The 67943-nt window shown below is 43.6% G+C and overlaps 1 protein-coding gene across 3 annotated transcripts; it reads right to left on the reverse strand.

Annotated features, from left to right (window-relative positions):
• Window positions 1–30060: 30060 nt before the first annotated feature.
• Window positions 30061–57503, reverse strand: CYB5A (cytochrome b5 type A). 3 transcript variants are annotated; one of them, XM_060029220.1, is made up of 5 exons: window positions 57258–57503; window positions 38723–38851; window positions 37035–37064; window positions 33309–33343; window positions 30061–31575 (listed from the first exon to the last, which is right to left on the reverse strand). In XM_060029220.1, the coding sequence occupies exons 1-5, from the start codon at window positions 57384–57386 to the stop codon at window positions 31494–31496; spliced, it is 405 nt and encodes a 134-aa protein (XP_059885203.1). In that variant the 5' UTR covers window positions 57387–57503; the 3' UTR covers window positions 30061–31493. The 3 variants fall into 3 exon arrangements, with proteins under 3 accessions (XP_059885203.1, XP_059885204.1, XP_059885202.1); XM_060029221.1 differs by lacking the exon at window positions 33309–33343; XM_060029219.1 differs by lacking the exons at window positions 33309–33343; window positions 37035–37064.
• Between the last annotated feature and the right edge of the window lie 10440 nt (window positions 57504–67943).

A 67943-nucleotide genomic window follows, 5' to 3' on the forward strand; every position in this document is an offset into this window, starting at 1 on the left:
CAAAAGGCTCTTGGACTTAACATTCTCCTTGCCTTCTCTTAGGCCGTGCATAGTTTCTCTTACTGCTCCAAGACCTTCCAGTCGCCTGAGTGTTGACGGGAAAGCCTAGGCGACAAGGTCCTGTGGGTTCTCTGCCTTTGGAAGGGCCTCTCCCCGAGAGCAGAGCCGGCTCTGCAAGGGTCCTTGCCCTGGCCTGCTGCGTGCAGTCCGGGCATCACCGGCAAGACTGATGTCACCGCCCAGCCGTCCTCGTGCTTGGGTGTCGCTCCCGCACGCAGGTTGTGTAGCCACCTTCCCTTATAAACAAATGCTGTGGAATCGTAGCTGAGTTTGTTGTGGAGAAGCTTTCGTGCAGGTGCTACAGGCCTGGAAGCAGACTGCGCTGTGGGTGAGGGAGGGCTGCTCCACCCAGCAGGAGGGGCACTGATTCTACTTGCACAGAGTTGGCTTTGAATCCCGCCTCCTACAAACAAAAACCTGAAAAATGACTTAACTGCGCTACAAGTTGGCTCACTCACCTGGAAAATAATGGTAACTCTTGGGGTTAGTTTTGTCCCCGAAAAGGATATGTGAATGTGGCCTTATATGGAAATAGAGTCTTTGCAGATGTAATTAGTATGTAAATTAAGATAGGTCAGACTGGATTAGGGAGGGCCCTAAATCTAATGACTGGTGTCCTGACAAGAGAGGACAGACAGACACAGGGAAGAGGGAGGCAGACTAGAGTGATGCGTCCACAAGCCAAGGGTCACCAAGGATTTGCCACCAGAAGGTGGAAGAAGCAGGAAGCGTCCTCCCCTAGAGCCTTCAGAGGGAGCCTGGCCCCGCCGACACCCTGATTTGGGGCTTTTGGCCTCCAGAACTGTGAAAGAGTAAGTCTTCCTGGGATACTTTGTTATGGCAGCCCTGAGAAACTCATACGGTAACCTAGTTCACAGGCTGGTTGTGAGGATTAAATGAGATTACGTAAGTAAATGCTTACTGAGTGTTAGGTATCATCCCTTTTCTTTCCTCTTCCCCACGGACTGGGAATATAAATACTTTCAGGAAGGGCTTTGATAGCCGTGCTGTCACCTGAGAACTCAAAAGTGAAAGCCACTGGGCTCTGATTAATCCTCTTGAAAATGCACAAATTACACACAGCTGCGGGCAGCTTCTCCCCTGCATCTTGCCTTACAGGAGAGATTCTAGGTCCGAGTGGTGACTGGATGCTTCCCCTGGCCCAAGTCCTGCCTAGCTTGGCCCGGGAAGTTTGGAGGTGAGCAGAAAGAAGCTATTGAGCTGCCTGTCCTCTGTGATGGCAGAGGGGCCTGGGGTCAGTCCCTCCCCGCCTCCAGTGACAGGTCTGTAAGGTGAGGGACGCCAGCCAGATGATCTCCAAGTCCTCCTCAAGCTCTCACTTCCATGCATCAGGAGTCCAAGATTTGGGGGTCCAGGAACTCCAAAAGACTGGCCCCCAGGCTGGTGGCACCTTACAAGTTGTGCTCGTCCAACAAGAACATTTCAAAAATGTTCAAGAGTTGTCTGCATTGTTCCCCAGGTTCTGAGACAGAAGTATCCAACTTATTTTAAAATGCAAGCATATCCTAATATAAAAGGTACTGGGGAAAGCACAGTAATGCATCAGGGAATAATGGTAGTTTGTTATAATTGAGCAGTTAAATAACTTATAATCATGAAAGTCTCCCCAAAAGAGAAGTTCTCTAATGCACCAAAGTCATGAGACAAAAGTCATGACTGTGAAGTTACTGAAATTCAGCAACAGGCATATCTCCAACTGTGGCAACTTAGCTGTGTAGATCTCATGCACTGAGGGGAAAGAGTCCTTATATCGAGCTTTTATTAAGAAATAAAGAATACATCCAAATAAGCTGGAGTTTTAGATTCCTTTAAGCTTGGAAATGGTTTAACCAAATAGCAGTCTGAGAAGAGAGTTAGCACGTAGCTACATACCAGGAAAAAGATCAAGAACCTTCTGAGAATGTTTCTAAAAGGAAACTATCCAAGAAAGATAAGTTTAACATCTCCTTATACATCTTTAGAAAGCAATCGTCTCACTTAAAATGTAATTTGATAGTTAAATATAAAAATATATGTTTTCACAAATGGTAGGATTTCCTTCTTTCTCATGCCCGAATAATATTCCATTATATATACATATATAATATAATAATGGAATATTATATGTATATATTTGCCACATTTTCTTTGGCCACTCATCCACTGAAAAACACTTAGGTTGTTTCCATATCTTGGCTATTGTGAATCACACAGTAATGAACATGGGGGTGCAGATAACGCTTCCATATCCTGTTTTCATTTCCTTTGGATATATATACCCAGAACTGGAATGCCAGGATCATATGATAGTTCTGTTCTTAAATTTTTGAGGAACCCCCAAACATAGCGGCTGCACCAATTTACATTCCCATCAGTGGTGCACCAGGATTCCCTTTTCCCTACATCCTCACTGTCACTTATCTCTTTTCTCTTTGATGGTAGCCATCCGTACAGGTGTGAGGTGATAGCTCATGTGGTTTGATCTGCATTTCCCTGATGGTTAGTGCTGCCGAGCACCTTTTCATGTACCTGTTGGTGACAACATGGATGGATTTTGAGGGCATTATGCAAAGTGAAGTAAGTCAGAGAAAGACTAATACCGCATCATATCACGTATATGTGGAATCAAAAAAAAAAAGTCAAACTCATAGAAACAGAGAGCAGAAAAGTGGTTGCCAGGGGCTGCGGGGGTGGGAGAAATAGGGAGAGGTTGGTAAAAGGGTACAGATTTTCAGCTATAAGATGAATAAGGTCTGAGAAGTGAACGTACAACACGCTGACTAAAGTAGACAACACTGTTGTATAACTGAAATTTGCCAAAAGAGTAGGACTTAAATGATCTCACACACACAACAGATAAATATGTGCGGTGGTTAATTAACTAGATACACATACACTCCTTCCCCAGCATATATGTATATCAAATCACCACTATGTACACTTCAAATATCTTACAATTTTATTATGTCAACTAGACCACTATATAGCTGAAATTTTTAAAAAAAATATGCTTTAAAAATATGTCTAAATTAAGAAGGATGATGTTACACTAAGAAATGTGTGGTGGTGAGGGTGGTGAGCTGCACAGATTCTAGAGAAAAGAACACTGGAAGGTGAGAAGCCGTCAGCTCATGTGTTGCAGGCCTGAGAACCAGGCTTATTGGAAGACCTGCCGCCATGGGACAAGCACAGCCCAGATCCCCCTTCTCAGAAATCTTCTCACTTCCAAGTGTTAACTCAGCTTCTCGGGTCAGACGCAACACCCATACATATCTGGATGCACGCATGGGTGCTGTTCACGATTAAACTGACACCATGCGTAACAAATTAATCTCCTGCAAGTCAGGCTTTTAGCTTCAAATGTCCGAAACCAGATCAGCAAGTTTGGGCATAAAAGAAATTGAACAGCCCCTGGAATCTGGGCGTGAATAGCCAGCCAAATGTTAGGGAGGTCACCTCCCTGCCCACCGCCTCTGAGCTCAGGGGACCGGCTCCTTCTCAGCAGAAAGTCCTAGGAGAGAGCCACCCCCGACCACCACGTGTGGGCTTAGCAGGAGCCCAGCAATTCCTCCAGAGCCACGTGGTTAGAACTGGAATGGCAGGGGGAGGGGGAGCCACTCCCCAAATAAGTGGCAAGCTGTTGGGTGGGGGTGAGGAGGAGGGAGGATGGCTCTCACCTGGCAATGCACAGACAGGTGTATCCAAATGACAAGTATGTAAACTGATTTGGGGTGTTTATTTTATTTTATTTTATTTTGAGGTGCGCAGGCCTCTCACTGTTGCGGCCTCTCCCGTTGCGGAGCACAGGCTCCGGACGCGCAGGCTCAGCGGCCATGGCTCACGAGCCCAGCTGCTCCGCGGCATGTGGGATCCTCCCGCACCGGGACACGAACCCGCGTTCCCTGCATCGGCAGGCGGACTCTCAACCACTGCGCCACCAGGGAAGCCCCTGGGGTGTTTATTTTTTCGAGACAACTTCCTGGGGTCAGATCATACATAACTAATTTTTTTATCCCTTTTTTAATCAAGAGCGCTCTATGTAGAGACCAGCTATTCAAAACCATCTTTCCTTCAACAGCCATTCAGGGTATGCCTATCATACTTCAGGGCTCATGACCAGTGCTGAGAAAACCTCGACCAGGCTCACTTAGTGGGAGCCTCTTACATGGTCATTGGGTGACTTAACCTCGCAGAACCTCAGTTTCTTCATCAGAATAACTGAGACCATTAACACCACCTTCCCTGTTGTAACAAGGAGACATACGGCGTATTGCCCTCCACTCTAAAACATCCACGATCAGTTATGTTCTATTAACTGGTGATGTTAAATATGTATTACTCTAATTTATTTTCATTTTGGAAATCCAGTCATGGTAAATATTGTTTACCTTCCATTTCCCACAATATTACATTTATAATGATGATTATTGTAATAAATTCAAATTACATTTGAAACATAATTGACAGTTTGGGACAGTTCCAGTTATCTAATTAAAGTAGTTAATAGTTCATCAAAGATATCATGTCTCAGTTATTCTGAATAATTAGAGGCTGGCAATCATAATAGCCAGACAAGAAAAATTAAGTCTTTGTAAGTGAAGTTAAAATAGGAGAGGTTAAAATAATATTTAAAATATCGTCAAGTTTTTTAATGTGAATAATGTCACTCAAGTGTAAGAAACACTACATGAAGTGCAATGAGGTAGCCTTTGACCTTGCCGATATATTTTTTAGACAAAATTTAATGAGAAGTTTTGGTCATGGGCTTTAGGTTTTAAGAGCACTTTTGAACTTCCTAGAGATTAAAAGCTGCTATGCTTAAGTGGTCTGGGAGTGAGCAACTCACTTTTTCTCAGAGCCATGAGATTAGTAAAAATTTTGTCTTTCACTGACTATGACTGAGAATCCAGGAGTCCCTTCTAGAAAATTCTGCCACATAAAGGGCAGCAGGGACAAGCGATGGGAGGACGTGGCAGAGGAGAGTAGCAGGTTCATGCAGACACTGACACCAGGGTATTATCAGCATGAGTCAAATTGTGAGACATTTAGTTTTTCTTCTCCAAAGAGCAAATGCCTTAAGATCTTGAGTATCGTCAACCAAAAATAAATCAGTGTGGAAGAAAGAGAAATGGCATCTATCAGAAAAACTATACCACGTGTGCGATACGGGAATATTATTTCTAAGTCCATGACATGTAATCAAAAGAGAGCAGCATGTCATTCAAATGGTAGAAATTAAAAAGCCCAGGGGCTTCCCTGGTGGTCCAGTGGTTAAGAATCCACCTTCCAATGCAGGGGACTCAGATTCAGTCCCTGGTCGGGGAACTAAGATCCCACATGCCACAGAGCAACTAAGCCCACACGTGTCCTAGAGTCCGCGCACCACAATGAAAGATCCCAGATGCCGCAGCTAAGACCCAACACGGTCAAACACATAAATAAATTAAAAAAAAAAAAAAGCCCAGAGAAGACAAGGTCCAACACTTTGGTTCAGTAAACAGTGTAAACAGTGAAATCGCTCCTATTCGCGTCTGCTCAATTCCACTCAGTGCTGGAAGCAAAAGCAGCTTAAGAAAATGAATACCCACGTTTGATAACAAAAATGCTGAGTGTTTAACAATAATTTTATTTATTGTAAACATTCATCAGTAAGGTGATATACTTGCATTATGCTGTAAGTGCTCAGAATTAAAGATCTTCATAGGAGAGAAATAAAGTGAAATAATAATTTGAACTAGTGTCTGCTGTGTAATTCTTGTTACCTTTGAAAATGCAATTATATATTAAAATAACCAGACATAGTTCTAACTGTGGGACGTGATGTATAAAAGAAATCTTGTTTTTAGATGTGCATGTCCAATAATGGTCTTATTATTGCAATCTTGGCCAGTATTCTAGATTTAGAATATTTTCCACTCTCAAAATAAAGCATGTATTGGCATGTGAACTATATCTCAATAAAGCTGTCAAAAAACAAAACAGGGCATGTACTGTATTTAAAACACAAACATACCAACAAAAATCGCAGATAAAGCATGTATACCTTCAAGGAATATTTTTTAAACTATGGTTCATTATTTAGACTTCATCAATCTAAACATGTTAAAACTCTGGCACAGAACTTGTGCCTAGATAAATATCACCTTACTACCAAAACCCAGGTAAGAGCTAACATTTATTGAACACCTACTAAATACCACGAGATGCTCCAAACCCTTTACATGAACTAACTCACTGGATTCTCACAATTACTTTAAGAAGTAGGCGCCATTACTGTCTCTGTTCTATGAAAGAGGAAACTCAGACACAGAGTTTGTACAAATTGCCCACGGTCACCCCGCTGGCGAGGGACAGAGCCAGCCTCCGAGCACAGGCAGCGTGGCTCCAAGTGCAGACGCTTAAATCGGGTCTAGGCTAGTAGAGCCCAGAGAACTGAGGTCAAGTGCCTGCTCTGTCATCCAGTCGGAGCCCACCTGGAGTCGAGGCCTCCCGGTGGCCCTCTGGCCATATCCCCGCACCACTGTGTGCCCTTTCAAAGCTCCACAAAAGATGCCAGGGAAAGACACTGAACTGGAAGTCAGAATAAGGGCCCCTGGAATAAAGTAGCTGTACAACGCTGGGGTTGGCCCAGAGGACAGCTAGGACACCTCTCGGCACTACCGTCACTGACATCCTATAGCCCTAGGAACTCCATGGACTTCCTTCCAGAGTTGATTTGGGTCAGAGTCCCCTCTAGGAATGAATGTGCACCAGGGACTCCCAAGGCAACATGGAGCAAAGGCAGGGCTGCATGACTGTCAAGTGACCAGGTGCGAGGTTGGCTCCACCACGGGCTGGCTGAGGCCGAGGGCTGCCAGCTGCACTGTCCACGTCAAATGCTCCCCCAGGACCACGAGCCTGGAGGAAGGAAGCAGGGCCTGCTCCCTCCCTTTCCTGGACCCTAAAGAGGGAATTCTGGAAGTTGCTCTGTGCATTCTTCTCCATCTCATCGCTATTCCACCCTGAAGAATGGAGCAACCCACATGGCCCTGCTGCATGTCTCTGATGGGCTGAAAACTTTCTAGAGAGGTTACTCGGCTGTTCCGGAAAGATACACCAATGTTTAGCAGCTGGAGATGTCCCTAATTAGCCCTAAGCCTCCCTCCAAGTCATAACATGAAAACGTGAATCAGTAAAGGTGCCCGCCTTCTCCCCACTTCTGCTCTAAACTCCTGCTGCTGCTAATTACGAATCAAATTACGAATCTAATTACTGCTTTCTCTTCTGCATTCAAGTATTTTCACGCTAAGATTTATTAAGAGTTTACCTAATGTCAACCCTTCCCTCCAGGTGATCAAAACATGGTATTACTCCACCTTCAAACCTTCCCAGTTGATAAAAAGGTAGCTAAACCAAGTTTAACTAGAATCTCTCCTGTAAGGCAAGAGGCAGGGGAGAAGCAGCCCGTGGCTGTGTGTGGCACAAGGAATTCAAGACAGTCAGGTGGCGATCGAGGTAACTTCCACATTCATGGAACCATGGTAGTATGCCCCTTAATGGAAACTTTCCTTTTTTTTTTTTTAAACTGAAGTATAATTGATTTACAATGTTGTGTTAATTTCTGCTGTGCAGCAAAGTGACTCAGTTATATCTATGTATATGTATATGTATGAAAAAGAATATATATGTTCTTTTTCATATTCTTTTCCATTCTGGTTTATCACAGGATATGGATTATAGTTCCCTGTGCTCTGCAGCAGGACCTTGTTGTTTGGAGCTTTCCTCTCTCGAAATGAGAACTAAGGCATCTAGACCAGCAGACCTCAAGGTTGTGGGAACAGAGAGCAAAAACTCTTCAATGGGTTATTAGGTCCCACCCTGTTGTTCCCAGACTGTGGGACAAAGAACGTCATCAACCCATCACTGGCTTAAGACATACACCACGTCCTGTAGGATGGTACCCAACTTCCCGAGGGGCTGCCTCCCAGCCAGCGCCGGCTGCTCCTCTGTTCTTTCAGGCCACGTGATGATGGCGTATGTGGTGAGAAGCGAGAGGCCTAAAGCTGCACTTCTTCACCTGAATGGACAATGCTCCCCCACGCAGGGTTCCATGACCATGGGCAAGGGGTGTCTGAAGTCCACAAAAGCATTTCAGTCGGGGAGGGCAAATCCATACCCGGAAAGGATGCCTTTCCATTCAGGACGAATCCATCATGATAAGATGAGCATAACATCGTCAACTCACCACTAGGTTTCCAGCAGCACCTCCCACCCTGCCCCCCACGACCACCAGGCAACAGCATCCTTTCAGGGACTCAGTATTGGCAGACTGGGCCCTCAGCAGCGCTGGTACCCAGGCTGACTTGAGAAAGAGGATGTCCGTGCTGAGCCGTAGAAAACCTCCATCCCTGATGCCATGGCCCACTGAGCCTCCAGGTAGCTGGAGGAAGATGCTGTTCTCCACAGAATGGACCATCTTGTCCACTGATTATTGAGTCTTCTCTGCAGCAGAGATCCTTCTCTCTAGCACCTACAGGGAACAAAGATGCTGGGACCCACTGTAGTTATAGGCCTGGAGGCAAAGACAGCTGGTGAGAACACACCTGAACACACAGTCCTTACGCAAGAAAGCCTTTCCTCAGACAGGGAGGAGTCTAGCAAGACAGGCTGGAGGAACTGGGGGTAGGGGTTGTCAAGGTTCTTAGCTGAGGCCACTCAAATGTCTCCTTCCCTAATTCCCGGGTCCCACCTCTCCCCAACTAATGCCGCAAAGTTAACATAAGGGATTTAGTATGGTTGTCATTTCTGCTGCCCCCACAATTAGTTACTGGGCCCGGTCAGCCATGCCTGCCTTGTGGCTACAAGAAATGAATGCTTGTTTTAAGGCTGACCTCTGGATGCATCTGTGCCTAACCCAAGCCTTCCAGCTCTTCCAATTCAGGACTGTCATTCTGGAAACTGTCCAGCACCATCCTCGTGATCATTATTACTGCACATCAGTGGAATGCAGCCTCCAGTTAGTATCCCAATGCCTTGAACCCAACCAACATCCCAAGTCAAACAACAGGTGATGGTTTAGGCAGTCATGACACAAATCCATGTCCTCAGTGAGGATTCCCCTCCTCCATCTGCAGGAAGGGCACCACCGTGTGCTCAAGCAGGGAAGCAGCCCAGTCCCCTAATCCCATCCCAAAGATCTGATTCTGGCACTAATTCTGGTAACAAGAACTCCATCGGCCAGGGGCCAACTTGAAAAACAAAGATCATTTAAAGATTAAAAACAGAGGGAATCTGATGAAGGGAATTGGTTGTACAGGTGATGGAAAGGCAGAGAAGCCAAATCAACGACCCAAAGAGATCAGTCACACAAGAAGACACCCCCATGATGGGCTGGAGGGACAAAGGGAAGAGGCGGGGCTCCTAGAGCCCAGGGAGGTGGGCATCACGGCAGGCCCATCCGACAGACGTTAGTACCAAAGAGAAAGTGCAGCCACTGCCTGAGACACCCCAGGAAACACAGGGAGGGAAACCCCTGCGGCTTGTCCCTTCCCCCTGCTTGGCCAATCTCCGACCCTGGCCCCCACTGGCTGAATCAGCTCTTCTCAGAGTCTAGGAAATGAAGCCTGCCGGGGTCACCCCCAAGTGACATAGAGCCAAACAGGGGACAGGTGAGGAATAGATCTGATAGCAAAAACTGCCAAGAACCAGCGCCCTGTAAGGCAGGCTTGGGATGAGTAGAACCCAAGTACGTAAAGCAGGCTTCAAAAGAAGCGCTCTGGGGTGCAATGACCCCAGAGACTCGGAGCGATGCTTCTGAATGAACTCTTGTGACTTGTAAATAGAACTACTGTATGTGAATAAATGTCAAGAGGAAAGAAAACACGGTGTAGAAAAAAACCGAACAAGCAAATATATATGTCAGATAAGGAGTTCATCATTCCCACTGCGATGTTCTGGGCTCAGCAGATCCCTTCAACACACAACGGAGGCGAGCATGGACTTGCTCTGGGTAAAGCTGGAACGGGGCTGGCCGCCTAGCCCACTCACCAAGTTTATGGTATATTTGGAACTATGCACAGGCAAACACAGGCCACAGATTTCAAACACCTCTTTTCCAACCCTGTACATACCATTTCAAGACATATCAACTATGTCAGATATGTCAAAACATGTCAGACCATCAATGCTACCAGAGGCTAGAATAGTGGGGGTCAAACTTATAAAGCTGCAAGAGGTCTTAGGGTGACCTCGTCTAATGAGGAGTCACCTGCAAGCAACACACTATTTTCAGGAGAAAGAAATCTCAGAAGTTACGTTCAAAGGCAGACACAGTGTTGCGATGCCTGATTTTAAAAGTTACCGTTTCTTTCCTTTTTCAAAGGAGACCTGTTAACCATGTTTTCCTTAAACTGACTCTTGTGCAACAAGATGTGTTCTTCACCATCCACTGCTCTACAGCTGAAGAAATCTGTGCCCAAAGAGGAGCGTGGCTTGCTGCCTGAGGTTACAGAGTCAAAGGCAAAGCCCAAATTTAAAACCTACCCTCCCAACTCCTAATCCTAATCCTGCTTTCTGTTTCAGCCAGCGGTGGTTGCCAAGAACAAGAGAAGTGCTCTCACTTATGGCCCGGGAGATTAAAATGAGGCAACAGCCATGCCGCCTGCCCCAGTGGCCCCTGAGGCCAGTCAGCCCTGCAAACAATTGCACCACTCCAATCTGTGTCGCAAGAGGGCTTGAAATATCAATCACGATTGTAACAGACAGTACTTCAAATGAAAAATTTGAGAGAAGGCCAGACTTGGGACAACCCTGGCTCTCATTTGGGAAGAAAGTGCAGGGTACAGTATTTCGAATTCTACGTATCACGTACATTTAGTTATCTTGTCTGCTTCTCATTCTGGGCTCTCGTGGAATATGGGGCAAAACGTCTGTCACAGCAGACCACTGCCCTTCCTTCCTGCACCTGCCCTCTACCTGCACTAGGTGCTCACACTTCTGTGTCTCTAGAAACAAGTGGTTCCAACGCATAGTAGCACTTGAAAAATACTTGCTCAATAAATGAATGCACAAATGAGTAGAAGGTGATGGCCAGTCATCTCACTTTCTGGAGACTGACAATTCCTATCGCTCTGAAGATGATGTGTCACATGTACCTATTTTGCTGGTATCTTCAATCAATCAGGCAATATGTGTGAAGTAGAAACAAGTTAACAGTCCTTGATACTGATTTCTAATAAACCTAGAGCTGACAAGTATAATTCCTAAAATATTTGTTGGAAGAATATTTACAGGTCGTTTGTTCTTGTCATATAATAATATTATATAGCATTATACCTTAGCAGTATATAAAGGGCTAATATGAACATTCTTGCTTTTAATTCAGAAATTTTTCTTAAGTATGTTAATATGCCCTTTGATACCTTGGTTTTTTTAAATTAAGACTTCATTGAGTGATTTATTTGGAAAATTATTTCTAAAAAGGAAAATGAAAAGATAAACTCAGTGAACATTAGCAGACACAGACTGGATGCAGCCAGAGTTCGTGAGCTTGGGCTGTTGCTGGAGAAGCCCATGGTCTCAAACTGGGCATCCCCGGAGGTCGACCCTGGGACAAGCCCACAAGTGCAAGGAGTGAACATGCGAGGTGAGCCAGGGAAGGGAGGACAGGTAACGAAGGTTGTGACAGTGAGGCAGGAACATAGGCACAGGTAACAGGGACTCAGCGAGGGCATCGAGCACGCCTCAGCACCATCCTGCCCAAAGGCTCCCTGGCACTTTGAGCCTGCCCACCAGCCGGCCAGCCATGGTCCCAGGAAGAGCCAGAGAACACCCTCAGGCAGAGAGACGCAGGAAGCCGACAGCCCCAAGAACAGGCCTTAGATAACTCCTCAGGTGGGCTGAAAAGACACAGGTCAGATGCCCTGCCCTCTGCCCTCACTAGGCTTGAAAACCCCGGGGCATCTACATAGACTTAGGCATCATCAAGGTCTCTTCACAGGTGAATATCCACTGCAGTGCCCAGTCATTCTCTAGAACTTACAGGGCCCGCCCAAGCTTCCTGGACGGTTCTGACCACCCCAAGTGAGGAGTGCTATAGCGTGGTCCAGTGATGACAATATTGTTGAAATACTACACTTTTATTAATGAAAACCATACACTCCAATTATATACACTTCTGTATCAGAAATGCCATTTCAGAAACAAATATTTGAGAACCCAGGACACGAAAGGAAGAGATTCACTCATAAAAAACAAAACCAGGGAAGCTAGTCATTAACTACTCTGCAATGTCAAATGTGCTAGAAAAAAGTTGTCTTTTAGCTCACCAACTGGCAGCCCATCTACTAAGTAAGAACGAACAGTTTGTACCTTTTGGCACTTTTCAGGGAAAACTAGAGGAGAAGAGAAGGCCTGGCCTGGGCTCCACTGAAAGGACAGAGGTGCAAGGAGGGGTCAAGGGCAAGGAGCGTGGAAGGTGGACCAAGCAGGGCAGGGGTGTCCCGGCTCCTGACGGGCAGCTCCTGGAAACACGTGTGCAGCGGACACGGAGAACCCAGTCCCGCCCCAGGGCCCTGCCAGGGCTCACAGGACACCCTGCAGCCATTGTGAGAAACACTCCAATCCCTTCCTACCACCAGGGCACCATCTGTATTTTGATTTTGCCAGCGGACCCACAGAGCCTTTTACCATTTTTTTCCTTCAGCACAGCACAGCACCCGGGATCTGGTACTGCATTCACTCGCCACGTCTCCTTAGTCACCTTTACTCTGGAACAGTCCATCAGCTTTTTAAAAAACCTTTTAGGACACTGCATTTCTGAAGAACAATTTCCTCCCCTTTTTTTAATGGAATTGCCCTCATTTAGGGTTTGATGCGTTCCTGGCCAGTAAACCACATAAGCGATGCTGTGTCCACTGCAGACATGCGGGGTCCATTGACCCCTCTCTAGCAGCACCCATCACAGGCATCACCCAGTTTCCCTACTGCATGGTTCTATTGCTTCCCCTGCAGTGAGTAAGCAGGCTATGGGGACACACGCGGAGGCCGGTCCTCATAAAATATTCCCCTTAGACTCAGCATCCATCAGTAATTCTTGCCTGAATCCGTCTTTACTGTGACGGCTGCACAAGATTTCCCATTGCTGGCACTCCTCACACATCACCAGCCAACACTCGGCATTCCTGTAACCCTCCTTTCTCTCCCATTTATTGACTTATTTTTTTAATTTATTGTATTTTTATCTTATTTTTGGCTGCACTGTGCCTTCGTTGCTGCGCGGGCTTTCTCTAGTTGCAGCGAGCGGGGGCTACTCTTCGTTGCAGTGCGCAGGCTTCTCACTGCAGTGGCTTCGCCTGTTGCGGAGCACAGGCTCTAGGTGCACGGGCTTCAGTAGCTGTGGCTCGCGGGCTCTAGAGCACAGGCTCAGTAGTTGTGGTGCACGGGCTTAGTTGCTCCGCAGCATGTGGGATCCTCCCGGACCAGGGCTCGAACCCGTGTCTCCTGCACTGGTAGGCGGGTTCTTAACCACTGCGCCACCAGGGAAGCCCTCTCATTTATTTATCCTTTAATTATCACTATGAACTCGAGAATTCTGTTTTTTTCGAACAGTTAATAAGTCACTACTGTACTTGTTTGGCTGCTGAAACTGGGCCAGATTTAGCCAATGAGAGTCCCATCAACTTGGCTCCTGTGTCCTTCCGACATGCCCCATCTTTTTTTCTTTTTTAATCACTCCTTATTTTGTGGCATAAGGTACCCCACGCTCATGGACCTACACTGTCTTAGCCCTGAAATAGGCCATTTCTTAGAGGAGCCCTGGCTCCTTTGGGTGAGAAACAGTATTTGACACCAAGGTCTGGGTACAAGGTGTTCATTGCTACCGAGGTGTACTTGCTTCTAGGCCTTTCAGTGGACACAGCACTCCACAATGTCTTGAGTGACTGAACAAATGAGTGCATTTCTATCATGGGGGTGTCCTTTCCAAGGTCAGCTCTTATTGGAACCAGCATTATATAACACGGTTCTTTCTACGTTCTCTCCCAGGAACAAAGAGGCCTAGAGTTCAAGCTAAGAGGAAAAAATCAATAAGGACACTGTGATAAAGGACTGGGCTCCCAGTGCAAAAGGGCACCACTCTGGGCCGGAACTACTGGGACCGAGAGCCCCACTCGGGATGGGGCTTTCAAAATCTGATCCCCGGCACTGGTCCCTGGATTTGAACCTTTCCCGTGACTTTGGACAGCAAGCCACCAGGTTATTTTAACTAGAAAACGGAGCAGTGAACTTTCTGGGATACTCGTGGAAATCACAGGGAGTTCCTTGAACCCCTCACCTGCCATCATGTCAATGAAATGAATTCCAGGATACCCAGACTCTGGGGCAGCGCCAGCACCAAAGAGCACGTGGCCCATGTCCTCTTTTTTTTTTTTTTTCGGTACGCGGGCCTCTCACTGCTGTGGCCTCTCCTGTTGCGGAGCACAGGATCCGGACGCGCAGGCTCAACGGCCATGGCTCACGGGCCCAGTTGCTCCGCGGCATGTGGGACTGTCCCGGACCGGGGCACGAACCCGCGTCCCCTGCATCGGCAGGCGGACTCTCAACCACTGCGCCACCAGGGAAGCCCTACCCCATGTCCTCTTTTTAAACCATGGTATTATAAACAATTTCAAACACACACAATCGTGAAAGAACCTGTGTGGCCTCACCCACCATTCTTAGTTCATCCACACCCCTTCCTCCCCCATACATTTTGGCAAAATGATTTTAAAGCAAATTGTAAACATACTTCAATATGCATCTCCAACAGTTAAGGACAACATCATTATCATCTGCAACAAAATGAAAAGCAATAATCTCATTATCTAATATCTAATAGTACCCAGTCCATGATTAATTTTCTCCAATTATCTCAACAATGTCTTATTATACTTGGTTTAAATTAAATTATAAACAAACAAGGCCCATACATTCAACGTGATGGATCTCTTAAAGAGTATTTTAACCCATAATAGTGCTCCCTCTTTCTTAATCCCATTTACTTGTTGAAGAAACAGGGTTCTTACAGAATTTCCCACCTCCTGGACGTGGCTGTCAAATTAACTCTTAATATATGAGGAATGTTTAGCTCAGGAGAAATTATCCACTGACCCAGTGAGTGGTAAACCCAGTGGCTGATGTGGTGATAAGAAGTATGAGGGAAAGGGTATGTTTCTGGGATCCACTGAGCAGGTGACAAAAGTCCAAAGGAAGGGACAGAAAGAAAGAGGCATTTCTAACTAAGGAAAACGCCTCTAGGAATTTGACACGGGTTCAGCTGAAAGAAGACGGCCCCCGCAGGTAGTTGATAGCTGGGCACCAACAAACTGGTGCACATTGATCTCAGGAAAACCCAAGTCCTCTTTTCCAAAGCTGTGGAAGGAGAGTCTTCCACAGGCTTCCACCATGTGGCTGCCAGAGTGCATTTCTGATAAACTGCTCTCTCCATTGGTGGTTCGTATTACAGACAGCATCGCATTACCATCATTCTTAGCACGAACAAACAAAAACATACTAGTTCTACAGCCTTTCAAACAAAACAAAACACTCCTTAAAGCTGCCTTTTAATGCTCATTCTTATCTAATTGACACCTTTTCTTTAATCTTTTTTGTCTGTTTAAATATATGGATTTGTTATGAGGCCAAGACCCACGGGTGCAGAGAGACGCATGACCGGTTATCATGGGGGAACATGAGGGCTGTTCAGATCCTCCTAACCAGCCGTCTCAAATAGGGCACATCCCGGTTTCTCCCCTGATTTAGTCTCCTGGGGCTGTCATAACAAGAGGCCACAAACCAGGTGGCTTAAAACAACAGAAATTGATTCTCCCGCAGCTCTGGAGGCCAGAAGTCCAAAACCAAGGTGTTGGCAGGGAAGGGAGAAGCCTTCCTGCCTCTCCCAGCTTCCGGTGGCTGCCGGCAGCCTTTGTCATTCCTGAGCTTTGGCTGCATCCCTCTTTTTCTCTCCCTTCATCAGCACAAGGCGTTCTCCCGCTGCACCTGTCTCCATGTGGCTGTCTTCTTATAAGGACACCAGTCATTGGATTAGGGTCCACCCAGCTCCAGTAGACCTCACCTTATCACACCTGCAACCATCCTATTTCTGAATGAAGTCACATCCTCAGGTAGTAGGGCTTTGGACTTCGACATGTGTTTTTTCGGGAGACGTAATTCAACCTATAACGTTCCTCTCTCACATACGATTTCAATATAAATAAGCACACAGGTGTAGCTCCAAATAAAGTACAGATTATCAACCTCCCCACAACTTAAAATCATATGTCTGCCTTATCCAGACTGACACGTGAAGTTCTACAGGCCACCGATACCTGGAGGTCTTATACAATGCTGCTATCCTAAAAACCAGGGCATCAACATTCCTTTACCTGTAAAGAATAAATGTAGGAGCTCCTAGAAGCCAGGCTGGAGGAAAGCTTGCCAGGGAGGAGCATAGGGATGCTAGGCACCAGAGGCGAAAAGGATGCAGAAAGCAGAGCCGGGACCAGAAGCCTGCACCTGTGCGAAGCCAGACGAAGAGGTGAGACTCAGGGCGTGGGCGCTCGGAGCCGAGCAACCTTCTGCAAGTCACCGAGCTTTGCTGACTTTGTTTCCTTCTCTGTAAACTAGCTGCGCTTGCAGGGTTGCTGTGAGGGTGGAGTGAAATGAGGGATGCCCAATGCTTAGCACGCAGTGGTCGGGAAACGGAAGGTACGGCCGCCTGCTTCCGTCAGGCACAGACAGCATAGAAGAAACGCTGGAACCCGATCCAAGGACTTGCATTCCCTGGGGGAATGTCTGTGCTCCCACCTCCTCCCACTTCAGAGGCAGGCTCAGTGGGGACGTCATCCCTGCAGGGGGCTGAGGGGACACATGGCAGGGCAGCCCTGTCATGGTAGCCTGGGGCTTAGAGAGCCATCGTCGGTGGTTTGAACCTCAGACCAACAGAAAGGAAGCTTGCGGTTCACCCAAGCAGCACCTTGACCAGGTGTTCATGGACTAAACTTTGACATTTAAACTCTGCTCCGTGGAGGGATGTGGAAAAAACAAAGATGACCAAAGGGTATGTCTGGGGCATTCGTGAGAAGGTGAGATGACCGCCAGGGATGTTCCTGCAGGCGCAGTGCCTCGTCAGCTGGGGTAAAGAGGTGGAGGAGAGTAACAACCCTCCGCGTGTGGATGACGACTAGGTGTGTGGCTGTCCACTGGTGCACACGGACGGAGGTCGTTATAAGGGGACATGGTTCTCAATCCGGGCACTGACGTACATTGTTCCGTTGAATCATTGCCCCAGGCACAGGCAGAAATGAGCAAGAAGACTCTGGGGACTGCAAGTGTGAGAACGCTGTGTAGTAAAGGGACTGAGTTCTGCACCAGAGGCTTCCTGGGCTATTCCCCAGTCCAACAAATTGCACCCACTCCAAACCGGAGGTAATGATCGTGTGTGACTAAGGACTGTATCAAAGGTCTAGATGACGCAGCAGGAACCAAGAGCAAATAAACACCATACTGATAAGACAGAGCAAAAATCAAACAGGCGTGCAGTGCCTACCAAAGGCGTTAGACCACCCTGCTTAACTTTAACGCACCCAATGCACGCTGATGCTTCCTCAGCTGAACTCTTAAAGGGGCGCACCCCCGACTCCACACCTGTGACTTCCATCCTGTATTCATTGTGGTGCATGTATCAACAGATTCATTACTTCAGTGTACATTCTGGGGGAAGTGTCTCCCCAAAACGCTATAGGTTGTTCCAAGTTAGGGGTCAACATGTGAAACATGAGAAAAGATGTATCATTCTTTGGAATCAAATAATTTATATTCATATGTAGGAGCCATGTGAGTTATAGGTTCTCAATGCTATCAGACCCCATATTCACCCTTTTAAAACTAAGATTTTCTAATGCCATCTTAATCTGAAATAAGATCCCTAGACGATATCACTTATACACACTTTTGAAAAGAATCATCATAACAACCTAAATCTAATATAAAGGGAAAATAAAATGAAAGCTGTTCGTAATCGAATAATAATATATATTTTAATACATAAACGTTAGAGGGCAGTTTTGCTAGAAGACAAAAAGGGCCCCACATGTTTCCAAAACATCCCCCAGGAGGAAGTACCACTGTCACCGGGAAGCACTAGGGCTGCACGCTATGACCAGGGCCACCCATTGGACCATGGAGATCCCCCGACCCAGGAGGGCTCATCCATGGGGTGCAGAAGACTCTAGCCAATAGTTAGCAGAGCCAAAAATGTCCTCCCAGCATCTGTACTAGAGACTGCAAATCGGCCACCAGAAGTAAAGAGAAGGGCTCGGCCATGGCCGCTGAGCCTGCGCGTCCGGAGCCTGTGCTGCGCAACGGGAAGTGGTAAAGGAAGTGGTTCCGCCTTTAGCCTCTAAGGGGAAGAGATTAAATTGAGAACACTCATCTCATCTGAATATCAAACAGTGCTGCGATTCTGAGGACTCAGTCTCCACATCGGGAAGGTGACTGCTAAGAGATACTCAGAATCTGACTCACTTTAATAGTGAATTCTTTGTTTCCACTCCTTAGGCATAAGGTGGATGGATTTTTTTTTCCTTTTTTTTTTTTGCGGTACGCGGGCCTCTCACTGCTGTGGCCTCTCCCGTTGTGGAACACAGGCTCCGGACGTGCAGGCTCAGCGGCCACGGCTCACGGGCCCAGCCGCTCCGCGGCGTGTGGGATGTTCCCAGACCGGGGCACAAACCCGTGTCCCCTGCATCGTGAGGTGGACTCTCAACCACTGCACCACCAGGGAAGCCTGGATGGATTTTTAAAATATATTTATTTTACTTTTTTATTTTTTAAAAAATTTTTGGCTGCATCCGGTCTTCGTTGTGGCATGCAGGATGTTTTTGTTGTGGCACGTGGGCTTCTCTCTAGTTGTGGTGCATGGGTTTTCTCTCTCTAGCTGAGGCGCACGGACTCAGTAGTTGTGGCGTGTGGGCTTAGTTGCTCTGCGGCACATGGGATTGTAGTTCCCTGACAAGGGACTGAACTCGCGTCCCCTGCAGTGGAGGGCAGATTCTCTACCACTGGACCACCAGGGAAGTCCCAAGGTGGATGGGTTTTAATAGTCCCCCGATCGTCAGCCTTGGCAATGCAAGAGATTGCCTAACAGTATGTGTACCAACAAGTTAAGCTGTCCCCTGTGGGTTTTGGCTCAGTAAGGGGCATGTGCACTTTTTTTTTTTTGAGAAAGAGTTTGGAAACAGACAAACTGATGTCATCGACAACAAGGCAACCATCTTCGACTAATAAACAGAGCTAATTAAACCTCCCTGACTTGAGAAAAGAACCATGAAACCACGAAATCAAAGAACCTTTGATTTGAAAGGTTTGGTCTCTGAGGCTTGTGTCAGCAACGTGTTTCACCACATCGTTGTGCTCAAGTTACTCTTTGATGAGTGGGAAAGCAAGAAGTGCTAGAGGCCTCCACTAACCTTTGCTGGACTAAGAAAAGCCAATGATTTACCTTCTTTGGCTTATGAAGCAAGCGCTGTCCCTCCTGGAGACCAGCTCCTATCCCAGCAAGGGGCAGGGGGGCAGGAGGTGAAGAGGCCCAGGGTACAGCTCCCAGCAGGGTGGCCCTACCTGCCCAGGCTCCTGCTGTCTCCGTCAGGAGAAGTAGGTCAAACAGACATCTTATGGAGGAAGAGCGTGTATGCAAACACTGACTTAGGATTCCTCTTCCCTCACATAAGCAAATGACTGCTACCTAATAAAACATGTTGGGTTGATACTAATGAACTATGGTTTCAAGTGAAGCCGGAAGCTTATTGAGCACCGCGGGCAGGAAAAATCCACTGCCGAAAGCGTGCATATTCTAACCTAGAAAAACTTCCTCCAGCCCGCAAAACTGGCATCGGTCCGACCTCCCTCGCCACACCAAAATCCCTTCTGGCTAGTCCCAAATATTCACTCTGAGTTAAAAATTCAGACATCTGCGGGCACCTGGAGGTCCCACCGTCCATCCTCAACACATTTACGGAAGGAACTTGTTTTCAGCCACACTGATGTTTAAGAGGAGGGAACATTCACAGCAGAGCCTGTGACTCTCAAAGAGAGGTGTCTGTCCTCCTCACCCTCTGAGCCTGCGGACATTCCCCAGACGCAGGGGGACTCCTGTGCGTGAACTCACTCTGACTGGCTGCGCTGAGCTGGGATTTGCTCCAAACCATAATCCTCCCGGGCTGGGGCTCATGGAAACCTGGGGTCGGTTAAGCCAAGCCCGCCCCACATCTGTGTCCCTTGGGCATCATCAGAGCAGCCGTGGCCATCGCTGCTACAGCAGCAAACTGACGCATCTCTTGTACTGGCCAGGTGTGAGCGGCAACAGGAGCCGGTGGCAGCAACGGCACCACAGGGACGTGCTGGAGCAGTCAGCACCGGGGTTTAGGGGTGAGCTTCTCCTTCTCTGGGCATGGTTCTGAGTTCCAGCTTGTCTTAGCAACAACTCACCTCAAACTGACTTAGACGGCCAAGAGGGTTTATGAATGTTGACTCGCAGGTTGAACCAAAAGAAACTGCCATTCTTATAAGTCAACATTTGTAAATTTATCAGCAGTATTAGAGGCTTCCAACCCGAAAACATGCCCCACGATCCGGAAGAGAGGCATGGTCCAGCAGCTTGGTCAGTGTCTCCAAGAACTCAGATTTTCCCAGTCCTTCCAATCTGCCTTTCACGAGGACAGGCTCATCCCCAGACCTCATGAGTCCCCACCCCAGTAGGACCCAAAATACCTCATGATGCCAAAGTGGCTGCGGCAGTCCATGACATACACCTTTACACCCTATCATCCAGGAGAGGAGAGATGGTCTCTTCTGACAGCACACACGGAGGAGGGAAGGTGTTTCACTTTCCCGTGAACACTAGCAAACAGCTCTTCTGCCTCCTTGGTTCTGACAGAGCAATATATCTTCCCACTATGGCCAAGAGATAGAATTTTTTAGCTCAAGCAAATCTGGGTTCACCCTGGATTTAGGAGTGGGGTCAATCCTACCCATAGCACATGGCTGAGAATGATGAGGCTGGTCTCCTAAGAGTTAGATCTGGGTCGTGTTACCAGAAGCACTTGAACTGTGTTCCCCAGGGCTATAGTCCTCAGCTTGGCTCAAATAAATATTTCTTATATTCCTCATTATTATTATTCCTTTTTCTCCTCCACCACCTCCCTCTGTCTCTCAGATGACTTCAGGAAAACAGAAGACAAGAGGCATGAAATTCCAATTTCCCTATCTCCCATCCTGGCCTCCTTGGCCCTTTCACAGTGGAAAGCCCTCCTCCAGGGCTGAGCTCGCCCAGGGACCTGTGGCCACCAGTCACCCCTTTTCTCAACCTCTGCCTATACACAGCTCCTGGCATTTAAACATGTGTTCATATCTTCCACTTCTAAGTTAAAATAAAGCAAAAAGCCCCCCACCCCCTGCCCAGCCCCTCCAGCTAATACCCCTCCCTGTCCTCTCACAGCCAAGTTTCTGGACAAGCAGTCTCTCCCTTCCATCTGTGACCCGCTCCCACCCCTTCTTCTCCAGGGAGCTGCTCTCCACAAGGCCTGCCACGACTGTTCTGTTGCTGTTCTAGGGGAAGTCTTCAGTCTCAATCTTGGCACACTGGTTCAGAGCACGGACCTCAGGGCCAGCCTTGCAGGAGTTGGGTGCCGGCTTTGTCACATGTTGGTGACCTTGGGAGAGTTCTCTCTCTGCCTCTGTTGCTTCATCTTTAACCCAGAGATATAGCAGGTTTCTACCTCCTGTGTGTGTTACAGGATTTAGGTGAGGTCATAAATGTAGCACCCTTCAAAGGGTGTCTGGCCTGTGGCAAACCCTACACAGGTGTTAGGGCAGCACCCGCTATTATCCGTGACCCCCGGGGGACACTGGTGACGCTGAACACTCTGCACGCCTGTGTCCTGCCCTCTCCTGGCCTCCCTCCCACTCGGCCTCCTCCCAGGCCTCCCCTGTCCTCACACGGGTCCCATCTTCACACTCCACACGTTCTTCCCAGATGATCCCGAGCAATGAGTGGCTTCAGCGACCATCTGTAGTGATGGCTCAGCCCGTGTCTCCAACCTGACTGGAGAGCATGGCCACCACCCAGATGCCCAAGCCAGCCCCTTGGAACTCCTCCCACTTGTTCAAATGTCTTGATCATTTTGTACCCTTGGGGTTTCCTACAAAAACTCACATATGGAAACTTCTCAATATGCTGGAGATGGATGGATGGTCTCTGGTAAGAGATTCAGTATGAAAGTATAGCGTCATAAGATTATTCTTAAGTCATAACAACAGTTGACTTCCTCTGAGCAGCATGAATAGAGAAGAGCAGACGGCACAAGATAGGGCCTTAGGGAGGACCCCATTCAGGTGGCGGGGGAGGGCTATTCCTCTGCAGGCCTCCTGGTCAACCCCACTGAGGCCAGTGCCTCTCCATCTTTCAGGTGGGGCTCGAGATTCTGCACTTAACAAACTCATTGATGCTGCGCTGTTGCTGGTCCACAGAACAAGCCTTGAGAAGCCAGGGTGCAGGCCTTGCTAATTTCCCTTAAAAATTAATACGTGTATATTTCACCACAATAAAAATAATAATAGTACAAAATGGATCACATTCAATAATAAGGAAGACAAAAAAGTGGCTAGAAGGAAGACAGAAGACAAAAGGAAAAAAAATAATGAGGAAGCCTTTTGCTTTTTGATACGGACAGAGTTCTGCAATTTACTATTGAGTGAAAAAAATCTTTCCACTGTGATTCCACTTATCTAAAGGAATGTGAGAAATAATTCTGGAAGAATATGTATATTGAAATGCTAATCACAGGTATGTTCAGGTGGCCATCAATTAAAATTTTCTTTTTATAGATTTCTGATTTATATGTCGTTTCATTTTTCTATTAATATATATAAAATACTATAATTTTAAAATTCCCATTTTTGAAAAATTTAAATACATAAAAATGTATTCATAAATACATGTATTTACTCCTAAGCTTAGGCACCTGCTCTTGGCCACCCATATAATCTCCAGATGGATCCTTCTAAACGTAAATCAGATCATGTGTGTTGAAGCCAGGCTGGCCTCCTCGTTCTTCTTCAAATGTCAGGCACCCTGCTGCCTCAGGGCCTTTGCACTTGCTATCCCTGATTTTGGGGATGCTTTTTGTGAGAAATTTGCATGGCTCATTCCCTCACTTCTTTCAGGTCTCCACCCAGATGTCTCCAATTCACAGAGGATTTCCTAATCACCTAATTAAAATCACACTCCTCTTCCGTTTAGCGGGCCTGCTTTACTCTTTTCATAATACTTTTCACTGATGTTCCACGCATGTGTCTTTATTTACCCGTTATTTGCACACCTCCCACCAGAATGAAGCTTCCAGACGGCGGGGACTGTGGCGTCCTGGTCAGGGCTGGGTCCCCAGGCCCAGATGGTTCTGGCTCATAACAAGAGCTCAATGCATAGTTGGGGGATGGATTTTAGGCAACAGTTTTGAAGTGAAGAGGAACACTTTTTCCTTCATTCTTACACTTATGTAACGAGTGGCCCTTGATCCTTGGGGAATAACAGACCCCTTAAGAATTTAAGAAAACTTACTAATACCCTTCTCAGAAAAACATGCACACGAACAGGACATTTCATGTAATTTCTGGGAGTTTAACAACCGCTGGAGCTGCTTTTTAAAGTTGAAATCAGCTGCCCCAAACTTCAAGTGCCACTCATTTAAGCCTAATTGCTATTCAGCTGGGCCAGAAGTTACTAGAAAGCTCTTTCCTTTGGGTTTCTCCCACTGACAGATAACTACTGCTGTCACAGGACGGCAGTTGATTATGAGAATGCACATGACACCAACACACGTTATAAATGAAAATTTACAATTTGAGCTTGAGATGGGTGAGAATCAATAGGCTAGATTTAGCAGTATAAATTACAGTAGGAGCTCTATCAGCCTATCTCTACTGAATCTAGTCACCAGATTGTCTCTTTCCTCATCCTTTGAAATACTTAACCAATGCCCATGACACACTGATACGCTCAACTGAGTCTGCCTTCCTGAGTGCCTGCACATCTCAACTCTAACTAGTTAAATGTAGGTTTATCAGTTGCGTTAGTTCCCGGTCTGCTTATCGTAGCTGTATCTATAACTGCAATGACAATATTTAATTGAATGTAATGGACCTGTTCTCAAACAAAAGCACTGGACAAGAGAATGAACATTTGAATGAACTTAAAAAAAAATGATGATGTTCCACTTTACCCGACTTTGAGTAATCAACCATCTAACCATACAGTTAAAGGGGCTTCGACTACATTCTAAAAATAGGAAGAGGAGACAGGCAACCCAAAATCATAAAGGGAAGAAAGGAAATCCTATGAGCATTATGGAATTAATTTTTATAAAGATGTAATGCATCAGAGCTGTTGTGTTTTTCCCCTGGCGTGACTCAGCAAACTGAGGAAGAATAGGTCCTCTGTAATCCCTCAGCGGGCGAGAGCTTTAAACAGAATAGGGGCACAGGTGAAAAGGGCCACACATGGGCTCTGGAGGGAACAGGTTCATGAGAAGAGAAATGAAAGGGTTATGGAATCCAGTTTGAACTTGAAAAGTAGAGAACCAACCAAGGAGGGGCATAATGCCCAGGAGAGATGATTCTGAAAAATAACAAGCAGTGAAGAGCATTGGAGATAAAGGCAATGATCAACCCCATGATTTCCCTGAAAGGATTTTGTTCTAATATATGAAAACTTTAGCCAAAAACATTGAGAGATGCTCCTAGCTGTATATGCTGGGAATTCTCCTATGAGTTAGTTAGTGCTTCAGTGTCTCGGGGCAAATCAGTGACCAAGCTCACACCAAGAGGAAAGAGAAATATGCTTTCTCTAGTTACTGTTGGCCTCAGTGGTAAGTCTTGAACGCTGAAATAATCACTATGTTCCCAGGAGGAGAGTGCCCCTTGGGGCCCCTAAAGCCTATAGGTTTTAGTTAAAACGAAGGCTTTTAGGGACTGGGCTTACTGCCAAGTAAACTTTACCAGCTTGGAAGAGTCTACAGGCTCAGGTCTGGGGCAGGTTTGCTGAAGTCATGAGATACTGCAGCTCGGCAGAGATAAAGAGTAACTAGCAGAAGTTAATCAGACTCAGCTCCAAGAGCCTAGAACTTTCCTGACCTCTGGGTGTGTAACCAGCCTTGCCCTCCTTCCTGTTTGCAACTGATAACCTTCCACCCTCCCTCGCCCTCCATTTTTGGACAGGCTCCAAGGTCTAGGTACTAACCTAGCCTCACCAGCTAACAGGATCTGACATGCTAATATCAGGGGCTTGTCAGATAACGTCTTTCTCCGCCTCTTGCCACTTCTGAGAAACTACTAGAGTCTAAACGCACCTGTATTCCAATATACAAAACTGGAGTTCTTAAAGCTCAATATCCTTCCAGGCTGAGGAGCAGTTTGCCAAGTGCCTTCAGCACCGCCTTGGACTTGGTGCTATCGCCAAGGCTTTTGGGCAAGAGTGATATCAAAGTGGTGTCTCAGTAAAAATAATCCGATAATGGGAATAAGAGATTAGAAATAGAGATGTGAGGTGGGAGACCAGCTAAGGGACATCAGTCATTTTTTAGTTATTCAGTTAACAAATAGACACCTCCTATGTCCCAGGAATTGGACAAGCTTTAAAAGATACATCATGGAATAGAAATAACAGATCCAGATGGGAAAAGCCAGGGAGGATTTGTAGCAAAAATTTAGAAGAGCTGAAGGCTTGAACTAAGGCAGTGACACTGCAGGTGGAGAAGGGAGATGGATTTGGGTAGAGAGTAGACAGACCATTAGAGCTATTTCTTATTTTTAATTGCAAAAGTCAAACATTTTCATTCAAATAATATATGAGGACAAAATATAAAGTAAAAAAGCAAGAGTCCCTTCTCTAGCTTCACATCCCACATCTTACAGGAGGCCACTTTTAACAGAGTGCTGACTTCAGGAAGTGATGCTGTGGGTGGGCGGGATATGAGGAACTCCAGCTGCTGGCATGAACTGGGCAGATGCTTCTAAGACAACGAACACGGGAGAAGACCAATTTCTTGGGGGTAGGGGATGTTTACTTTGTGCTGAATTTTTTAAATAACTGCTTTATTGAACTATATTATAATCCCACACCATACAAGGTCGCCCATTTTAAATTATACAATTCAATGTTTTTTAGTACATTCACGGATATGGGCAACCACCACCATAATCAATTTTAGAACATTTTCATCACCACCAAAAGAAACCCCATACACATTAGCAGTCACTCCCCATTTCTCCCCAACCCCAGGCAACCACTGCCTACTCTGAGCATTTCATATAAATGGAATCATACGATATGTGGCCTTTTGGGACTGCTTTCGAAACAGAGCAGGACCCTATGGTCCTTGTCCCCCGACCATGTCCTCAGCCTGCCTTTTGTCTGTGGAAAAACTTTAGCTAAAGAATAAGGTTAATCAGAGAAGTGAGAAAATGCAGAAACAAAGGAAAACAGTGAAAGGAGACCAGACAATAATAGTCTAATCATTAAGCACAGTCAAGGACCTTTAGTTCCTCCTTAAGAGCTGCGGATAATATTCTGAGCCATCTCCTGTGAGCTGTTTTGCAGATATTGAAGCCCCCCACCAGGGGGAGGATGACTACATGATGACCAAACTGAAGCCATGACATAAGCTGCCACAATTACGAGAACTGGCCTCAAAGAAATAGGAACAAACCCTGGAACTAAAAATTAACTGCACTTAAAACAACCAAGGTGATGCTGACCAGACCACCACATTACTGGTTTCAAGATGACTGTCGGAACAGACTGTGCTGTTCTGCTCCCTCCCTCCCCCTGAAACTCCCCTTTAAAAGCCCCTGTGCCCTGAGCAGCCATCCGGAGTTGGTTCTCCGACAGGAGTCCACCCTCTCCCCGGGATGCCGGCCTCCGAAATAAAGCAACCTTTCCTTTCCTACCAATACTTGTCTCTCAAGAATTGGCTTCTGAGCCTTGAGCAACTGGACCTGGGTTCGGTAACACTTTCACTTTGCATACGTTTCCAAGGTTCATCCACGTTGTATCACGCATAGTACTTTTTGTTCTCAAATAATTCAACACTGCGTGAATATAACACATCTTTTATCCATTCATCTGTTGATGAACAAATACTTGGGCTGTTTCCACCTTTTGGCTATTATGAATGTTGCTGCTGTGAACATTCATGCACAGGTTTTTGTATCAGTACCTGTTTTCAATTTTCTTGAGCATATCGAATTTTGGGGTCATAGGTAACTCTATGTTTAACTTTTTTTTTCATTGAAGTATAGTTGATTAACAATGGTGTGTTAATTTCTGCTGTACAGCAAAGTGATTCAGTTATACATATACATTTTAAAAATACTCTTTTCCATTATGGTTTATCATAGGAATGTTTTTTAAGGAACTGCCATGATGTTTTCCACAGTGGCTGTACCATTTTACATTCCCACCAGCAATGCACAAGGGTTCCAATCTCTCCACATCTTTGTCAATGCTTGCTATCACCAGATTTTTGTATTATGGCCTTCTTACTGGGTGTGAAGTGCTATCTCATTGTGGTTTTGACTTTCATTTCCTAATGACTAATGCTGTTGGACATCATTTATGTGCTCATTGGCTTTGAACATCTTCTTTGGAGAAGTGTACAATCAGATCTTTTGCCAATTTTTCAAATGGGTTATTTTTTATTGAGTTGTAAGAGTTCTTTAAAAGTTCCTCATTAAATATGATATGCAAATATTTTCTCCCATTGTGTGTGTTGTCTTTTCACTTGCTTGATGGGGTCCTTTAAAACACAGAAGTTGTTAATTTGGAAGAAGTTCAGTTTATCTATTTCTTCTTTTGTAGTTCGTGCTTCTGGTATCATTATCTAAGAAACCATTGCCTACTCCAAAATCATAAAGAACTATGCCTATGTTTTCTTCCAAGATAATTATGAATCTTTTGTTGTTCCTGAACTGGTTAACTGAGAAAACGAATGTGAAAGTAATGCAATTACTTATGTATTAAATATTTCCATCTGATAATTCTCAAATGACTTCTTCCTGAAGAGCTATTGACATGACAAGCATAATCATAAAGGTGAAATAAATTCAGTTTATCAATAAAATATTAGGACAATGAAACAAGAGTTTTCAAAGTTGTTGAATGTTCACCACAAGATAAATGTTACTTAAAAGTATCGGGTAAATTCTTTCTACCAGAACTTCTAATTGTTCAGTTATTTCTAGAATTCCCCCATGGCTCCAAGAATGTTAAAACAAACAGAATTTTCTTATCTAAAAATGACAACATGTCATTTTAATGGTTTCTTAAATTAATTTGGATTGAAGGTAAAATTTTTGCAATTGCACCTTTTGCATCGTTTTTCTGGAGGACCTACGCTGCAGACACAAGCATATTTGTTTCACTTGCTTCTTTCTTCTTTAAAGGGAATGATGAAGGTGGAGTCAACCCACAGCCGCACCCCTGGAAGTATAACTGTTTCAAGGCCAACCTGAAACCTTGAGTCAACTTCAGCTTGGTCCTCGAGAAGATGCCAAATACTACCAGATGTGGAGAGACCACCCGTGAGATCAGAAAGACCAGCTGCCCACCCACCCTCCTTAAAACAACGAGCCTTTATTTAAGAAATTCTACTTCCAAACTTCACATGGGCTTTGTTTGGTTCATAGAGAATTTCATGACTTATGGGATTCTTTGCGTCATCTGCCTTAGTAGGAAAAAGGAGTGACTAGGTAGAGATACCCGGGCATGAGGGAACAGTAGAGAGAAGCAGGAATACAAGGGTTACCTATTTCTCCATTTTTTAGGACTTTCCCTGACAGGTGCATCATTCCCACCTACAACTTGGGCTTCATTTTCTATCTTGATGGAAATGTTCACATTTGACAGTCAAAAAACATGTAAGACTGTGATTTAGTTTTAGAACTTACATAATGATTTCGTGATCAATGAAATTCTCAAACATCTGTTGATCTTTTACAAAATGTGCCTCCAGATGAACCCCCTCCCCCACTCACTACGGGAATCCCTTGTTATCTTTTTCTACTGTTTCTGAGGCTGACGCCAAGCTTCCTGCATAAACATCTTCCTCTCCTGTTGGCCCTCCCCCAGCCTGCCCAGCCTTTGAGCAGCTGGACACAGCAGACATAGAAGTCCAGCACGATCCCCACCATTATGCCTTCTCTTCCATGCCTGCTCCTCCCAGGAACTTGGTAAGGCCCGCTGAGAGCAGGGACAATATGAAAGCTTGTCTTTGCTAATGCCGATGGCACAGGAGTGGACCCTGGTCCCTGAGAGCAATGCTGGACTATCCCAAGTACCAGAGCTCCCCACCCTGATCTGGAGCCAAACCAAACTGGGCCTCCAGATAAGGTGACAGTGAACACACATGCAGCCAGAGAAGAGCAGAAAGGAGTCTGGAGGCTGGGCCGACCCAGACTCACAGAGATTTCTGCACACAGACAGGACATGGCTTTTAACTGTAAATATCGCAATTATTGTATGATTTGCTTTGTTCAAATTTCACACACCAAGTATCTCATCCAAATTTAAAGCAAGCTCTTCTCTAAGAGATCCAGATGGGGGACATGCAAACATTCACTGCACGTGTGGGCCAGGCAGAGGAGTGCAAGCTTGGTGGTCATTTCATTCCAAGCTTCACAGGAACCTGCAGAGCCCCTATCTATGGCGCGGTGGGGTGGGGGAGTGGGAGAGGGCAGATGCAGAAATGCTCACCAGGGCACTAATTTCTTGCCTTAATCCCTTTGGTTATACTGTTTATTTCCAGACACACCCTTCATAATGATGCTGAAAACCACACCTGGAGCAGTGAACCGACTGCTCTCCTATCTTAGAGGTAGAACCGTGGAAACTCGACATGGATATCCTTGATACGGTAGCACCAAAAAGCAGAGTGAAGCTTCCACAGTCATTTTTATTTAGCTACTGACCTATCCATGATTACACAGTCACGACAGCATGTTACAGCAGAGCCTGCTGACTCGTCTGTCGATGTATCAAAACGCAGAGGGATGTGTCGGGCACTTCAAGTCCATTACAAGAGGCATGATTTTGTTCCAGGCTTATGTTTATTAAAATCTAAACAAAGGATTCCTCTGCAAGGTATTTTCCCATGTGATAGAGACAGCTGCCCCACTGCCCTCCTACATTCGCTCTAACTTCCAGTGACAAAAAAGGCAGAGGGTAATACATGTCATTGATTATAAAAATCTATGCTCTGTAATTTAAACAAATTCCTTTCCAATGTGTTTAGTTATTTCTGAAGAACTCCATGGCTCGTCAGTCGGCGAGCAGGCCAATGGACAATCATTGCTAACTACAAAGTACCTCGAGTCTGTAAATTCAGCTCTCAAGTTTCGACATTTAAAGAAAAAAGCACTGGGCAGAGAATAATAAACAAAGACGGGATGACTGAATCAGTCCACTCAATCAGTCCACACCAGAGTTCTTCATGGCCCATCACCAGAGCTAAATTTCTTCAAAAATCAGATTCCAAATGTCCCACAATCTCTTTCACATGTGTGTTTTTACAAATTAGGGAATCAACATTTCTTTACAGGAGCACGTAAACAGTTTTCACCTCTGCAGGAGGAGTCTGTAAAACCTGAGAACCTGTATAGCTGAGAATCTCTTCGGAATGACATGTTTAAGCTGAGAGAATGGACGGTGGTAATGTTCTCTCATGGTTCACAGTCTTTTGTTGATGTTGCTGGTGTTTTTAATCAAAGAAAAGATGGAGTATCTTTTCTAGGTCTTGCAGGCCACTTTCTCTTTTTATCATCTATATGATTGTTCAAGTGGAACAATTATTAGAAATCTTTAAGCTGTTATTTCTGGGCCTTCCTTAATTTCCTTTAAAAAAAAACTACATTGGAAACATTCAATACCTGATTATTCAATTAGATGAAGCAGCACAAGAAGAGAACCAAGGACATCCCTGCTCACATCAGACAGACAACTTGGATCTGAAAGATTAGCAAATTAAATGACGGCCAAATAATCAGATTCCAAACATTAAAGACAATTACATATCAAACAGACAGCCAAACATGGTGGTATGTTTTAAAGGATTGTGCCCACAATAAGCAAATGACATAGTGGTGGAACATCAAAACAAAGCTGATGGATAAAAAGGCACGCTCTAAACGCTCAGGAGCAGAAAGGACAGTTCTTTTCGTTTGTTTTGTGTCTAATGCAGGAGGAAAGGAAAACAGGTGTATTCAAATCATTTTCAGGTGCAGGGTTCTGTCAGTTGAAGCAGTTAACGGTGGCTTCTTTCTCCCCAGACCAAAGCAGTCTTTTCTTCCATTGGCTTCTGAGAACGTGTTTAGTGTTCCGATGTGTAGAAGTGATACATCAGGGCTACAACCAGTGCTGAGATGGCTGGGATCACCCAATTGGTCCACCAGCTGGAAAGAAACAGCAGTGATGCTTGCATGGTGTTCAAAGGAGGGCACTCAAAACTGTGCTCCTTCTCTCTACCATGAAAGTCACCATGGCATGTTTTTATTACCTCTCCAACTTTTTTGGATGAAAAGGTAACTGAATTGCTGAAAGTGCAGTGAGTACAACACATGTCCTGGTATACTGGCAACTGGTCTGTCCTTCCAGCCTTATAAGAAAACTAAAGTCCTCCCGGTTCCATTTAGATCTGTTTCTATGTACTTACACAAAGAGCTATGAATCACTCCCCCGACAGATGCCACCTAGAACTAGTGACTTATCAAAAAGACACCCACTCTGGGTTACATATCACAAGTTCACGAAAGTGAATATTCCTAGCAGGTTTTATTCTAGTTACATCCGTAAGTGAAGAATTGAAAATGGCACTGAACTGAGAACCAGAAGACCAAGGTTCTCATTTCAAGAGAGCCGTCAGCAAGCTCTATAGCCAAGGGCAAATCACGTCCCCTGAGCATAAAGTTAAGGAGTTTGAAGCATGGGATTACTACGGTTGCTACTAGCACCACAGCTCAACATTCTGTGATTCTGTTTTGAAAATCTACTCTTTACATGTGTGTAGTAGGTTTAACGTATTAATAAACAACAGGCCCAAATTCCTTAACTTGTGGTGTAAATTCACAAAAATCCCTAATTTACACATTGTTCGGTCCTGATGCATAGAATTTTTGATCTACTATAAATGACAGATGATATCAGGGGCAGGGTTAGGAAGATCTTCAATACAGATTTGAACCTATAATTTCTTAGAAAACAGAAATTAATGTATAGGTTTAAGAATCTGAATAAAGAGCCGGTAACAGCTACGTATACATATATTTTCTGTCATAAACTTTCTACCCTTTAATATTCTTCACATATCAACCCATTCAAAGATCAAGTTCAAAATAAAGATTTAAATTGCAAAAAGATTATAAGTGTAATTTGGTAGGTTTTCAGTTTCCATTTAGAAGGAGACTGACATTTCAGGGGAAAGCAAGAGGAAATAAGGAAATACTGCATGGAATGTACCAGAACACTGACAGCCTGGGGGCAGCAAAATTTGACAGGGTGAAATTAATAAGCAGGACTGTGTAGCTTTGAGCTTGAGTCCCCAAAAATGTATATAATGGCAATTAAACAAGTCAGGATGGTAGAGCTGCCAAAAATGTCATTATGATCTTAAACTATAATAAAGCAATCTAGTCCTTAGAACAAGTGATTCATGCTACACTGGATTACTGCATTCGATTTTAAGACCAACCTAAAAAAGGGACAAGGGAAAACTGAGCCATGCTTAGGGAGGTATAATCATGACAATTTAAGAAACTGACCACATATCAAATGAGGAAGGAAATGAGGAATGTCCGCCTGGAGATTAAAAGATTGCCCAGGTCACAGGACTGCCACGGGGGAACAGGAGACTACATTTGTTCTGTTCCTTAAGGTAGATGCAGCTGGAGGGTGAGATCTGGGGTCGCTCTAAAGTGTCCATGGTCGGAGCTGTCAGACAGTTGAGGAGGGAAGGCCCTGGGTAGTCTGGGTGCTAAGTGGAGATGACCCCTGGCCTGTCCACTGAGAGGCACACGGCGGGAGCCGGAGCAACAGAGGCGCCTCGGATGAGGGGAGAGGCCCCCAGTCCAACTCTGATTTTAGGAGCCTTCTGATCACAATAATGCTTTTAAAGAAAACTACCACATACCTGGAATTAGAATCAATAGTAGTAATAAGAGTTTCCTGAAACACAAGAGAAAAAGTAAAGTAAGTTAAGGGGAACATCTAAACATTTATTCAATTGACTAAAACCTGTTTTAAAACAAGATCACAGGGCTTCCCTGGCGGCGCAGTGGTTGAGAGTCCGCCTGCCGATGCAGGGGATGCGGGTTTGTGCCCTGGTCCGGGAAGATCCCACGTGCCACGGAGCGGCTGGGCCTGTGAGCCATGGCCGCTGACCCTGCGCGTCCGGAGCCTGTGCTCCGCAACGGGAGAGGCTACAGCAGTGAGAGGCCCGTGTACCGCAAAAAAAAAAAAAAAAAAAAAAAACAAGATCACAATAGTTTATTCAATTCATTCTTCTTATTCAGTGCATTCTTCAAAAACAGTTGAAAGGGAAAATTATATCATAAACTTCTCACCTGAATACCTAATTTCACCATTTTTTCAGAAGAAAAAATAATTAGATAATTTGAAAGAAAATGTTAAAAATTAATAGGCTACCTAAAATATTCTGCACATCTAAATACTTTAACATAGAAACCGAACACAGGTATCATTTATACATATACAGAACCTATCATTATCTTTAAAGTTTCATTATCTTTGTTTCATTTTTCAAATGCATGAATGAAATGTTCAATAAAAACATCAGTTATTTCATCAAATCTCATATGAAGTAAAAGTGTACCCAGATTATATAAAAAGACATGTCAACCAAAAAGAAAAAATAAGAAGTATCACTTAAATTATAACAGTCTGGACCACCTTTCCTGGCCTTCTTTAACTCTGTCAAGAAGGCTCTAAAAAGACACTGGAGGCGTCACAGGCTGACTTCACACTGTCACCCACCAAGAAACCTTCAAATGCCGCGGTCTTTCAGTTACAGCCTGTATCACTTTCCAGCACTTTCTGAGTGGGGTCCTTCCTGTCAGTACCATGAAAATGAACTATGGATGGCTCTAGGAAGATGCATACTTCCCCAAACAGTGGGGTAACTAAGGCCTAATGAAATGTAAGCTTTTTCGGGCTTAAAAACTTGTTAAGAAGCATTCTTTTGAAGCGCCACACCAGCAAAAGTATTAGTGCCTCAAAGAAAGGTAGCCAGAAATAAGGCAGCTTCACAGAGTTCTATCTCTGTAGTTTCCCAAAACACAAGGTAAAAAACCATTAGCAAAACAATCAGCGATTTGCAGTGAGGCAAAGCTACACACAGCAAGGCGAGTTAAAGACATTCCCATGGAAAGGCAGAAACCTTCCAGGAAGAGCAAGCAAAGCAGTTGTGAGACCCACCAACCTGGTAACATGGCCTTTAAGATTCCTGACACAGGAGGAGGGAAAAAAATAGTCATTTAAAAGAAAACTTCACAGTTATTATCTTTTTAAGCAATATTAAATCTTAGAGACTACAAAATGTATCCATAACTACTGCAAGATTAGGTTTCAAATTTTGCATAGATGAATAAAATTAATAAGGATTACTAGAAGTAACTGGACAATGAGAAAATATTATTTAGCTATTAGAGACATATAAAGAAAGACATAATCAGTTCTGAAACAAATACAACAGTTCATTTAAGGTAAAATGTTATTGTCACACTAGACAGCTAAGCCTGAAATAGTAAACAGAAGGCAAACACGGATCTGTTATTTTGTTATACCGAGCACATGCATTTCACCAAACATGCTGACAACTCGGCATGGAAACTTGGCTGGCTTGCCTTCCACTACTAGTGCATCGTCACCGCCAGCAACAACAATGATCCTCTAAAGAGCTGAACTGTAAAAGACAATATGCATTTTTGATTGCTTATTATCTGTTAGGCTCTTAACCCAGGGATGCTTAAGAGTTAAGGCAAGTTTGAATTAGCACTTGGGCCACAATTGGGTTTTGGTATGTAACTAACAAATTTGTCAGAACAGGGAAAAAAGACTCTGGTCTTTATTACAGGCTGTGCCTCCTGTTCACTCCGTGACCTTGAGGGGTTCAATTTCAAGCAGGAAAAGGTTAACAATGAAATCAGTACATGATAAGCTCTCAATAAAAGCATGCAAAGCCCACTGAGCTTTTGCAAATCAAAGTCACCTCATTTATAACTGCATCTCACTTAGCCTATTTCTTCACTGGAAGGCTTTCCTAAAAATACTGCTGATGGAGTGATGCCTTTGATGCGAAGGCTAGAGCCTACGGAGGCATGAGAGACTTGCAACTGCCAAGCCTTAAGTGGGTGCTAGCAGTGGGTCTGCAGTGTGTGACCTTGAACAAGGTCAAAGCCTGGAACAAGGCTGAGTTTCATTGCCTTCACCTTCCCTAGAAGGTCCAGGAATTCCCCCGTGATATCATGAGAACCAAATCAATTCACTAACATAGCAATGTTTTGAAAACTGCAACCACAAAATCCTATCAGTAGGTATTGCCACTAATGATATCGTCCATGTCAAATTGATAGACCTGGATTTGCTAACTTAAAAATGTGTCTCTGTGTCTACAAATATCTTAACTTGGCAGCTTCACCGTTTCCCTTTGGGCAGGTTCAAGCTAATAATCTTTGGTGCAGATTCCTTCACAATTTGAATATCTTCAGCAGACAAAAATTCAGACCACAGTGTACATTTATCAGACTGGAGATAGATGGAATGGTTATAAGACACACCCAACAAGGAACACTCTCTTCTGATAAACTAGAAGCACAGAAAAGATAAATCTAGGAAAGTGGTCATGTATTTTCTTTCACTGTGTCTGCTTATGGCCTCTAAGAAAAATAGCAAGTTCCTGTCCCATATTCCTCCAGTTCTGCTCTAAGTCAGCAAAGTCACTTATGTTCTAAAGGAAGAGTCTGCCTCTCAGAAGTAAAACAGTTATGTAGGAGATCTTAGCTCTAATTGGTGCTTGCTTTCTGCTGGTAGGAATCGTGGTTCAGGACATGGCTGGACCTACATTAGTTCCAAGTTCAGGTAACAAGCCTTAGCAAATCCTTGTTTTACTACAGCTGAATGATATGCACCAAGCTTACTAACATACTGAACACCTAATGGGAAAAATTACACTTTTTCCCTGACAGACTTTAGAGAAAAAGCAAAAAACTTCATGTATCACAGAATTTCAACAGTCCAAAAAGGAGCCTCAAAAAAGGTACTAAGTCATCTAAGTGAGGTGATCAGTTCAGAGAGAAGGGCTAGTGAACCAGGGCATAAGAGTAGCACTACTAGAATTATTTTTCTTCTTTAAGGAAAAATACATCAAAAAGTTCTTTAATTAGCATTAAATTCAACCAACAAATATTTACTGAATACCTACTATGTCCCAGAGACATGAAGATGAAGAAGACATAGGTAGTGTCCTTAAAGGTTTAAGTATTAAGACCTCTGCTCAGATTTTAAGTTCTCTGAAAAGAAGGCTTATGTCAAATCTTTCAGATCAGAAGCACAATGCTACTTATAAAAAGTAGCTCTTCAAAAGGTATCTGTTGATAATTATGGTGAAAAAGTTATTTTAAGTATTGAGAGTCTTGTGACAAGAATATACAAGCTATCCTAATGAAATATACTGAGCGGCCTAAACAAACAAAAAATTTTGCTGAGACAACAGGGTACATATTCATCTAACCTAGAAAGACCTAAGCTGGCCTCAGGTAAATAAATGCCCTCCAGTTTGACAGGTATGAAATACAGCGCAGATAACTATAGCTGAGATACTGGAGATGGTCACACTTACCGAAGGCTTGGTTATCTTTGACCTGTCATCCTGCAATTAAGAAAAAAAAAGTAAGGTCCATTATGAAAGGAAAAACATCTGTAAAACTACCATTTCCAAAGTACTCGCTTTTACTGAGATTTAAAAAAAAAAATTATTATTCAGTAATTAGCATTTTAGGTTCCATCTAGGTTATCAAATACACAGTTTGATCCATCTGACTGCAAAAATTAATAGCAGATTAAGTGCCTATATATTCAGGGAGCAGCTGAGACCTACTTAGATTCTTCCCTTCTATCCTCTGAAATTCACTTTGAGGTGGGGGGGGGTAGGGTGTGTGTGTGTGTGTAATTTGTGTGGTATCCTCAGTGAATTCCTGCAGTCTCCCAATTATAGGGTTATAATCTACTCCCTAAAGGGTGATCACAGGTGAGGCAGAAATGCTGCAGTCACAGCCTGAAATCCCACCTGCTCTACCCTCACAAGCTTTGGAATGGAAAGAATAAGGACAGGATGGAACATTTTAAGGGAAGGCCTTTCCAATTACCATACAACTATTTCGCTTTGGTGACATATGAAGATAAAGATGAAAATATGTGGATGAATAAACCTTCCTGATAAATGAAGCTTCCTTTCTCAAAGTACCATCTCCCACCACCAAAAAAACCATGTCTCACTCGACGGAAACTGCTCTAAAACAGATTTCCTACCTTCAGGCTTCCCCAAAGAGCCTACTTCAACCTTTCCTTTATTCACAGTCACTACAAGAAGCATCAATTAGATGCAACAGAACTTTTTGTATGGCTGTTTTTCATATGGTTTCTAGGTGTGCTCACTGGGGTTGAGGCTATTTGCTATGTTTTTTTCTTGTTGGAGCCCGCTTCTAGGAGCACCTCCACCCCTTCAGGTTGGCCACTGGTAACGTGCCCAGAGCTGGGGGAGGAGAAAGGAAGGCACTGGCTCTGAGGAGAGGTCCAGGGTCTCTGTAGAGGTGAGAGGGATCTACCTGTCTGCTCCAGATTCCAAGTTTGCACATCTCCAAGTTTGCAGCTATATTCCTGATAACTTTGGTTGACAGATGAGTGAAGTTATAAATGTACATTTTAAAATGCTGCAGAAGGGCCTAAATTCCTATTACAGCCCTGGGTTTACATAAAAGCCAAAACAAGCCTACGTTTCTGCAAAATCAGTCCATGGATTGCCACCAAAGATGATGTTCTCAAAGGTCTCAGGTAGAGTGACAAGGTTGAGGACCATGTGTGGGTTTTACAGAAGGCAGAGTTTATTCATTTAACATAGCTGATTTTTTTTTAATTTCTAAATCATTTTTTAGAATTTAAATATCCTCAAACTAATGAAAGTAGAAAGGAGTTTCTTAAGAAAAATATTCTGGTCAAAGAAGAAAGAAAGACAAAATAACCCTACGCTGGGTCACTACCCCCACCTTCTAAAATCTGCTGCTCAGGGAAACTTCAGAGTCTGAGACGCACCATCCCCAGGACGTGACCCTGGAGTGAGAGGATTCTAAGTGCTGGTGAAAAGTGCAACCAGGGAAATACAAAGAAATTTCTGGTCAATTTATTTCTAAAGTCAGGAGGAACTGTTTTTTGCTTTTCTCCTTTTTAAATTTTGTAATATGCAAGTCTACAGATTCGAGTAAGGTCAACCCACAGCCTTAAAGAGAAACAAGGCCCCCAAAAGGTGCTTACTGGATGCAGCTCTCCAATGATAAACGTTTTGGACAATTCTCGAGCATCTGTAGAGTGTCCGACATCCTCAAAGTTTTCAGTAGCATCACCTCCAGCTTGTTCCCTTAAGACTTCTTCCCCACCAGGGTGCTGTTTGAAGGACAGACAGAAAAATGAGTATGTTTTCCAGGCAAATGAGTTAAAAGGAAGTGGCCAGTTTACTTAACCAAATAGGCTACTCCAGAAGCCACAGATGACAATGTGGCAATATAAACCATTTATAACCTGTGAAAACGATTCCTTTGTATTCAATTTCCTACTTGAAAGTGTAGACAAACTTTCTCCAATAGTAAGACGTTTATTTCCCAGTTACTCACATGACAATAAAACCATTAGGCACACATTTTTCATCCTTTGGGAATGTCCTCTTTGCTTTTCCATAAAGCTCTCAAAATCTCAAAAAGCTTTTCTCAGTCTTTACCCAATCTACATCTTGAACGTATTTCCACACTTATTTAAAAGCCTTCCACTGGGGCACAGAATATGAGTCCACTTAAACATGGGAAGCCGCCCTGGAGGTACAGGCTGTTGACTGGCTCACTCTGAAAGCCAGCTTGAAGCTTCCTGATGCATCTCCAAGGCCGTGGCAATGACAAATGTGGTTTGTTAATTCTCGAACAGTCTGTTTATTCTTAGGCACAGCCTGACAGGCACAGAAGCAACAACGTGGGAGACACAAAATGACTAACTTATGCAGCACCCACAAATTATGCAAATTCACAGATTGTTGTTTCTTCTGTGTGGGTGGCTTCATTCATGAGTTCCTTAACTTTTGGGTCCTGTTAAAGATATGTGACCATAGACAAGTCTCCCAAATTAAATCATTATTTTCCAGTTACAGCCTATCTTCAAAGAAAAATTTCAAATGAGGTTAAAAACATAGATTGGGGCTTCCCTGGTGGCGCAGTGGTTGAGAATCCACCTGCCGATGCAGGGGACATGGGTTCATGCCGCGGTCCAGGAAGATCCCACATGCCGCGGAGCGGCTGGGCCCATGAGCCATGGCCGCTGAGCCTACGAGTCTGGAGCCTGTGCTCTGCAACGGGAGAGGCCACAGCAGTGAGAGGCCCGCGTACCGCAAAAACAAAAAACCAAAACATAGATTGGCCTTTTGTAAACAATCAGAAAATTATACAAGTTTTAAAAATATAGAATTTTGGGACTTCCTTGGTGGAGCAGTGGTTAAGAATCCGCCTTCCAATGCAGCGGACATGGGTTCGAGCCCTGTTCCAGGAAGATCCCACATGCCACGGAGCATCTAAGACTGTGCGCCACAACTACTGAGCCTGCGCTCTAGAGCCCGCACGCCACAACTACTGAGCCCACGCACCACAACTACTGAAGCCTGCGTGCCTAGAGCCCGTGCTCTGCAACAAGAGAAGCCACTGCAATGAGAAGCCCCGCACACCGCAATGAAGAGTAGCCCCCGCTCGCCGCAACTAGAGAAAGCCCGCATGCAGCAATGAAGACCCAACACAGCCAAAAATAAATAAATAAAATAAATTTATTTTTTATATATATATATATATAATTTTATCTTTAAAGTGCTAAACTGAAGAAAGTAAACATTCTACTTCATAGACCGTAACACAATAGTCTTCACCTAAAACAAAAGGACAATTTCTCAACTTAATTTCTCATCAAGCACAGGAAACAAAGAAGTATGTGTCTACATGTATGTATGCACACATGCATTGCATGTGCAAGTGTGTATGCATTATGCGTATGTGTATGCATGCACATATGTAACCATTTATGATTCAGACCCTGCCTAAACCATTTATAAGGCAGTTTTCTTTTTTTTTTTATAAGGCAGTTTTCTAAGGAAAAAATAGAGAATGAGAGAAACATCTTGGGTTATATTGGTTTGAAGGACCACTGTTTAGGAAAAAATATAGAATAAATGAATTGATGCTAAAATACATTTGCTCTACTTTTTAAGATTTTTTTGGATTTTTTTAAACAATTAGTAAGGAAACAAAGCCTAAAAATTGATTTTTGGAGAAAAATAATTCAAGTCTTGGTAAGACAATAAATATGGGACTGGCTTGTTATGTGCAGGGAGAGGCAAACAGAGACACACTGCCAAGGAAATCAAGTCTAAATCATGATGGTGTGGAACTCCGCAATTCGTCTTGTCACTGTCCTCACTTTTGTGACTAAGTTCATGCTGCCGTTTTAATAAGCAACCATCACATTTGAAGACTAAAAGAAATGCTCTTCCTTACCTGCTGGCGCCCGAAAGTGACAAAGAAAGAAAACTGGGAACGCTGCTGTTGGCGCCGTCTTGGTTATTCCCAGAGATGGTCTATGTCTCCCATTTCTTTCCAGAAACTCTCAGAGAACATCCTACTATCTTTGGGGCAGGTTATAGAATTTGGGGTAGCCCAAAGGAAAGGCAAGGCTTTGAAAAAGGAAAGTGATATAAGAACAGGCATGCAAAGCAAAATTATCTGAGGATTTTCTAAAAGATTAAGGAAAAGACCAAAATGCCTAGTTACAGGCAGGCAAGATTAGAGGTAACAAAAAAGAGTCTGACGGGGCTTCGCTGGTGGCACAGTGGTTGAGAGTCTGCCTGCCAATGCAGGGGATACGGGTTCGTGCCCCGGTAAGGGAAGATCCCACATGCCGCGGAGCGGCTGGGCCCGTGAGCCATGGCCGCTGAGCCTGCGCGTCCGGAGCCTGTGCTCCGCAGCTGGAGAGGCCACAACAGTGAGAGGTCCGCGTACCGCCAAAAAAAAAAAAAAAAGAGTCTGAGACAAATTTTGGTGAAGTCTGTATCAGAAATCTGTCCTGGTAAAGGGTCACTCGCTAGGACCTCCACTCATCCCACCGTGTGCTGGCAGTCAGCCGCTGTAGAGCCCAGAGAGAGAGAAAGACTGGAGGGAACGTCAGCGGTGACGGTAGGAGGACCTAGGAAGGACAGAATCGGCGGCAGCCATGGCAAAGCAAGCCATTCCCACTGGAATTGTCCTTCTAACAAAAAATCTCCCATTTTTCCAGAGGAAGATTCCATTTTCCATGTGCATAATTCCCGGTCTGCTTCTGTGAAATCTCTACTTATTATAAGGTCCCCAAGTACCACCTTGCGCTGATAACATATGAGAATCTCCAGATACAAAGTAGGGAATACCAATAAAATAACTGGAAATAGCTTTCATTTTTTACATCTTTTTGTATATAAGGGTTATTTGCAAGCAAATAAACAGGAAATAGATTTTAAAAGATGAAACATTGGCATAATCCATAATTCAGAAGACATCAACTGTCACAATCTCTACCCATTCCTAAGAACACTTTCAGAAACACGTGGTAAATTCTTGTGGTATAAAGAGAATGGTGGCTACCAGGTCCTGGAATTACAACTGGCTTTCTACTGCTCACAGCATAAATGCTTTCAGCGATGCTGGCACAGTGGATCTCTTCTGCTTGAAATGTTTTCTTCACGTGGCTTCCAGTACAACAGGCTCTCCTAGTTTCCCTTCAACTTTATTTCCCCTCCTGATCTTCTCCAAGTCTCAACCCCAGCGCTCAGTCCTTGGCGCTCTCCCATTCCACCTGTACTAGCTCTCCTGGTGATCTTACCTGGTCTCCGACCCAGAATATTACCTGTTCTCTAGCAAGTGCAGTTCATTAGGCTTCCTTTGAGCTCCAGACTTCTCCCACATGCAACAGCCTACTTACCTGTTCACTCAATGTCTAATGAGCATCCTGAACATAACATAACCAAAACTGAACGTTTTACTTTGCCCCCAGATACACTCCTTCCCAGTTTTTCTATTCTCAGTGAATGTTGCCACCATGCATACAGTTGCTGCAGTCAAAAACTAGAAATCAAACTTCATTCCTCTTTCCTTCTCACTGCCATCCATCAGCAAATCCAGCTGGTTATCTTCACAACATATTCAGAAGCTAACCACCTCTCCCCACTTCCAATGCTACCACCTTAAGACCAAACCAGCATCTCCTGAATGGACAACCACAACTGACCCCTAACGGGTCTCCTGCTTCTTCTCCATCCTTCCCACAATCGACTGTGCTTACTCCATCATGCCTGTTACCTGTTTACCTGTTACCTCTCTCGCTTCCACTATGACCAGCTACCCTGGACTAAGCTAACATCTGAGGATTTTCAGAACCCCTACATTTGCCTCTGTGTGGAATGCTCTTCTCCCAAACCTTGATGAGATTTCGTCTGTCCCCTCATTTATCCCTGCTCACATGTCAGCTTTTCAGAGCCCTTTGCTGAGTTGCCCATCCAGAAGGGCCTACCCCGTCCTCACACCACGGTCTCTATCACCTCCCTGCTCTTTCCTTCACAGCACCTAGAACTCCTGAAGCTCTATTTTGTCAATCATTTGTAAGATTCATGAGGACAGAGGCCTTTGTCTGTCTTTCTCATCCCTGCTGCCCAATACCTAGTTCAATGCCTGGCACATGGCAGATACAAAGAAATATTTGTAAGCAAGTTTGGATAAATAAAGGAGATGTGCACGGCTGATTACACATTGGTCTTAGAACTAGTATATACAACTGGTTAAGTGACTGACAACAACTTTCCCATTCCAACTATTCTAGTTCACACCCCTTTCCTTCTCCTGAACTATAATAGTTCTTACCATTCAGAAACCATATAATTTCATATTCAATTTTGTTTAATTCATTTAATTATTATTAAATATTTATGAATACTATGTGCAAAGCATCGCCTGGGACACACAAAAGTACATGAAAAATAGACATAATTTGATCCTGAAAAAGCATACAATTAATTTGAGGTTAAAGAAGAAAAACACAGATATAGTCTCATAGTTTTGACTATTCATGTGTGACCCACGGCAGTGATTGCCACCATTCTCTCTTCCAGGTCACTTATCCATTCTTCTGCCTCAGTTATTCTGCTACTGATTCCTTCTAGTGTATTTTTCATTTCACTTATTGCATTGTTCATCTCTGTTGGTTTGTTAATTCTTCCAGGTGTTTGTTAAACATTTCTTGCATCTTCTCGATCTTTGCCTCCATTCTTTTTCCAAGGTCCTGGATCATCTTCACTATCATTATTCTGCATTCTTTTTCTGGAAGGTTGCCTATCTCCACTTCATTTAGTTGTTTTTCTGGGGTTTTACCTTGTTCCTTCATCTGGGACATAATCCTCTGCCTTTTCATTTTGTCTATCTCTCTGTGATTGTGTCTGCCCTCTGGTGGATGAGGCTATCTAAGAGGCTTGTGCAAGTTTCCTGATGGGAGGGACTGGTGGTGGGTAGAGCTGAAATATGCATGGCATACTTAGGGCAACTGAAGAGACGAGTGTGAATAAAGTAAAACATGTGAGGCTGTGTGATGGCTTACTTCACATGTCAACTTGAGGTGAAACTTGATTTCTGGGAGGTGTTTCTAGATGAGATTAGCATTTGGATCAGTGGACTCAGTGGAGGAGATGGCCCTGCTCAATGTGGGTGGGCACTATCCAATCCATTCAGAGCTTGAATAGAACAAAAGGTGGAGCAAGGAAGAATTCACCTGTTTTCCTGTATCATTATTTGAGTTGGGATATCTCATCTCTCCTTCCCCCACCCTCAGCCTCCCATTGACTCCTCTGGTTCTCAGGCCTTCACACTCAGACAGTCACTCTACTAGCTCTCCTGGGTCTCCAGCTTGCAGATGGCAGACTGGGGGACTTCTCACCCTCCATAATCATGGAAGCCAATTCCTTATAATAAATCTCTTCATACATAAATATATATATGAAATATGTATGAGTATCTCCTATTGGTTCTATTTCTCTGGAGAATCCTAACACAGGTTGGATGGTTAGAAGGACCAAACCATTAGGGCCTTGAGAGCCAGTGTGAAGTGGAAGACACTGAGGATCACTGTGGGTTCCTGAAGAGCAGGGCGACCATGACAAAATGCCGGATGGACCTGTCATGGTTAGAACAGAGAGGCTCAAAATCCAGACAGGGAGAGCACCACTGCAGACATGCAGCAATCTGACCAGCATAGCAGCACAAACCCCTCTCTTTCCCTCTACCGGCCCACAGGCGCCAGCCTTAATAAGAAGCCCCTCTCGGCTTCCTGAAAGTCGGCTGCCCTCCACCTCACCTGTGAGCAAAGCATCCAAAGCATAAAACTCAACTGGAGATCTTAACTCAAAAGGCTAGGCTACATGTTAAAACCCCAGAAGTTCAGAGTCTAAAAGAACCTTCAGAGACCCAACATCCTTAAATTCACGGATGGATAACCGGGGGTACAGAGAAATTAAGCCCAACATCGCACTGACAGTTCATGGAGTAGCAGGACCAGAACACTGGGGTCTGACTTACAGTCCAAACCTCCCCTCTCTTTTTTGAATGGGCAAATTAAATGGCCGTTTTCATGTTTCTGAACACAGTGACTTTAGATGCCTTAAAAATAAAGTTTCTTTGTACATATCTCTTTGGGGACTTTGTTGGGGAATCTCACTTCTAGACCCCAAGAAATGTCATTTGCCCTGCCTTCCTGGGCCTTAATAACTAAGGACAATTCAAAGGATAGACATGCTTCTGTCTCAGGGCTCTGTGTGGCTACAAGGCTGTCCCAATAAAAAACCCAGAAGGGAATGCAGAACCACACTGCAGTATCGCAATACTCATCAGGTCAAAGCCATTCACTTCGAGGGTTTGCTTAACTAGGCAAAAACGAATGATAATAATAGAAAAACCCTTTCTACATAAATGTAATGTTATATGGACCCAAAGTCCACCAGTTCTGGAGTTTTAAATAGGATCTTTCAGTCCAAACACTTAACACTGCCAAAAAACGGTGGCACAAACAAGACTGCATAAACAATGACTAAGCAAAACCAATTTATCTAAAGAGATGATCTTCAATAGTTAAGCCAAAAATGAAAACAACTATTTGGAGTGCAATCAATTTATATAAAATTTAGAAAAAAATAACAAGACGGCCAAATGTTTCCTATCATTTCTAGACACTGTTTCTGATAAGGCAAAGGGTGATGGCCTTGAAGCTGGTTGGGTTCCCCAGACCTCTGTTCTGCTCTGCCCCCCTGTGGACTGGGTGAAGGGGCTGGAACCTGCGTCTGCACCGCCTCGGGGCTTTCTGCACACCTTCTCACTGAACCCTCAAAGCTTAGGGACCAGAGGCTCACAGGCATCATCTGAATTACTTCTCCTCATTTCACTCTGAAAATGATGCAATGAAACATGAAACAAGGCCCATCTTTGCATTCCCGCTGCTGGCTTATGAGACCCACCCGCTCACTCAAACATCTGCCAAGTGCCACGCCAAGCTCTGTTGTTTCCAAGGTGGGTAAGTCATGGCCCTGCCCTCAGGGAATTACACTCCAGTGACATGCAGACAAGTAAGAGCTAAACATAGTAAGCCCCAGGTGCAGAGCCACGGCACAACAGAGGGAGGGATGAGCTCTCCCAGAGCTGGAGGTGAGAAGCGGCCAGGGATGGGTTGCTAAGGAGGGGGTGCTTAGTCCGGTGTAAAAGGTACACTGGTGGTTCACCAGGTGAAAAGGGGTGGGGAAGGGCGTGTTCTATGCAAAGAAAATGGAGAACACAAAGGCCCGGAGGCAGAGACACAATGGCACCCTGGAGGAACTGCAGGCACTGTAAATAACCGGATTTCACATGGATAAAAATGCACTGTTGATCACTTTTTTATTTGTTTTTGTTTGGGGGAGGCAATGAGAAAACAGAATCACGCACATGTCACCTCCCAATTGCTATCAATAACCCTTCCCCATATCACTCGACAAAATGTTAAAGCAGACCCCCCAGCAGTCACGTATTTGGCCATAGCCCCTGCACCTTTGTTGCGGTTTGGTCTCCAGCTGTCTTGGCCTCCACATCCAGGTAGTACTGTGTTACGGAAGAAGCCCAGGTTTGGAAGCAAAGGAAGCTGAATTCAAGATCCAGCTCTGCCACGTCTTAGCAGAGCAACCCAGGAAGGTAGCAGCTCTTCCTGAGCTTCCATTTCTCCATCATTAGATACCTCTCCCACTTAAACTACAGAGATTAGTGATATAACTAGTATAATGCCTGGCATGTAATAGGTGTTCCATCAATATCAATTTCGTTCCCTTTCTTATTCAATACTGCACATTCAATACTGCCAGAAAGAACCTTGCACAGAACCTCACACAGCGCCTGGGCCCTGTAAACTGCTGAGGCCAAGTCCAGCACCAAACCCCAAACCCCAAGGGACCCCTTCTTTCCACCCTGCCCTTCATCTTGAAGAGATTTCTGTGGATTTAATCAACTGGCTTGATCCTACTAAGCCACAGACCCAATGACAAGAGTTAATAGAAACAACACACCATAAGGACAAAGAACATTCGCTACATGAAATCATTCTTAAAGGTCATTAGGATGAGAACAGATAAGCAATGCAGCTGTGAGCTGGTAGCTATCCTGCAGAGTGCTGTTACAGTGTTCTCTCCTTGAAAAGAAAGAGAAGAAAAATCATTCATGGCTACTTTTATTTTATTTTATATATATATATATTTTTTTTTTTTAAATAAATTTATTTTTTTGACTGTTGGGTCTTCATTTCTGTGTGCGGGCTTCCTCTAGTTGTGGCGAGCGGGGGCCACTCTTCATCGCGGTGCGCGGGCCTCTCACTGTCGCGGCCTCTCTTGTTGCGGAGCACAGGCTCCAGACGCGCAGGCTCAGTAGCTGTTGCTCACGGGCCCAGTTGCTCCGCGGCATGTGGGATCTTCCCAGACCAGGGCTCAAACCCGTGTCCCCTGAATTGGCAGGCAGATTCTCAACCACTGCACCACCAGGGAAGCCCCATGGTTACTTTTAGAGTTGAGACAGTAAATGTTTGGCCCCAAATTTACCATGAATCAAAGATAATTTTGCATTTAGTCAGTGTGCCCTGACCAATATTTTTAATTCTACCATCACTAAACTTACATCATTAGGTTAAATAAGTGAGTTCACTGGAGACGTAACAACTCCTGGGATCTCTGAAGGGAAGAGTAAGTCCCAGACTGAGAAGTAATGACCCTGGGGTAGAGGAAGGGGCAGGGACAGGTCTGCCTCCGAGGGACAAGAGCAGGGGACACCGAGGACAGGAGAGTTAGAGCACGCACCGCTTGCCTTGTGACCCAGCTCAACCTAACGCTCCTCATAAGAACAAGCAAAGCCACCAAAATTGAGGGCCCAGTGGAAGATGGGTTATGATCTAAGAGGGGCTATTCCTCTATCTACGCTAGGATCCATCTTGAGTTGGAATGGCCAAAAGATGAGAGGACAGGACAGGCTACAGTTGAGACTGAAAAGGAGGATTGAGGGTGGAACCAGTCCTCCTCAATACCAAATCATTAGGCCTATTTTTCCTTTTATATCTAGTGTTAAGAATAAAAAAAATTGGCTAAAACAGGCAACTGGAGGCAGGAGAGAAATAAAACAAGCTGTCAGGAAATTATCCACGCTGGCCCAACAGCCATTCTGCATCGATTTTCTAATATTTTACACTTGTAAACTTTCACTTATTCATTCAATAAATAACTATTTATTGAGTCTTTTCTATGTGCCAGCATTGTTCCAGTTGCTGGGATACTTCCTGCATTCACAGAGTCTACATTCCAGTGGAGGGAGACAGATAAGCAGTAAACGTGAGAAATAGGTTACATGGCATGTCAGAAGGTGACATATGCTACAGGAAAAAGAAACACCAGAGCAGGGTGGTGGGCCCAGAATGCAGGGGCCGGGGGGTGACCAGTTGTAAACGGGGTTCAGGAGAGGCCTCGTTGAGACAGCGAAGGAGTGAGCATGCTGCTATCTGGGGGATAACCTTCCAGCGCAAAGGGTTATATGGTGGAAGGCTTCCTGGCACGTTCATAGAAGAGCAAGGGTATCAGCATGCATGACGCAGTACGTGCCAGAAGGCGGTGGGACCTTGTAGCTGCCTTACAGGCTTGGCTTTAACCACAAAAGAGAGGGAGCTGATGAATGTGTTTTTTGTTTTAACTCTTTATATTGAAAATAGCTGCAGAGAGGTGCCATGTGCCCATCGCTCAGATTCCTTCAATGGGCAACATTTTCCATAACTGTAATGCATCGTCAAAACCAGCAAATATCTTAAATAGGGGTCACTAGACTGACTTAGAGTTGTTGTGTGCACTTGTGTGTCTGTCTGGTGTATCTCTGTGTCCTGGTCTGTGGCACTTTCCCACATGCAGGTTCACAGAACACAGGACCATTCTGTCACCACAAAGGCGCTCCCCCTCCTGCCCCTTTGCAGTCCCCCTCCCCCACCACCTATCATCTGTTCTTCACTTCTGTGACCTCGTCATTCTGAGAATGTCACAGAAATGGAAGCACACTGTGTGCAATCTTTTGAGACTGTCTTTTTTCACTTAGCGTAATACCCTTGACACCCAGTCAGGTTGCTTTATTCCCTTTTTACTACTGAGTTGTCTTCCCTCTATGCATGTACCAGTCTCACCAGGGACCCACTGAGGAACATGTTGAGTTGTTTCCAGTTCGGGGCTTTACAAATAAAGCTGCCAGCCCAACAGCCACTCTGTATCAATTGTCTGATATTGTTTACACTTACAAACTTTTATTCATTCAATCAATCAATATTGAGTCCTCTCTCTGTGCCAGCATTGTTCTAGTTGCTGGGATTTGCGTACAGGCTTTTATGTGGACATAAACTTTCATTTCTCTAGGACAAATGTCAAGGAGTGCTACTGCTGGGTCATACGGTAAGTCTATGTTTAGCTTTTTAGAACAGGTCGATTGATTTCCAGAGTGTCTGTACCATTCTGCATTCTCACCAGCAATGCATGACCAATTCAGCATTTCTACATCCTCACCAGAATTTGGGTTATCAGTAATTTTTATTCTAACAAGTATGTTATAGTATCTCACTGTGGTTTTAATTTGCACTTCCTTAGCAGCTAATGATGTTGGACATCTTTTCATGTATTCATTTGCCATTCATATATCTTCTTGGAGGAAATGTCTATTCAAGTCTTTTTCCCATTTTCTATTTGGATTATTTGTTTCCTTATTGTTGAGATTAGAAAATTCTTTATTATTCTGGATATAAGTCCTTTGTCAGATATGAGATTAGAAAAAGTTTTCTCCTAGTCAATGGCCCCGTCATTTCATTCTATTAACAGGATCTTTTAAAGAACAGAGTTTTTAATTTTTATGAAGTCCAATTTATCCACTTTTTCTTATATGGATCATGCTTCTGCTGTTGTGTCTAAGAACTTTGCCTAATCCTAAGTCTCTTCAAAATCTTAAAATTTTATATTTAGATCTATGATCTACTTGGGGTTAATTTTTATATAAAGTGTGAGGTTTGGGTCAAGATTTATATTTTTGACTACTGTTGTCCAATTGTTCCAGAACCATTTGTTGAAAAGGCTGTCCTTCCTCCATCAAATTGCTTTTGCATCTCTGTCAAAAGTCAGAAGTATCTGCATGGGTCTACTTCTGGTTTCTCTACTCTGTTCCATTGATCTACGTATACGTCTCTTTGCCAGGACCACGCTTTCTTGATTACTGCAGCTATATCCAAAGTCTTAAATTGGGTGGTGTCATTAGCCACTGAAGGGTTTGAATAGGAAAGTGATAGGATCTGACATCTTAAAATAGCACTCTACTACCAAAAATACACAGTCAGGGGTGAGGGTCACCAGGCTGGAGGTGATGGTGCTTGGAGCAGGGAGCCGGCATAGAGGGGGAAAGATTAGTTGGATTCTGACTCCTTTATAAAAGTTGAGCCCACAGAATGTTCTGGGGAATTCAGTGTGGGTGTGAGAGAGACAGAAGGATCAGACATGACCCCAGGGTTTTCGACCTGAGCAAATGGATGGAAGTGTCATCACTGAGATACGGAAGGTGGCAGCAAGATGTGTGAGGGAAGGTCAGTTCAGTCTTCAACACGTTGTGTCTGAGAGGCATGTTAGAGATCTGAGTGGAGATGCGAAGTGAGTTGCGGATACGAGAATCCTGAGTGTAGGAGAGACATCTTTGTGACCTGGAGATAGAAATCCACGAGCTGTCAGCACATTTAAAGTTGTGACACTGGATGAGACGGCTGAGGGAAAGTGGAAAACACTGGGCCCCGGGACCTCCGACACTGCAGGATGAGACAGAACATCCCCCTTTCTGGTAGAAGACATTGGGCGGCGACCTGAAGAGGGTGGTGAAAGGAGGGCACACCAAGCAGAAGGAAAACTGCACAAAGGTCTTAAGGCAGAAACAAGCCTGACTTGTTAGGGACACAGAAAGGTGTGGAGGGCAAGGCAACAGTGTTACCAGCTGAGGTGGGAGAGGAAGGAAGGGGCCAGATCACGCAGAGTTTGTTACACCGGGAGAGAGGCGGCATTTTATTCTAAATGCATTGGGAAGCCATGGAAAGGGACTAAGCAGAGAAATGACAGTCTGTTTCTACAAAATGAAGTTTTTTATGTTCTTCTAGAAATCACATTCTTTAACACAATAACAATATACATTACCTGAACTGAAAACTCATAAATCAACAACCAATGTGATGGAACCACTGAAATCCTGAAGACTATGTCAGGAAAGGGGCTCTGAAGAGGAAGACAGTTTAACAACTAGAGCCACAAGAAAGGAAGGTGAAGACGGACGACGGTGTGAAGGAAGGAGGGAGAGACCCTTCCTGAGGCCCCCAGGAACCACGTGTAAGTGAGACGGGGACTTTGGCAGACAAGCAAACACAGTACCACCCACAGCTCAGAGGGCAGGACCGAAATCAGCGAGGGGGTGGGAAGGAGAGGGCAGGGGATTAGCTAAATCCACAGAAGGATTTCATCAGAGCAGTAACCTCATCAGATTTCCATTCAGAACAAGCCCTTCCAGGCCAGTTATTTAAGAGGCCTTTAGAAAACAACATTTAACCTCTGCACGCATGCCCAACAATCTCTTTCTTGAATGAAATAATACAGATTCTTAAAATCATGCAGATGTCATCTGTGTTAGGAACAAATGGCATCCTTGAAGACTCCTTCAGAACTTTCTCTACTTAAAAACTCCCCATGGGCAACTGGAATGGCTGTTTTCTCCACCTTCTAGAAGGCAACACAGTAAAACGACAGCAGATGGAAAGAAAAGCACATTTTAGCCCTTTGACCTTCCAAAGGTTTTCTTTTCATTCTTTCACAACTTCCCTTTACTTTCTCCCTGGTTCCTATGGAGAACCCTGGATATGGGGGTTGGGGGGAAATCTCAAAGCAAATAACAGCAGCTGTGTACCAACTGGATGTCTGTTTTCTTTTAAAGCTGTACTAGTTATCTTAGGTCCCCTGCCCTAGTCACAGAGTTAGTGTTTTCCACTTTCCCTCGGCCATCTCATCCAGTGTCACAACTTTAAATGTGCTCACAGCTCCTGGATTTTTTCAACATATAAATTCTCACATTCACCATTGTGAGATGAGGCTCTGACGGCTATTTACCCAAGATGCCTGAACCACCTTTACCACCAAGGATCCCTTTACATTTTCCTCCTATGGATTTCATATTTTCTGAGGTTTATTTACCAAACTATGTATGTTAAATAGTAATAACTTTTCCATTTCACACTCATCAAAGACATATTTGCAACTGCAGCTTTATAGTAGTATAAGATTCAGGATATTATCAAACTTCCTTGAAAAAAACAAAGGCACTTGGGATTTTAGCACTAAATATGACAGTCCTACCAACAGTAAAGATGTAGGGTCCTCTGTGTTTTTCAAAATTAAGGACACTGAGTTTCAAGCACCCACACTCTCCTCCTGGCTCCCCAGGGCACTGAGGTCCCCCAGGCTTGGAACCACTCGTCTCTGCAAAGCAGGCAGCCATGTTCAAGGAAAACAACAAAAAGTAAGTCCTTAAAACAAAACCTGCTACAGAGAATACTGCCTAAGACTCAAAAGGCAAAAGTGAGTCAGAAGCCAACAGCTTTGTAAGGCAGAATGCTGTTAAAGAACATCTAAGATGCAGATACAGAGCATCAGAATCCCAAGATCACCAGAAAAAGTTCTACAGAAACAAGTTTCCATTTTGATCATGTAAAGGAGGACAACTTGACACAAAATATTATGCTTTATAGTATTTTTCAGGAAGGTGTCTATTTCACAAATTAAACATGTAAAGACTTGAACTGAAAGCAAGTTAATATTACTGCCATCAATTATGTGATATTTTCTTCTCATGTTCCACAGCACTCATAAGACCTGAATAAATGCTACTGCCCAACTCACAGAAAGGGAAAAGCAAACCATTTTTCTCCCTGGCCCCAAATGCCTGCATTTTCATTAAAAGTTCTACAGTCGTTAACCCTGCTAATGATATAATCAGAAATGACAAGACTCAAATTCACAAATATAAGTTCAAAAACTATAACTCAGAATTGAAAAACAAAACCCACCTACTTCAAAATACGGAGGCAGGGACTTCCCTGGTGGCACAGTGGTTAAGAATCCGCCTTCCAATGCAGGGGAAACAGGTTCGATCCCTGGTCCGGGAAGATCCCACATGCCAGAGGGCAACTAAGCCCGTGCGCCACAATTAGTGAGCCTGCACTCTAGAGCCCACGAGCCACAACTACTGAGCCCACATGCCACAACTACTGAAGCCCACGCGCCTAGAGCCCGTGCTCCACAACAAGAGAAGCCACCGCAATGAGAAGCCCGCACAGCGCAATGAAGAGTAGCCCCCGCTTGCCACAACTAGAGAAAGCCCGCGCACAGCAACAAAGACCCAACGCAGCCAAAAATAAATAAATAAAATAAATAAATTTTCAAAAAATACGTAGGCAACAAGGCTCATAATCTTATAGATCAGTATCAGATAGTAACTGAACACCTGCTGCTATTGAGATTGCCAGTAATAAGGAGCCAATCTTCCCTCTCAGGTGTCTACCCTTCTCTGGAAAACAAAACAGCTTTATAAGGCTATTATTTCAGGAGATGGAGCTCACTGCACAACTTAGAAACTTCACTTGTGTTCTTGCCCAGAAGGTATAATTTTTATAATGCTCTCCTGTTTCAACATCACCTGCCAGATTTTCACCTTCACCTAAAATCTCATGTTAGCACTCAGCTGCATATGGTGCTACAGAAAGAAAGCCACACCCCATGCTGACCTGTACAGGTATAGGAGTTTGCATTTACTGTGAAGACCATACACCTGCCATTGTGTTATATGTTTAACCAGCATTATTTTGTTTCTTATCATAACCCCTCAAAGTTGGCACTATTGTCATCCTCCCATTTTACGTTAAATAAGGCATATGAGGCATAGAGAGCGTAGGCACAGACTAGGACCCCCTTCCATCCATCACAGTATATACTGTCTCAACATGAATACAGACATGCATATAGATCTATGATATATACGGAGATCTAGCCCATAATGAAAGTTCACTATTTAGAGGTAGGAAGGCAAAAAACAAACAAAAAACTTCTTTCATATTTGGGTAAGTTAGGGAAAGTAGAATCTTCTTTAGTTACCACGCAAAGCCTTCATGAATTTCTGGAGCTTTTAAATGATGGAAGAAAGGGGGCAGGGCAAGGGGGGAGAAACATATCTTCTGGGCTCCTTTCTCTGTTTCAAGAGAAGGGATGAGATAAATAGCACTGCCCTAACAACGGAACAGGAGGAATCTAGGAGGAAGTGAAAATTCTGGCAGAGCGCCCTGCAGGTCTGTGAAGGAGATGTTGAAGATGCAGTAAGCCACTGGCAGGGAATCCTAGGATGGCTAAGCTGGGGCAGGAAGCCAAAGCCTAGGACACTGCATTAATCAGAGATGGTCACAAAAAGTGAAAACAGACAGTGAAAACAGTAAATAGAACATATGTCCCCTAAAAGTAGAATCAGATGCTCTGGGAAGGCTGGCACCGCCGATGACCAGCTAGAACAGGCTGCAGGAGCCTCCTCCTCGCTGCATACCTTCATCCTTCTGATCGGTCCCATTTCACAATGTCAGCCACTGTCCTGTTCTACCTTAATCCAGACCAGCTCTGGGAGCCGGTCTGTCACCGCCGATGTTAGGCCCTACTCACCAGAGTCGATGCCTGACGCCTCACACGGCCACGCCGGGTCCACTCCCCACCGCTGAACTAGACTCTGGCTGATACAGCACAGCTTTGTGTGTAATCCCTGCCCATGCATTGTTTTCTGTGTTATTCCTGCTTCCTCAAACGGAAACTTCGGAGAATAGAACTGATATCTCTTCCTCTCGAGTTCCACAGTCTCCACTATAAGAACTCAGCAGATACAGGATCACTGATCAAAAGGAAGGGCGTGAGTGAGTACCAGAGAGCAGTGGTGTCACAGATAGGCTATTCTGGGGAGTTTCTACCAAGAAGCAATTAAGAAAAGTTTAGTTTATAGGAACCGCTGTAAACTTGTTTTTATGTATCTCACTATAAACAGTAGTTTTGAGTTATCTTGCTATAAGTATTAGTTATCAAATATTAGTGATAAACTCGACTCATCCCATTTTTCTTGAGAGATGTTCTCCCCAAGCTACTTTTAAAGAAAGAGTATTGAAAACTGAGTGAAAAATAAAGGAATTTGCTGTCAGCTAATTCACCCATTGAACAGCTGGTTTGCATCTCTTCCCGTTTCGCTTAGAAAACCTTGTGCAATTCCTTTTCTGCCTCATAAGAATGAAATGTAAATGGTTTTTAGTAAAGCTTAATCATCTTCTCTTCCTTATCTCCTGAGAAATGTATCCATAAAAGTTATGCAAAATATATCTTAGGGCAGTGATTCTTGACTAGCAGTGACTTTGTTGTCCCCAAGGGGACATTTGGTAATAGTTGGAGACATTTTTGGTTGTCACAACGGGGGGAGGGTGTGATACTGGCATCTGGTGGGGGGAGACCATGGAGGCCCCCTGTACAACACAATGAATAGGACAGACCCCCACAAAAAAGAAAGAAAAAAATGGCAAAGCTTCATAACATAAAATATTCTATTATTTTATAAATGCTATTCTTTTTTATAGACACAAATAAAGAAAGCACACAATGGATCTTAAAATTCTACAATTACATATACCATGGGAAGGGGGAAGGAACAGTTTTAAGCAGACATCTGGTATCAATTAGACCTGACCTTATGATGCAGGATTACTAGTTCAAGAATCTCTAATAGCAAATAAGCTCTGTAGCTCAGCAGAAGGAACAGGACAGATCAGATCTGACCCCCTACTATAAACCACTCTTAACCAGATCAGGACACTATTTTATCTTCTGGCACATCACCTGAGGACAATTTAACAGTAATATATCTTACTAATAACCATCAACTTCAATCTTTAAAAAAATTTTTTTTTTAAAACATTCTCTACAAAACCAATGTCCTTTGATATAAATTGTGATCCAGCTCAGACCAGGCCTCTATCTTCATTTTCCTCACAAACTATGTAGAAAATTCCCATCACTAAGCATTCCTGTCTATTGTCTGGGGAAATGAAGGAGAGTAAGTGTTACATGAAGATTTATGACTGAAACTCCCCCACAGTGATATAACACAGCCAGAGGCAGCAAAGAAAAACTCCTTAGAATTTATTGCAAAAATTATAATCAACGCAAAGAATCTCATCAAAGAAATGTTTTCCTCAAAGTTAAGCAAAGTTACTTTACAATTCCCAAAGCTGCTTAAGGATGAAGTCGCACTGGCATTTTTCACTTCTCTGTCCCTCCCCCTTGCTCCTCATCAAAGCCACACACATACCCCCACGCTCACTCGCAGGAGTCGACTACTGTACCTCACCGAAGTCGTCACTGGATACCTTAAATATCACTGGGCGCCCTCTAGGTGAACAGCGGGTGGGTGGGCGTGGATGGTGGGGTGGGCTTGTGGATGCCAGGGGGAGAGCCGGCGCAGACCACACCTGGACCTCCGAACTCAAGGTCCCCTCTTGTGGGATCCCACAGCTCTCAAGGTGGGTGGTCTCCAACCGGCTCCAATTAGGAATCCACTCCAGGAATAATAAGTGGGACGACCCCTGTCCTAGATGAAGACCTGGTCTATGCACACTCAAGGATAAAAAGGATCTTCAAAAATCCTTCCGTAGTTGCGCTCTCTCTTAGGAAGACAGCTCCAGATGAGATTTTGTTTCCCACGAAGTGCGAAGTGGTGCTCTCCTACATGCCCGCGAAGGGTCTCAGGAGACAGTTTCTGCCCTACAAGGGCTGCTAAATTGGTTCACCTGGTCGCGGCAGTGGCTTATGCACCTCCAGGTGTGAACACGCGGGCGCGCAGCCTCAGGTGTACAAACTCGGGGTCCGCTCCCAGGTGTACAGACTCAGGGGGTGCACACACAAGTATGCAGACGCGGGGAGCAGCTCCCAGGTGTGCAAAGCCGGGTGCGCACGCACTGGTTAACACACTCAGGTGCGCACATAGAGCCGGGCAGGTCAATCCCACCACGCTGCGAACGACAAGTCTCGACAGGGAACCCCCAAACTCCAGTCGGCATCCTGCCTCCACCAACTCACCTCCTCCAAAAATTTGGTCAAATCGTACACCTTGTAATGCAGGATCAACCAGGTGCTCTTGCTGTGGTTGTGCTTCTGGATCTCTTCCAGGGTATAGTACTTCACGGCTTTGTCGGACTCCTCTGCCATTTCGGAACGCGGCGAGCCTCAGGCCCTAAAACTAGCAGCGCAGCCGGGCGGAGTTCAACCGGCGTCTCCGCTAACTTACCCCGGGACATTCCCCACGGCGCTACTCAGCGCCTGGGCAGGGAGGCAGGCACTGTGGTGGGGGTGGGGGGGGGGGAGGCCGAAGCAAGGCCTCCGATGATTGGCCAAAATTCGTGTCACTCAAGGATCCCGCCCTCGGCCGACACTCCACCAACTCCAACGGGCCGCGCCCAGTTCGCGAGTGTTGATTGGCTGCAGAAGGTGCCCTTCACAGTCACAGCTGTACGAGCACGCGGAGGGCGGGGCTCCCTTCGTGTCTGCGCAGAAGGCGGTGGAGCGGAGATCGGGCGCCAAGGCTTGAGCCCTCGGGTGTGGGTGTTCGTGGCGGACAAGGCGAGGTGGCCGACGAGGGAGGGTCCGACGGGGCGGGCGCAGAGTCCATCTTGTGTAGGGCAGCGACCCCACATCAAAATCGCCGCGATTTCGCAATCAGGTCAGATCAGGCAGAGCTGGGCGTTAATTTGTAACAAAGTCGTTCCGCTGCGAGTGTCGAGGTGGACTGTTAGTGTGAGAGGAGATGTAAACGAGCCTCGTGGACGGTAAAAGACGCAGCTACCTCATGTAGCCTCGACAAAACAAGTGTGTTGCCCAGAACAGTGCTCTGTAATTTCCCGACCCATCCCCAGAACTGCCCCATTCTCACAGGATAAACAAACCCAGGGAAATTGTTCTATAAAAGCAAAAACGTCCTAATGTGCGTAGGACATATGTCGCTCTGAAGTTATTCGCTGTTGACCCTGACTAGGCGAGTACTTGTATTAGTGTCTCCTGTCTATTCTCAACAGTATATTGTTTAAGGTAAATCCTAAATAATTGATTGCTCTTGGAATAGAGTCTGGAACAGTACCTCCCCAGCTGGGCACCGATAGGAAGATTTACAAATGTTCTATTTTAAAAAGGCGGGGGAGAGAATTCCAGCATATTAAAAAGTCGTCTGATATTTATTAAGGTCTTTTTCGGCAATGGTATTTAATTCCAAAAAGAACTACACAATAGGTTACACATGTAGGTCATCCTCCCATAAACTAAGCACAGTTCTTCCACACTAGTTGCTGATGAATGTTAGCTTCCTGTCCCCCTGCTTACCTCTTCCATAGGAATGCAAGGCCATGGAAGACATTTTTCCAAACATTCCAAATAGTCTTTAGCCTTTTCATATGATGGAATACATTGATTTTCAAATACTGCACTAGCTTTGCATCTCTGAAATAAACCCCACTTGCTTACGATGTATAATTTTTTTATTTGCTTTTTTAAAAAACTGAAGTATAGTTAATATACAATGTTGTGTTAGTTTCTGATGTACAGCAAAGTGATTCAGTTATACATACATATATATGTTTTTCATATTCTTTTCTGTTATAGTGTATTACAAGATATTGAATATAGTTCCCTGTGTTATACAGTAGGATTTTGTTGTTTATCTATTTTATATATATATATATAGTTTGTATCTGCTAATCCCAAACTCCTAATTTATCCCACCCCCTTTCCCCTTTGGTAACCATAAATTTGTTTTCTATGTCTGTGAGTCTGCTTCTGTTTTGTAAATATGTTCATTTGTATCATATTTTAGAGTCCATATATAGATGATATTTGTCTTTCTCTGACTTCATTTAGTATGTTAATCTCTAGGTCCATCCATATTGCTGTGTCATAATTTCATTCTATTTTACAGCTGAGTAGTATTCCACTGTACATATGTGTGAGTGTATATATATACACATATACCACATCTTCTTTATTCATTCATCTGTCAATGGACATTTAGGTTGATTCCATGTCTTGGCTATTGTAAATAGTGCTGCTATGAATATTGATTGGGGTGTATGTCTCTTTTTGAATTAGAGTTTTCTCTGGATATATGCCCAGCAGGACTACAAGATCATATGGTAACTCTAGTTTTTTTAAGGAACCTCCATACTGTTCTCCATAATGGCTGCATCAATTTACATTCCCATGGTGTAGGAGGGTTCCATTTTCTCCACACCGTCTCCAGCATTTATTATTTGTAGACTTATTTGTATTGTTTCTGACCTGTGTGAGGTGATAGCTCATTGTAGTTTTGATTTGCATTTCTCTAATAATTAGAAATGTTAAGCATCTTTTCATGTGCTTATTATCCATCTCTATGTTGCAGAAATATCTATTTAGGTCTTCTGCCCATTTTTTGATTGGGTTGTTTGCTTTTTTGTTATTGAGTTGTATGAGCTGTTTGTATACTTTGGAAATTAATCCCTTGCTGGTCACATTGTTTGCAAATATTTTCTCCCATTCTGTGGGTTGTCTTTTCATTTTATTTATGGTTTCCTTTGCTATGCAAAAGTTTGTAAGTTTGATTAGGTCCCATTTGTTTATTTTTGCTTTTATTTCTGTTGCCTTGGGAGACTAACCTAAGAAAACATTGCTACAATTTATGTCAGAGAATGTTTTGCCTATGCTCCCTTCTAGGAGGTTTATAATGTCATGGTTTATATTCAAGTCTTTAAGCCATTTTGAGTTCACTTTTGTGTATGGTGTGAGGGAGTATTCTAACTGCATTGCTTTACATGCGGCTGTCCAGCTTTCCCAACACCACCTGCTGAAAAGATATGTAATTTTTATGTATTGCTGAATTATATTTTGTTAAGAGATTTCCTATCCATATTTATGAGAGATATTGGTGTGTAGTTTTCATTTTATGCATTGTATTTGTCTGGCTTGGCTATCAGAGTAATACTGGCTTCACAGAATGAGTTGTGAAGTATTCCCTTTTCTTCTATTTTTCTGGAAGAGAACGTGTAGAATTGGTGTTACTCTTCTTTAAAAACTTGATAGAATTCTCCAGTGAAATCATATGGGCTGGCAGATGTATTTTTCAGGAAGTTTTAAACTATGAGTTTAATTTCCATAACAGTTATAAGACTATTCAGATCTGTTTCATACTGGGTGAATTGTGGTAGTCTGTACTTTTCGAGGAATTGGTCCACTTCATCTTAATTGTCAAATCTATGTATAGAGTTGTTCATAGTTGTCCCTTATTATCTTTTGATGTCTGCAATGTCTGCAGTGATATCCTCTGTTTAATTCCTGGTAGTAGTAATTTGACCACTCTTCTTGTTGTTATTGTTGTCAGCCTTGCTAGAAGTTTGTCAGTTTTATTGATTTTTTCAAAGAGCTAGCTTTCTGTCTCTGATTTTCTCTACTGTTTTTCCTTTTTTTTTTAAAATATCACTGATTTCTGCTCTTTATTGAGTCCTTCTTTCTGCTTGCTTTGGGTTTCTTTCTTTTTTTTTTTTTGTCCTAGTCTCTTGGGGTGAGAGTTTAGATTATTGAATTGAGACTTTTCCTCTTTCCAAATGCATGCATTTAGTGTTATAACTTTCTTAAATGCTTTAAAAATAGTAAACCAGGGACTTCCCTGGTGGTCCAGTGGTAAAGACTCCACCTTCCAATGCAGGGGATGCAGGTTCAATCCGTGGTCGGGGAACTAAGATCCCACATGCCACGGGGCAACTAAGCCCTTGCGCCACAACTAGAGAGAGAAAAACCCACATGCCACAACTAGAGAGAAGCCCTAGTGCCACAACAAAAGATCCTGCATGCCTCAATGAAAATCCCGCGTGCCGCAACTAAGGGCCAACGTAGCCAAATAAATAAATATTAAAAAAAAAAAGTAAACCAGATTATGTATACTATTTTCCTAACAGTTCCCAGGTCTGCTGAACCTCCCCGTGACTCTGGCAGAGCAATGAGTCTCTTGAGTGCATGGCTACCTCTATAATCCAATGTCAAGACTGATTCAGATTTCAGTCCCAGTTCCAAATAACTCCATAAGTGATTAAAACAAAACTTTGGTGCCAGTGACCTGGTCTTATCCCTGGATTAGTAACTTATCAAATGCATGACTATGACCTAATCAGTTAACTCATCTAAACCACTGCTTATAAAATGCTTAGCACAGGGTCTGGCACATAGAAAGCAATCAACAGATTTTAGCAAGTGCTATTATCGATCAAGACTTCCTTATTCTAAAACACAGGTATAAGGAAACATCCTACGTGGAAGGTGCTCCAAGGTGAAGTAAATTTAGGCAAAGTTAGAAACAAACAAACCTGAGAAATTAAAGGAACATAAGAATTTATAAACTCTTCCTGACCTCCCCTCCAGCAAAGAAATTTTAATAAACATTTAGAAAACCAGCTCTACTCCTAAAGTTCCTCAGGTAAAATATACTGTAGAAAGCACTCAGTCTTTTACCATAAAGCACAAATAAGCAAACGTTATTACATTTTTTATTCCTTTTCTAACTCTTTCTGCCACTAATACACAAGAAACACTTCATCAGCTCTTTCCTTCCCATTGACAAATCATTATATTTGTCATAACCATAGAGAGCAGGTTCCCTCTTAACAAATGGGCACTCTTAAAAGATGGACTCCAAATTATCTACATGGATAATTTGTATTAAATCCATGTCTTTTAAATATGTTAGCATAGGTTAACTTTTCCCTTCTAAAAATATCTGTATCTCTAGTATGTATACCCTATTTAGTTGATTTCCAAACAATTCCCCATCTATTAGCAATAAGATCCAAAATTTTCTAAATTTTTAAAATTTTCATTCATCTTAAATAAAGCATTTATGTCTTGAAGTTTTTTTAATCCATGCATATTTATAACACACCAGAACGTCAGTTGATAATCTCTAATCAGTTGAATAGCAAAGGCAGAAATGAGCAGAAAATAATAGATACCTGATCACAAAGTCAATACAAAGGTCTTAAGTTCATTGCTGAGGTAAGGCAACTTAGTAACTTCAGACAAAGACAAGTTAATTATATGTAGGACATCTTATTGTAAATACGGTCTTAGGCACATTTTCCTTGTATGTCCATCTTTAAGTAGGAGCAGGTAAATAAAAAGATTAGATGTTTGATTGTACATGGTTGCAATATTAAACTTCTTTTTAAAAATCTTTTTGTTTCCAGCACAAGTAAACAGAACAAGAGTAAAATGGTATAGATAAGGAAAGTTCCAGATATCCTATTTAACTCTGTAAAGCCTTCAGGGTTCTAGACAGTTCTATGAAATACAGCTGATAGTGTTATCATCATCAGGTCACCCAAGTCAGAAGCTTGGGAATCATGCAGGTCAGTCTCTCCTCTTTATCCCTACTACCACTGCCCCAGATTTGCCTTTCATGATTACCTGCCTATCTGCTTACAATAACTTCCTAACAGGCTTTTTGCCTCTAGTCTTGAACTCCTCAGACCCATCTTCCATGAGTAATGGATCCATAATTAAAATCTGATCATATCATTATTTGCCTAAGACATTCCAATGTTTCCCAATAACTAAAGTTCAAATTCCTTACCAGAACATCCAAGGTCATTCAAAATCTGTCTCTGTCTCTAGCTTCATCCTTTGTCATTTCCCCCTCAAGCGTTATAGCCTAGCAACAGTGAGCTATTTTTAGATCTCCAACACACTGCATTCTTTCCTCACTTCCATACCCTTGCTCAAGCCCTGTCCTTTGCCTCTTACCTTAAGTTTACCTCTTACTCTCCTTACCTCCTTTCTCCTACTTCCTTTATCCTGGCCAAGGACTCAGGATCCTTTTTGACTCAGCTTAGGAGTCAACTGTGGAGGAAGCATGAGCTGACCACACCCTTCCCCTCCAAGTAGCACCCTCTCTGCTCCTTTATTCCCCAATCATGGCTATCATGCACTCACTACATCATCGGTCAACATGTCTGTCTTTCTCACTGGACCAAGAGTTCCTAAAGGACAGGAATGGTTAGTCACATCTGTATCTTCAGAACCTAGCACAGTGCCTGGCACTCAGCACGTGCTCCATAAATGTTTTTGAATGAATAAGGGTATAAATGTGATATAGGAGATGGCATGTGAGTACTTGGAAAAATCATAATTACACTATAATCATACTGAGAAATGTGGATTCATTTATCTGACACTAGCAAGAGTATTAGCCAAGTTTTTAACTTTTCCCAGGACACCTACTGAAATGGGGGTGGGGTGGGTAATCATCAGTCAGATCCATTATACCTGTAACTTGCCCTTGCTGACCAAGCTTGCTTTAACTGTCTTTACAAAAACTTGCATGTACTCCAAGTGTCACACAGCCCAAATAATAAGAGATGTTTGCCCAAGTTGTTTATTGGGAACTTGGAGTCAGCTGTGTCCAGTTCAAGCTCCAGACAGTTAAGACTGGTTAAGATGGCGAAAATGTCTCACGTCAGGCCAAAAACTCCACCCTCAGAACATGCTAATGCCACCATTTTCTGAGCACGTGTCCCAAGAAGCCTGTAGCTTAGCTGCACAACGATGATTACCTCACCTTTTTCTTGTCTCTAATTACCTTTCCTCACACTCCCCGTGCTCCTGACACCCCAGCTTTATTCCATAAATATCCCAAGTCCCTTGCCTTTGGGGAAGTGGATTTGAGATTAGTTCTCCCATCTCCTCACTTGGTGGCCTTGAGAATAAACCCTTTGTCTGCTGCAAACCTCAGGGTCTCAGCGTTTGGCTTGCATGTCAAACAAACCTGGCTTGGTAACACTACAAAAAGTAAAACTGTTTTATTTCTTCCCCAGTTTAGGAAAGTGGGGAAAAGAAGCTAAATGCAGCAACAGCAGCATGAAAATAGTTTAAAATGAATGAGCGTGTGGACCTAACACCAGTCCAAGGTGCTCAATGCAGCCACGTAAGTGTACAAGTAACATGAATGATGGAGAGGGCAGTGGAGTTCTCGAAAGCTGGGAGTCCCATATCAGAAACACAGCTACCTACCTAAAGAAAAATACCATCTAGGACCTCTAAGGCTGACGCTAGAAGGAAGTAAAAGTTTCTTCTTTCTAGGTATGCAACTGCATCCCTCCATATCCTTCCTTCCCTGATTCCCTCACTGATTACTGATACCACTCTCCACCGCCTACCACTTCGCTACTCTCCTTGACACTCTAGCACAAGTGTGGATAAAGAGCCCTTTCTTTGCCTTCTTACAGCAGAGCCAGAATATTCAAATGAACTTTGCTAAAGGATAACCTAAAAGAATTTTCCACTATGAGAGCCTGACATAGTTCATTCACCTTTAATAAATGAAGCAGTGATGCCAATTCAAAAAGTCTGTCTGATTGTCAAATCTCAGGTGACTGTGAGGCGCACACCCAGTGAGGACCCTTTGTAGGGGCCCTTCCTTCTAAGTCCCAGTCTCCCTCTGTATGTTTGAGGGCAGATGATTATACTCTACCCATAAATACAATCTCAGACATCCCAGTTCTTCGAATTCCAGTCCAAGGTGCATGCTGAACCCAGCCGTAACGCCCAATCTAGGTCTTGTCATCTTAGTTCCAGTTTCCAGTCTAAAGATCTGACTCTTCCCCAGGTGGTTCTTCTGAGAAATGACCTTCATTTTCATGTGGTACTTGGCTACCCACAAAGTATGGTCTAATCTTTGCATGTCCTAACGGTTTAAACATGATTTAACACAATGCAAGAATCTTAATCTTTATAAAAGATACATACAGGTAACTAGTGGGTGGAATCCTTAAGAGCATTCCTTCCCATTTTGAATGCCTGTGAGTGAGATAAAGGGAAACTTAAGTAACTCATATACTTGGAAAATTGAATAAGCTTGCCCACAAGCTTGTCATCAAAATGTATCCTGTGAGGAAAATTTTTCCCTGGATGAAAATTCTTGCTGGCCCTATAACATTCTGTGGTTTTTTGTTAATTAAAAATTATGATGTAATGTTTTATACATATAAATGGATGTGCATATATATTTTGAAGCATAGTACCATAAATGAACACCAATGAACCCTTCACTTGACTTGGGAACAGTGGGCTCCTCCCATATCCCATTCTTCTGCCTCCCCAAAATCATTATTATCCTGAATTGTGTTCATGATGTCCTTGCCTATTAAAAAAATTAGTTTTGCACATATGGATATATCAACAAACAATTTATTCAGCTTTCCTGGAGAACTATTGAGCTTTACAAAAATAGGATTATACTGTATGTAGTCTTCTGGAACTTTCTTCTCCATTCAAAATTATGTTTCAAAAATTCATCCATATTGAATAGAAGGAAATACAAAACAAAAGAACAAGAATGGTCTTAGCAGCATTCTTCATAATAATTCTAAACTGGAAGCACTCAAATTGTCCTTCAACCTCAGGAAGGATAAATATATACACACAATGGAACTCTATCCAGCAATGAAAATGAATAAAATACTGCTGCCCTCAACAATATGGATGAATCTTATGAATATAAGAGTTTGTGTTGTATGATTCCATTAACTTTTCAAAGCAAGCAAAATTAATGTACAGTTGGGACAGTAGTTACCCTAGAGGAAGTGGGTAAGTGGCTGGGAGAGGACATGAGGAGTACTTCCTGGATACAGGTAATGTTCTATCTTTAGATCTGGGTGGTAGGTATATAAAGGTGGTCATTTTCGAAAAAAATTCGAAAAACTGTCTAAGTGTCTACAGTAAGTCCCCTACATACAAACCTTCAAGTTGCGAACTTTCAAAGATGCGAACGTGCATTCACGTGTCCAGTCACGTAAGTTAGTTCACGTGTCTGGCGTACATTGTTACGTGCGTGCATCCTCTACAAGTGGTTGTGCTTTTGTGTACTTTACTGTACGGTACTGCTGCTGTGCAACACAAGGAGCTTACTAATGACGACCCGATGGAATTGGAAGCTCAGAGAAAGGACGAAGAGAGACAAGAGGAAGAAGTAACTGAAGAACCGAAGAGATTCACCACGCAGGAAAAGGCAAGGGGATTTTCTTTATTTGAGGAGGCAATGTTAGCTTTTGAGGCACAGGACCCAAACGTAGAATGGTAAACGGAGGTTGCAACAGCCATTCAGAATGCAATCCAGTATTACTGTCACCTATGACGAGAAAAAAAGAGCTACTACGCAGACATCACTGGATCATTTTCCAAGAAGGTAGACAGAATTAAATCCAGCAAGGAACCAGAACCTGTGCCATCAACGTCAGGCGTGAGTGAAATGGCAGCTCGCCCTCCGTCTCCTACTGCTGACGATCCTTCAGCTCTACCATCTCCCACCTCCCCTCCCTCCTCCAGTCAGTAACTTCTTGTCTGTTCACTCGATGCCAGCCCCTGTATGCCAGCTGCTGTACTATACTACTGTACATTTCAAGGTACTGTACTGTAAGATTTTAAATGTTTTCTTTATTTTTTGTTTTATGTATTATTTGTGTGAAGAGTATTATAAACCTATTACAGTACAGTACTATATGGCCGACTGTGTTAGTCGGGTACCTAGGCTAACTTTGTTGGACTTACAAACAAGTTGGACTTACAAACGTGCTCGTGGAACAGAACTTGTTCCTATGTAGAGGATCTGCTGTACTTATGATATGTTCACGTTTTAATTTTGAAAGTTTTATCCATATTATTGCATATAAACGTAGTTCATTTTTTTCTTTGCTGTATAATATCCAATTTTGTAAATATAATTCAATTTATCTATCTGTTCCCCTGTCCCTGAACATTTGGGATTTTGTTTTTGCATTTACTTATTTTATTCAACAAACAATGCTGCTACAAACATATTTCTTGGTGCACATATGTAAGAGTCTCTTAAGGGGAAGTGTATATAAGTAATTTCTAAGTCTAAGGGTATGTTAATATTCAACTTCAGAAGATTACATCACATTGTTTTCAAATTTACATTCCTACATTCCAACAGTGTATGGAGATCTTATTCTGCATCCTTACTAACCCTTAAAATTTTGCCAATACTATGGTATTTCGTTGTGGTCTTATTTAGATTTAATAATTAATGAGGTTGAATATCTTTTCATAGGCTTATAAGCCATCCTTTTTCTTCCTTCTGCAAAATACCTGTTCTTGACCTTAGTGCTTTTTTCTATGACTGACTGTCTTACTCTAATTGATTTGTGAGAGTTCTTTATATAATCTGGAAACTAATCACTTGTGCGTTACTTTTATGAAAATATCTTCTCCCAACTTGTGGCCTGTCTCTTCACTTTATTTTACTTTTGAAAAACAAAAGTTTTTAAAAGCTTTTTATTATAGAAATGTTCAAACACACCACAAAAGTGGAGAAGATAGTAAAATACATAAAACCACAGATAATAATAGGAACCTTCACTCATTTTCAACAATTATCAAAACATGGCCAATTCTGTTACCTCTTTGTCACCACCCTCATCTCCCACGGGATCATTCTAAAGCAAATCCCAGATATGTCATTTCATCCATAAATACTTCTACACGTCTGTGAAATAAGGATCTTATAAGTATTATCTTTAGATGTTATTTTGCCATCTAGAAAATAATTCCTTAGTACAATTAAATATACAGAGTATGCAAATTTCTGACTTTTATAAATAGTTTTTATAGTTTATTTAAATCAAGATCCAAAAAAATGCCATACATTTTCACAATACACACGGCCTATCAAGCCTAACT

The sequence above is a fragment of the Delphinus delphis genome, chromosome 13 (assembly GCF_949987515.2).
Source record: "Delphinus delphis chromosome 13, mDelDel1.2, whole genome shotgun sequence".
In the NCBI taxonomy this organism is placed as follows: domain Eukaryota; kingdom Metazoa; phylum Chordata; class Mammalia; order Artiodactyla; family Delphinidae; genus Delphinus; species Delphinus delphis.

Bases quoted from the DNA above. Each gene is read 5' to 3' on its own strand.
- CYB5A (XM_060029221.1), bottom strand. From the start codon at position 57,386: ATGGCAGAGGAGTCCGACAAAGCCGTGAAGTACTATACCCTGGAAGAG. The intron at 38,852-57,257 runs GTGAGTTGGTGG...TCCTTCAAACAG, and splicing joins TGACCAAATTTTTGGAGGAG to CACCCTGGTGGGGAAGAAGT. The intron at 31,576-37,034 runs GTAAGTGTGACC...GTTTCTTTCCAG, and splicing joins CAAAGATAACCAAGCCTTCG to CTGGTGGACCAATTGGGTGA.